This window comes from Cupressus sempervirens, chromosome 5, assembly GCF_028749045.1.
Source record: "Cupressus sempervirens isolate cs-2001-9-10 chromosome 5, ASM2874904v1, whole genome shotgun sequence".
NCBI lineage: Eukaryota > Viridiplantae > Streptophyta > Pinopsida > Cupressales > Cupressaceae > Cupressus > Cupressus sempervirens.
In genome coordinates this window covers 768988688-769060776 of record NC_143122.1, presented here as the reverse complement: position 1 = coordinate 769060776, position 72089 = coordinate 768988688, and the positions used below count along the sequence as shown (strand labels likewise).

The window sequence follows — 72089 nt, the reverse complement described above, 5'->3', positions numbered from 1 at the left end:
ACATATTGTTATGTTCCTAGTAACTACTATTTATACAAACAAGGATCTTATCCTTATGTTCCATATGACTTTGGTTCCTAACTGATTCGATCATTGCATCAGCTATATTATGTTTTGACTCATTTGCATTGGTAAGTAGTTGCTGGAAGTGAATCACTATCACAAATGCATCAGTCTGTTCTCATTAGTGGATAATGGATTTTTATTAGGTTAAACTAAAATAATTGCAAATGTTGAAAGTAGTGCAAGTTGTTTTGGGATATATGATTTTGTTAGGTCTTACTGACATCCTGTGTATTGCTTGCAGCTTGTGTTTGAAGAAGTGATTGAACAAGTAAAGGAAAAGGAAGAGAAAGAAGCAAAAAGGAGGGAAAGGCTGGCAGATGATTTTACGGCTTTGTTTTATTCTCTAAAGGTTTACATTATTCATTTTGGAAAAAATCCCTCTAATGCAATCTCTTTTTCCTCTACTACTTTTACAGCTGGAGTAAAATTTCATAGAGTTTTGTACATTAAAAATCCTGAATATGAATGAATTTCTATTCTTATCATAAAAAAATTTCTATCTATGTAATGATAAATTAGTTATATATTGTTTTTCCATTCCAGGAAATTGTTGCTTCCTCAGAATGGGAGGATTGCATACCTTTTCTCAAAGATGCGGAAGCATACAAGTAAAAGAGCCACTATCAGGAATTAATCTTATTGTGAGTAATTAAAGGTAGTTATCATGTACCTTACACTAGTAGTAGCTATAAATATATTGGATATGAATATTCAGGGCAATTAGTGATGAAAGCTTCTCTTGGGAGATATCTGATAAGTACATTGCAAATCTTCACGAAAAGGTTAAGGAAAACAAGCGCAAACGAGATGAAGAAGAGGTACATGACCTGATTATCATTTCCACTTTCATATCTAATTTTGTCAAGATCTAATTGTTGTTTAAATACCTTTTGAAAGCATATTTGGGTGAGTGTTGTACTAAGAATGCAAATTAGACCTCCTTATGAAGATAATTGTATTACTAACAAGTTATTTTAACTACTTTTACAAACTAGCTATTAGAAGTTAAATTGTTGCAAACTAGCCTTTATCAAGATTTGATATGACCTAGATGAGATGAGTTAGGGTTAGTACACTAACCAACATGAAAAAGCCAAAAGAAATAAAAAAGTTGTCAACAACACTCTTGACATTCTCTATGTATATCCTAAACAAATGTGCTATCATCAAATGCACTTAACAATGATGTCAGCCATTCCAATATGCATGCAGCTTTAATGTTAAATGAAGATAATTCTAATGTAACAATCAATCATTCTAGCGATTCTTTTGGCCACAACTTCTTCCAGGCTAAAATCTCTTCCTCTGTAATTAACTTCCGAATGCCTCCATAAAATCCTTCAACCTCACCTCCTGCTTCATGATGACGTTTCCTATTGATTGGAGCACGTCTCCATTGAGAACCAGAGGTATATTGATGAAGAGATATTGAATATTATTAATATAACAACTAACTTGATAGCATTAATATACATTATGGATGAAGAGAGATTGAATCTTATTATGGACCTTATCCTTGGTGGCAATGAAACGACATCTAACTTGATAGCATTAATTTTGAAGTTTCTAACTGAATGCCCTAAGGCATTGAAGCATTATTAAAGAAAACATCAAGGGATAGTATTTGAATTGTGGATATTTGTAAATTATGTTGGTTTTAGATAGTTATAGTTATAGTTATATATGCGCTCTTATGATGATGTGATTGGGATTGTAAGTTTTTTTGTCACATTTATCTGTTTGAAAAATAGATGAAATTATTGGCTTTCATTATTGATAAATAATTATTTCCTAATTTTATTCTTCCCTGTAGGAACCAAAATTTAGACGCGTTGTGCCAATTATTGCAAAGCCTTTTCTCTCATAGGAGCCTTCTAAACTCCACAAAATTTGAGTTGTAAAGCATAATTTCTCGGTGGAAATAGGATATCATGCACATTTCTTCCTCCTTCCCATTGTTTTGTATAAAATAAATCATTTGAGAAATGAAACAATGGTGTGGAGGAAGAAATGTGCATCATACCTTGACTCTCATGCATCAAGCAATTACGCTTTATAATCAAGTTTTGTGTAGTTTTGAACGCTCCTATGAGAGCAAAGCTTTCAAAAAAAATGGGACATCGCGTCTCACTTGCGACACATTTTGGTCTCAATTGCGACCAATATTCGTCGCAATTGAGACACCAAATTGGCAACCTTTTAGGTCGCAAGTATAGCACCGGCATCTAAAGCTAAGCATCTTTGGTCATAATTTTGATGAAAAATTGGGCAAGTTTATGTCAAAATTGAGAAAATAATAGTTTACGTTGACTAGAGTACTCGACAAAATTTGTGTCGATAAATCCACGTTTATGTAGTCGAAATTTCAACACAAAATGAATGTGGCAGAAAACCAACCAAATTTGTGTGACGACTACTTTGGTCACTTTAGCGACGTACTCTTGTCAAAATTGAGACCTTTTTGCATCACAAATTAAGCCTAAATATACTAATGAGACATGTAGGAACCTACTATGCAAGTGGGAAAGTTTCATCACATATATCATGTAGAAGTTACCCTGGTAGTTAGCTAAACTCCATGGGTCCCTACTGATCCTCATGTGGCAACTAAAATCCTCTCATACTGACAAGGCATACTATGGAATGCAAGGTCACAACCATGCGTTCTCTCTACTCCCATCCTAGTCTGTACAAGCACTCGAGGCATGGGCGAGAACAAAACAATTATCTTTTTAGGTTCATTTAGTTAGTATAAGGTGTGAATGTTTTCACTTATTAACCAACTTATAATGAGTTACCCTGGCAGCCTCTTAGGGCCCCGACCCCCATTGCAAGCCACTTCCCAACACTACAAGTAAATAACCTACCCTAAGCTCATGGAATCATAAATCTCAAAATCACAAAAGATAATCCATAATAAGAACATCAAATATGCACAATAAAAGTATCAAATCTCCATGAGCAAGCATCGATAGAAAATCATGACCACAACAGCTCTTTATTGGTAACTGAAGCATCACTGATAATAAAAAGTATCCATTGGTTCTCAATAACCAAAATATATCTCAAATCATACTGATTGAAGACTCCAAAATGGTTGAGTAAAAACATGTCACAACATGACATCATAAATCAACATTTCAGTCCCATCATGGCGACTGGAAAATAACCAAGGATAACTGATCGATGACTCAAAAATGGTTAAGTCAAGTGTCTCATAAATAAGAATCTCAACTATAACAATGAGTAATTACAAACATTACATAGAGCATTCGATCACATAACCATGGTTGGGTTTATAAAGATCGGAAATAAGACATCATCACAACATCACAATCATAACCCCCAAGCCTCTGGTAGATGTCCTATAACTAGCCAACACTAGGCAACCCAAAACCCAAAACAGAAGCATAAAGAAATGCACAATGCAAGCACATGTTTTGGTTTGCTAAAATTACATACTTGAATTAAATGTGGAGGTTTTTTGTTTTTTGTTTCCAAATTTTAGATAATAAATTGAGGAATGTTTTCACGTATTTCCTAATCCCATGTATTTGTTTTAAAGTTTCTCTCCCAAAACTATTAGATTCAATTTTCCAATTGTTCTAACATCATATGGTTTATATAAACGTTGCCTAGAAATGACTCCTATCCACTTCCAATAGTCAATTAACAATTCAATAATTACATGATTTAAAACTTTGATTAAACACATTCCAATGATTAACCTTAATTAAACCAAGTTTAATTAAGTTAATTATTAATATCTTTCTGTTTTAAATAATAATTGAAAAACTATTATTAATATTTTAAATCATTTATCTTTTAAAAGAATGACCTATTAATTCAATCTTTAAAATATAATAATTATTTATAACTTAATAATATATATACATATATACTTATATACATATATATATATACTTATATATATATACATAAATATACATATAAAAATAACATTTTATAAAATGAAATATAATAATCAAGTCGCAAATCACTTCATAACTTTTGAAGTCGATTACATATATTTGTATGACAAAACATCACTGCATAGAGGAGGTACCGGGCGGGCCTGCTATCGCAGAGCCTGCAACAGCAGTACCGCCAGCCTCTGCCATGTATACCTAGTGGGGTGGGGGTATAGGCTCATCCCTCCCCGCCCACCTTAATTTGCATTCAATTTTTTAAATTAAAAAAAAAAATTGTATCATATACGATTCGATTTTTGGATTCGACTTTAATTAAAATGTTTTGCGAAAAATGCAAATCGCAAAGTGATATGACATTTGATTCTTCAATAAGATATATATATATATATATATACATATGTATGTATATATATATATGTAATTATGTATATATATGTATACATATATATGTGTGTGTGTATGTATATATATATATGTACATATGTATGTATATATATATATGTAATTATGTATGTATATATATATATATATGTAATTATGTATGTATATATATATATATATATATATGTGTGTGTGTGTGTGTGTGTGTGTAGAAATTAATTAAGCATAACATACACACACACACACACACACACAAACATATATATATATATATGTGTGTGTGTGTGTGTGTGTGTGTGTGTGTGTGTGTGTGCAGATCTGAATTAACATGTCCATAGCAACACAATTCTCAATAAATTTTCTAATGGATTTGGCTATAATTTAAACCCTAGTCCCGTGTTCTCTTCAAATCTATGCATATAAAATTTTCTCAATTAAATATTAACTACCCGTATTGAGAAAGCACACAACCAAAATAGGGAAAACCCTCAGAAAACATATGAAAGACACGATGAAGACAGGAAGTGCAAGATGCAGAAATATCATAAGCAAAATCACAAGAGTCTACCCAAATTCTGATGCTAATTCGCTTTTCCTCAAAAGACTCGCAGAGCAAGCTCCTCCCTTCTCCAAAGTTCTCGAGTCCTCCAATGCTCCAAAACACTCTCCAAACGCTGTGTCTAAGCTTCTAGGAATGCCTGAATATAAAGGCTTCTCAGGCAGCACCTAGAATGTCTCTAGAAACAACTAGAAGGTGTAGACAACTAAGCATGAGTCTATTTCAACCTTCTAGATGAGTCATAAGGTTGTAGACACCATGTGCTTAATTGGTGCACTAACCCCCGTGCTGTTGACATATGAGAAATAAAAAGGTGCGTTAACTCCTAGGCAAGCTCATAACTTTTATTTTAATTTTTATAACTTTTATTATTATTATTTATTTATTACTTTATTATTATATTATAATTATTATTAATTTCTAATTTCTAATTTATTTTTATTTAATTCTTTTTCTCAATTAATTTTTATTTAATTAATTATAGTCAAAATATCAAAAATCATGATATTATATTAATTTTCTCCAAATAATTAATTTATTAATTAAATCTATTTATTAAGACTTAATAAATAGAAAATTCACCATAGACCTCCAAGATAAAATATAAAAACCCATCATAGAACAATTCATACAAAATTAGTCTAAAGGGTTAAAAATCACGAAATATGTCATCCGACACATTTGGTGGGTAAAATATCCAGATACTTGTCCTACCTCACTAGGACAAATAGTTTAAGGGTTTGGGATTTGGACTTGAGAATTTATCTCTCTTCTCTTATCATTGAGATAGTATAATAGGGTATGCTCATCCTGACAATTCAGGGAAGTCGATGCCCGGTACCTACAACTTGCATAACAACCATGCATGTATATATATATATATATATATATATATATATATATATATATATATATATATATATATATATATATAATACTAAGCTAAAAAGGCAATGGTAGGAAGTGGTGCATCACGTAGATCCTGACTAGCAAGTGACTATGGCTCCCTTCCTTAACCACATCAAAAATGCCATACAATAAGAGCAAACATGCACACCATACACATGCAAGTATGGGGTAAGTATCCATAATAAAGCACATGAGATAATAAACCATCTAACTAATCATCATCAATAATTGAAAGCAATGTAATGATCATCATGCATACATGAAATGTAAATTCTAAATGATCTCATCATATATCCTCTGAATCCATAACATAATGTCTGATTATCTCAAAACAATACCACTAATCCATAAAACTAGTCTAACACAGTCTAATAATAATAACAATAATGTGTCCAGAAAGATGTGAACGAGGGTAGGCACTACATCCTCCCCCCCTTGGATTAGGCTTACTCCTAGAAGCCTACAAACAGGTAGGGATATAACTCCCGTAATCTGGCTACATCCTCCCATGTAGTTGAAGAATCATCAGTAGGGTCCCAATGGACCCTTACTTGCTCGATGGTTTGACCCCTGAGGGTCAACTCCCGCTGCTCTAGAATATGAACCGACTCCAAAGCCAGCTGCCCGTCCTCTACCTGCAACGCATTCCAATAAAGAACATGTACAACATTAGGGATATACTACCTAAGTACTGAAACATGGAAAACGTCGTGAATGCGAGCTAGGCTAGGCGGTAGAGCAAGGTGGTAAGCAACCAATAAAATCCTCTCTAGAATCTCGAATGGTCCCATAAAGCAAGGTGCTAGGTTAGAACCCTTTCCATATTGGATTAGACTCTTTCGCAGATGCACTCTCACGAAAACTTTATCTCCCATAGCAAACTGCCTATCTGTCCTATGAGCATCAACATACTTCTTCTGCTATCCTGTGTTGTAGTCAAGTGCTCACAAATATGCACTACCTATTGCTCCATATCATGAAGCATCTCAGGACCCAATAGGATGCGATCCTCAAGACTATTCCAACTCAATGGTGTACAACAGGGATGTCCATATAATGCCTGAAATGGTGTCATGCCAATAGAACTGTGATACCCGTTGTTGTAAGCAAACTCCACTAGGTAGAGATAGTCCTCCCAATGTGTCTGCCTATCCATCACATACATCCTTAACATATCTTCCAGAACCTAATTCACCCTCTCTGTCTAACCATCTGTCTCTGGATGATATGCCAAAATGAAATTTAATTGCGCTCCAAGCTCATGCTGCAACAATGTCCAGAATGTGGATGTGAAAATAGGATCCCTGTCAGAAATGATCTTTCTAGGAATGTCATGTAATCTCACAATGTCATGAATGAAGACATTGGCTACAGAAGTTGTTGTGTAGGAAGACTTGATCGGTGAAAAATGTGCCACCTTAGTCAAATGATCAACAGTGACCATGATAACATCATGACAATGAATAGTCATAGGTAATCCTACTATGAAATCCATGGAGATGATATCCCACTTCCAAGAAGGAATGAGATTCAGTTGCAAAATTTCAGCCGGGTGCTGGTGTTCTGCCTTCACTCTCTGACACTCAAGACACCTAGCTACATAATTAGCAATTTCTCACTTCATCCTAGACCAAAAGAACAAACATCTCAAATCAGCATGCATCTTCTTGACACCTGGATGTGCCGAGTAAGGTGTACGATGGGCCTCTACTAGGATCAAGGTGTGAAGCTCATTCAGTAATGGCACATAAATCCTCCCCAAATGTCTTAGAAGACCATCTGACTCTTGAATGTAGCCTGAAAACTTACCCTCCAAAGGTCTTTCTGAATCTTTCTCTTTGCACACTTCTTGATACTAAGAATCTGTAGGAAGTGCCTGAAGAATCTGACTCCTCAAATCTACACTAAGAGTCATAGATGATATCACATGTCTCCCATGACTCAAAGCATTTGCCACCACATTCTCCTTACCTTGAATGTACTTAACCTCAAAAATTACATCCATCATCTCTAGCGAGCATTCAAATTAGGCTGAGTAAAAATGTACTAAAGACTGTGATAATCACTATGTAGCTCAAATCTGTGCCCCAACAAGAAGTGTCTCCACCTTGTCAAAGCATGAACTACTACTGCTAACTCAAGATCATGCGTAGGATAATTTAGCTCATGATCCTTGAGCTTGCGTGATTCGTACACAATCACTCATCCATTCTACATCAAAACTACCCCAATCCCTTCTAGAGAAGCATCTATACACACCATGAAATCTCCTTTTGGTTCAGGTATAGCTAAGATCGGTGCACTAGTCAAAAGCTCCTTGAGCTTCTAAAATGCTTCCTCACATTTCTCTGTCCACATGAACTTCTTTCCTTTCCTCTGAAGAGAAGTGATAGGATGTGCTATCCTAGAGAAGTTTTGGACAAATCTGCGATAATAACTAGCTAGACCATGAAACTATGAATCTCTGACACATTAGTCGGTGTAGGCCAATCTATTATCAACTGAATCTTTGCAGGATCCACTAAATACCATCACCTAAAATGAAATACCCTAAATACTAAATCTCTGATTTGAAGAATTCACACTTAGCTACATTGGCATAAAGTTGATTGTCTCTTAAATACTATAAAACCAATCACAAGTGTTCCTCATGCTCCTTCTGAGTCTTAGAATATATCAATATATCATCAAGAAACACAAGTACAAACCTGTCCAGATAAGATCGGAACACACCATTCATCAAACTCATGAAAATTGATAGAGCATTAGTCAACCCAAAAGGTACCACTGTGAACTCATAATGCCCATAGTGAGTTCGAAAAGTGGTCTTGTAAATGTTAGCCTCCTTACTATGAAGCTGATGGTATCCTGACTTGAGGTCAATCTTGGAGAATATTGCAGCTCCCTTGATCTGATCAAATAAGTCATCAATCCTAGGTAGAGGATACATATTCTTAATAGTCACCTTATTCAACTATCCGTAGTCAATACAAAGGCGCAAAGAATCATCTTTTTTCTTCACAAAGAGCATTGGAGCTCCCCATGGTGATACACTAGGTCGAATGCTCCCTTTGGCCAAAAGTTCCTCTAGCTGAAGACGTAACTCACCCAATTCCTATGTAGTTATACGATAAGGAGCTTTAGAGATAGGCTCCACTCCAGGAATCAGATCAATACTAAAATTGATGTTCCTCTTTAGAGGCATGCCTAGAATCTCACTTGGAAAAACATATGCATACTCTTGTAAAATTGGGTGATCTAAAGTCTTTCTCATGGGATCTTCCTCATCGAGATCATTTACCATAACAACAAATATCTGACATCCCTTACAAAAACTTCGCTTCATTTGCATAGTAGAAATCATCTGCAAAGATATAGGCCTTGGTATCCCAACTATCCTCACATCTTTCCCTTGGTCATCTTGGCACAAAATAATCTTCTTCCTGCAATCTATACTAGCTCTATGAGAGCCAAGCTAGTCCATACCCAAAACCACATCGTAGGAACCAAGGGGTATGACACGAAGATCCACTACAGTATCAAAGCTTCCTAAGCTAAGCCCACACTTATGAACTACAGAATCTGTGGAGACCTTAATGCCCGAGGCTAGTTCCACTTGCCAACCATAATCTTGCTTCACCGCATCCAGCTTACACTTAGAAACCATAGATGGTGAAATGAATGAATCTGTAGCTCTTGAATCAAACAATACTGAAAGAGATATACCTCGAATAGCACCTGTGGTCTGAACCACTATTCCCTAATGATCTGCCTGACGGTGGTCTACTACTACAAACACTCTATGAGCTCTACCTACATCACCAACTGTAGGCTTTGAAGTTGTAGGCCTAGGTCCTAAAAAATTGAGGTGCTCGCTGTGGACATTGAGCTACATAATGTCCAATCTGACCACATGAAAAACATTCAGTATTTCTGCCAAATCCTTTACCTATAGGTGGTGCATTCGATTGCTGACGGTTGTTCTTGCTAACAAAAGACTGACTGCTCTGAGCTGGCTGATTGGGCTGATTTTGTTTATTGCATTGAGCATAGCAGTTGTTCTTGGTGTTAGAACCTCTGCCACCACCTTGAGCCTAAGAATTTGATCCCTTCTACTATTGCGTCTACTGAGACTGCTACTGATATAGTTTCCCCTTAGAAAAAGAAGGCTTCTTGTTACCACCTGAATTGTAGTTGCCTTTAGATCCTGATGCTACTGGCACTCCTACAAAACCTCCTTGACCAAGGTTGACACTTTGTTCAATAAGGATAGCTCGACGTACCGCATCCTTGAGGGTTTTTGGCTCAAATACCTTGACACCCGCAATTATATGATTATTCAAACCCCTAATAAAGTGTTGTGTCAACTGAGCTGAATTTTCACTGAATCCTAAAAAAGATATGAGCTCATAAAACTTAAGCTCATACTCGGTCACTAACATAGTGTACTTCTTGAGATTATGAAATTCATCTACCCTTTGCTACTTTCATTCCTCTGGTAGGAATCGTTTGCAGAAACTTTCTAAGAATAGTTCCCAAGTGACACTGCTCATATCGATTCCCAGCTTCTTCTCCTCAATTTTCCACCAAGTGGCCCCAAAATTCTCCAAATTGGTGATCACAAATCTTGCCTTAACATTGCTGTCAAAATCCTGCATGGAAAAAATCCTATCAAGGGAAATAAGCCACTATTCGACCACATAACCAGAACCTTGCCCATTGAAAGGCTTGACCTTGGATCTTGAAAGATCCTTCATTTGAGTGGACACAATGGACCTCTGTCGATCCTTTTGAGGACTTCTAGACCTGGGTCTATGCTCTTGTTCTGTATGATGTGCTTTGGGCTAATCTTGAACAGGAGGTAGACGGTCCAGAATAGTCTGCATCATCTATCTCAAATCAAACTCTTTAGACTTAGCTTGGTCCTCTCTACAACTCTCTTCTTGCTGCTTACTAGCGTGCTCTCCTCTGCTCTCTTCATGAGTAGATCCCCCATGGGTAGACTCATAGACACTAATAGCTCTACCATGACCATGACCTCTACCACAGCCTCTACCATAACCTCTAATAGAAGACCTAGTCCCAGATACCATCCTACAATAGTACAAAGTACTATTATAATCAAAAGACACATGTTTGCAATAGATGAAGTTCAATTTAAGTAAAATTTTCAGTTTTGAAAGCTAAGTATTGAAGTATGAAAAATATACAAGTAACAATTCAAGTTCTATTTCAATTCACCTAGTTTTCAAGTTGAAGAGATAGACTTAATAGCTAAAATTTCTAGTTGTTCCAAAATATCTAGAGCTCCCAATGTAGAAACTCGGGCTCTGATACCAAATGTAATGCCCCGCCAAGGGATCCTAAGAATTAACCTAGAATTTTGCTAAGTTTGGTACCATTTTTTTTTTTTTTACACATGAAAGTAAATACCACTTATAACTTATACACAATAATGGAAGCAATAGAAATGTCCATCTAAAAGTAAACATAACATACATAACAGATTACATTCTTTAAGGATCCCTTAATGTTGAATTACATCTAAATCAACTAGCATTATTGAATCCATCTAATACAACAATCACATGAAATAATAATGATGAGTCCAATGTTTATACATTACATTTTTAAATGCTCAATCATCCACTGTACATGTCATAGGGTATGAAAATCCTAAAGAAATATACATATGTGAAATAAGGTACATCATCCTAGTCTAATCCATGATAGATAAAAGTAAAGATAATCATATGATACACATAGTACATCATCATGGAAGATATATACATCCATCATAAAGATCAAACATAATAAACTAAGTGCACAGTTCCTCCCAATCGTAAATAGCATCATTGGACCATCATGGATCCTAGCCATCCCTCTGTATGTAACATTCTAAATCACTGAAGGGATCATTGGTATTAACATAGTAGGAATGTCACTCCTAACAAATACTACATCATATGCAAAAAGTAATCTAACATTCAAATATAAGCATAAGATAACATCATCTAACATATGCTAATCATCAGTGAAAGGATACATATCCACTATCACGAAGGACGCATCAGCCACGATGTCTCAATGGATCTCAAATGATAAGAGTGGAAAAACACTACCACCCGACCGCGTGGTACCTAAGTGGTCCACTCCCACCATGCTGAGGAGATAATCTCAAGTCTGAAACAAGCTATCCAAAATCACAAAGCATAAATCGCTATAAGCCCAGGAATCCTAAAAGTATACTAACTCAAAGGTTCCAACACATAAATTGACATCTAATTCCCAAAGACACACAAAGACATATAGGAACCTACTATGCAAGTGAGAAATTTTTATCACATATATCATGTAGAAGTTAACCTGGCAATTAATACATATCCACCATCACGAAGGATGCATCAGCCACGATGTCTCAATGGATCTCAAATGATAAGAGTGGAAAAACACTACCACCCGATCGCATGGTACCTAAGTGGTCCACTCCCACCATGCTGAGGAGATAATCTCAAGTTCAAAATAGGCTATCCAAAATCACAAAGCATAAATCGCTATATTTCCAGGAATCCTAAAAGTATACTAACTCAAAGGTTTCAACACATAAATCGACATCTATGTCCTAGAGACACACAAAGACATGTAGGAACCTACTGTGCAAGCGAGAAACCGTCATCACATATATCATGTAGAAGTTAACCTGGCAATTAGCTAGACTCCATGGGTCCCTACTGATCCTCATGCGGCCACTAGTATCCTCTCATACTAACAAGGCATACTATGGAATGCAAGGTCACAACCATGCGTTCTCTCTACTCCCATCGTAGTTTGTACAAGCACTCGAGGCATGGGCGAGAACAAAAAAATTATCTTTTTAGGTTCATTTAGTTAGTATAAGGTGTGAATGTTTTCACTTATTAACCAACTTACAATGAGTTACCCTGGCAGCCTCTTAGGGCCTCGACCCCCATTGCAAGCCACTTCCCAACACTACAAGTAAATAACCTACCCTAAGCTCATGGAATCATAAATCTCAAAATCACAAAAGATAATCCATAATAAGAACATCAAATATGCACAATAAAAGCATCAAATCTCCATGAGCAAGCATCCATAGAAAATCATGACCACAACAGCTCTTTATTGGCAACTAAAGCATCACTGATAATAAAAAGTATCCATTGGTTCTCAATAATCAAAATATATCTCAAATCATACTGATTGAAGACTCCAAAATGGTTGAGTAAAAACATGTCACAACATGACATCATAAATCAACATTTCAGTCCCATCATGGCGACTGGAAAATAACCAAGGATAACTGATCGATGACTCAAAAATGGTTAAGTCAAGTGTCTCATAAATAAGAATCTCAACTATAACAATGAGTAATTACAAACATTATATAGAGAATTCGATCACATAACCATGGTTGGTTTTATAAAGATCGAAAATAAGACATCATCACGACATCACAATCATAACCCCCAAGCCTCTGGTAGACGTCCTATAACTAGCCAACACTAGTCAACCCAAAACCCAAAACAGAAGCATAAAGAAATGCACAATGCAAGCACATGTTTTGGTTTGCTAAAATTACATACTTGAATTAAATGTGGAGGTTTTCAATTTTTTGTTTCCAAATTTTAGATAATAAATTGAGGAATGTTTTCACGTATTTCCTAATCCCATGTATTTGTTTTAAAGTTTCTCTCCCAAAACTATTAGATTCAATTTTCCAATTGTTCTAACATTATATGGTTTATATAAACGTTGTCTAGAAATGACTCCTATCCACTTCCAATAGTCAATTAACAATTCAATAATTACATGATTTAAAACTTTGATTAAACACATTCCAATGATTAACCTTAATTAAACCAAGTTTAATTAAGTTAATTATTAATATCTTTATGTTTTAAATAATAATTGACAAACTATTATTAATATTTTAAATTTTTTATCTTTTAAAAGAATGATCCATTAATGCAATCTTTAAAATATAATAATTATTTATAACTTAATAATATATATACTTATATACATATATATACTTATATATATATATATATATATATATATATATATATATATATATATATATATATATATATATATATATATATATATATATATATATATACACACATAAATATACATATAAAAATAATATTTTATAAAATGAAATATAATAATCAAGTCGCAAATTGCTTCATAACTTTTGAAGTCGATTACATATATTTGTATGACAAAACATCACTGCACAGCGGAGGTATTGGTTGGGCCTGCAACAGTGTCGCAGAGCCTGCGGCAGTAGTGTCGCCGACCTCTGCCATGTATACCTAGTGGGGTGGGGGTATGGGCTCATCCCTCCCCACCCACCTTAATTTGCATTCAATTTTTAAAAAAAACAAAACAAAACAATCGTATCATATATGATTTGGTTTTTTGATTCGATTTTAATTAAAACGTTTTGCAAAAAATGCAAATCGCAAAGCGATATGACATTCAATTCTTCAATAAGATTTATTTATATATATATATACATATGTATGTATGTATGTATGTATATATATATATATATATATATATATATATATATATATATATATATATATATATATATATATATATATATATATATATATATATATATGTAATTATGTATATATATATGTATACATATATATGTGTATATATACATATATATGTATGCAGATCTAAATTAACATGTCCATAGCAACACAATTCTCAATAAATTTTCTAATGGATTTGGCTATAATTTAAACCCTAGTCCCGTGTTCTCTTCAAATCTATGCATATAAAACTTTCTCAATTAAATATTAACTACTCATATTGAGAAAGCACACAAACAAAATAGGGAAAACCCTCCGAAAACATATGGAAGACACGATGAAGACAGGAAGTGCAAGATGCAGAAATAGCATTAGCAAAATCACAAGAGTCTACCTGGATTCTGATGCTAATTCGCTTTTCCTCAAAAGACCCGCAAAGAAAGCTCCTCCCTTCTCCAAAGTTCTCGAGTCCTCCAATGCTCCAAAATGCTCTCCAAATGCTGTGTTTAAGCTTCTAGGAATGCCTAAATATAAAAGCTTCTTAGTGAGCACCTAGAATGTCTCTAGAAACAACTAGAAGGTGTAGAAAACTAAGCATGAGTCTATTCCAACCTTCTAGATGAGTCATAAGGTTGTAGACACCATGTGCTTAATTGGTGCACTAACCCCCGTGCTGTTCACATATGAGAAATAAAAAGGTGTGTTAACTCCTAGGCAAGCTTATAACTTTTATTTTAATTTTTATATAACTTTCATTTTAATTTTTATAACTTTTATTATTATTATGTATTCATTACTTTATTATTATATTATAATTATTATTAATTTCTAATTTCTAATTTTCTTTTATTTAATTCTTTTTCTCAATTAATTGTCATTTAATTAATTATAGTCAAAATATCAAAGATCATGATATTATATTAATTTCCTCTAAATAATTAATTTATTAATTAAATCTATTTATTAAGACTTAACTAATAGAAAATTCACCGTAGACCTCCAAGATAAAATATAAAAACCCATCATAGAACAATTCATACAAAATTAATTTAAAGGGTTAAAAATTACAAAATATGTCATCCGACACATTTGGTGGGTAAAATATCCAGATACTTGTCCTACCTCACTAGGACAAATAGTTTAAGGGTTTGGGATTTGGACTTGAGAATTTATCTCCCTTCTCTTATCATTGAGATAGTATAATAGGGTACGCTCATCTTGGCAATTCAGGGAAGTCGATACCTGGTACTGGCAACCTGTATAACAACCATGCATGTACATACAAGATATATATAATACTAAGCTAAACAGGCAATGACAGGAAGTGGTGCATCGTGTAGATCTTGACTAGCAAGTGACTACGACTCCCTTCCTTAACCACATCAGAAATGCCATACAATAAGAGCAAACACACACACCATACACATGCAAGTATGGGGTAAGTATCCATAATAAAGCACATGAGATAATAAACCATCTAACTAATCATCATCAATAACTGAAAGCAATGTAATGATCATCATGCATACATCAAATGTAAAGTCTAAATGATCTCATCATATATCCTTTGAATCCATAACATAATGTCTGATAATCTCAAAACAGTACCACTAATCCATAAAACTATTCTAACATAGTATAATAATAATAACAACAATGTGTCTAGAAAGATGTGAACGAGGGTAGGCACTATATTTGACAAAGCCCTGGGCGAGCTAGGCAATGCCCGACTAGGAGCAAGTATCAAAGACTTTGTTCTCAAGAGCAAAGCATAAAGATCCAAGATTTCCCCTTTGGAGGGATTCAAGAGGGATATAATAAGGTTCTTTTTTTTAGAGGAGAAGTTTCTATGAGTTGAATAAGGTGTTTGAAAGTTGAGGACAACAGGAAGCGCTCAAAACCCTTCAAAACCCTCATTTTTACCATTATTGTTGTACGGCTTTTTGGTGGCCTAAAACCTCAAAAATATTTGAGCATGTAATGTATGAAACAAAAATTATTAAGGATAGATCTACTGAATCATTAAGGGTAATAAGTTATTAGCCCTATAAATCTGGGTGGAGGCCTAATTAGGGGCTCTTCTAGTAGCCTTTTTGTGAAGAAACCAAGAAATCGGGTATGAACCCATTGTTACCATCTATTCAAGCATACTAAAAGTGTTCCAATAGTACCTTAAAACTCATCAAAACCTTTTTTGTACTAGGTATTATCATGAAACCTTGGTAGAGCTACATATGCATTTTGGAAGAATTGCACTCCTAGGAGGGTAAGTAAGTCATGGAGCAAGATTTGATTATTTCACCTGGTGGGAAGGTTAGGGAAGGTCAGGGGATGTTCTAAGTTACAAAAAATCCTATAGACCATATAGGTGTAGAGAAAACACCAAGATCCTATTGTTGGATGAGAAGCATAGACTAGCTAGTCTATCCTAGCCTTCCCCATCACTTCTTTAGAACATGTTTTCACAATGAAGAAATTCATAAAGCATTTGAATGTCCTCAATTCTAAGGATGCATAAATAGGAGAACTAAAGGCTAGGCCAGAGTGACACATGTAGATGATGATGAAAAATCATCACATTCTAAAGATGGTGAGAGAAGAGAAGTCATAGTTAATAGAAGAATCATGTTGAGTGGTGAGAATGAAGTACATCAAGGGAGGATCTTGTTCCAAACTAGGTGCAAGTGTGAAGATAAGTGTAATGATGTTATTATTAATGGTGGAATAGCTAACAATTTGGTGGAAAAAAAAGGTCACATAGTTAAATCTTAAGAGATAAAAATACCTATGACCATACTAGATTTCTTGGATGCAAGATGACCACAAGGTTTTGGTCAATGAACAATGCTTAATGAATTTAAAGATTTTGGCTACTAAGATAAGGTAATATGTTATATCATACTTATGAATTCAAGTCATATATTTATGTGTATTTTGTGATAGTTTGAATGCTTATTGTACATCATGGTCATGTGAATACCTATTCCCTAGCAAAGGATGGTGTGAGCCATAAGCTAAAGTCATTGGAGGACATAGAAGAAAAGGAATGCAGTACTTTGTTAATATGTTGTATTGATGGAAGGAAATTCTTAGAAGGTATGAGGCACGAGAATGTGTGTTTTTCTATAATTCCAAAAGAAGGTAAACAAGAATAGAAGATGTATCTAAAGAGGTTGCTGATTTGTTGAATCAATTTTAGGATATTGCATTTGATAATGTGTTTGATGGATTACCATGAGTAAGAAATGTCAATCATCAAATGGACTTGATTCTAGGAGGCATTTTTCCAAATAAGTTAGAACACAAAGTGACGCTAGTAAAAATTGAAGAGTTGAACAAGCAACTGGAGTATTTGTTATAGAAGGGGTTGAATTGTGAGATTCTAAGTCCATGTATTATACTAGCAATATAAGCACAAAAGAAGAATAGATAATTGATGATCTATATAGATCCAAGGGCTATCAACAAGATCACAATCAAGTAAAAATTTTCATTACTGAAGATGGATGATATTATGTATTATTTGAGGGGAGTTGTGTATTTTACAAACAAATATGAAGAGTGAATACCATGAAATTTGGCTAAGAGAATGAGATAAATGGAAGACTACCTTCAAGATAAAGGAAGGATTGTATGACTTGTTAGCCATACCTTTTGGGATAACCAATACAATGAACACTTTCATATTTTGATCTTTAGTAATAAATTGGAGGATCGTATAATGCATATAATTAGTAGGGTGTTTGAGAAGCTGAGGGAAAAGAAATTATTGATTAATTTGAAGTATAGTTTTGTGAAGAAGGAGCTAGTGTATCTGGGATGTGTAGTTTTGGTAGAAGGTCTAAAATGGACCCTAAGAAAGTAGATGCTATCCTTGAATGACCCACTACAAGGAGTGTTATTGAGGTATATTAGAGTTTTAATTTTTGAAATAAAGAATTCTAGAAAAACTTTTTTATGACTTCCTATTTTTCATAAGGTGTTTACAATAAATTGTAATGCTAGTGATACTGCAATAGGAGATTTTTTGATCCAAGAAGGTAAAACTATTACCTATTTTAGTGAGAAGTTTAATGATACCAAAATAAAATATTATGTTTATGATCAATAATTTTACACTATAGATCAGGTATTGAAGAAGTGGGGACACTATCATCTTCGTAATGAGTTTTTTTTGTATACTAATAATCAAGATTTGCAATATTTAAATAGTCAAGGCAATTTGAATTAGAGGCATATGAACTACATTGATTTTTCCCATAGTTATACATTTCTTTTGAAACAAAATACCAGGGAGTCTTTGAAACATAGGAGAAGGAAGTCTAAGAGGGTTGTAGATTCTCTTAACAATTTTTTTTTTGACAAAGATGTAGATTGAGGTGGTTGGGTTCAAGGAACTGAAGACTATGTATATAGAGAATCTTGATTTTGGTGAAGCTTAGAAATCTTATTCAAAACCTTTTACACTTGTCATGAAAAAGTGGTTGGATTTTATTTTCTAAGATGGAATATTATTTAGAGAAGGACAATTATGTATTCCAAGAAGTTCTATGAGGAAGAATCTTGTCAAAGATAATAATAGTGGAGGATTAGCTAGACAATTTGGTAATAATGAAACTATTTCTCTAGTTAGTGAGAATTATTACTATCCACAAGTACAACAAGATTTCAAGAAGTTTGTACAGAGTTGCAAATAATGTTAGGTGGAAAAAAAGAGAAAAATATAATACATGGTTTCATCAACCAGTACCTCTACCAGAGAAGATGTGGGAGGATGTAAACATGGACTTTGTTCTTGGCTTACCAAGGACTCAATAGGGGTATGATTCAATCTTTGTAGTGGTTGATATGTTTTCAAAGGTGGAACATTTCATTCCCTACAAGAAGACACATGATGATGTTCATGTGGGAGAAATGTTTTTCAAAGAAGTGGTTAGACTTCATGGTCTCCCAAAGAGCATAGTTTCATATCAAGACACAAAGTTTGTTAGATATTTCTAGCACATATTGTGGTATAATCTCAAGATAGATTTGAAGTTCACCTCATCAAATCATCTACAAATTAAAGGACAAATAAAAATGGTGAATATAAGTTTCAAATATTTATTGAAATGTTTGGATGGAGATAAAGCAATGGGATGGGATATGATTTTACTAAATGCATAATTTACATGCAATAATTATATGAACAAGAGAATTGGTAAATCACCATTTCAAATTGTATATGGAATTAGTCTCAAAAATGCTTTTGAATTAAGGAAGTTGGACAAGGTAGAGATAACTAGTGTTGAAGCTGAGGATTTTGTAGAGCACCTAAAGAACACCCATGAGGAAGTGAAGAAGCATATTACCAAGATAAATGCACAATAAAAGACTAAGGAAGATGAGAAAATAAGGCATAAGGAATTTCAATTTGATGATCAAGTCATAGTTCATTTGAGGAAGGAGTGATTTCTAGTAGGTACATATAAGTTAAATGAAGAAGTTTGGGCTATGTAAGATACTAAAGAAGAATGATGTAGGGAATCCCTATGAAGTTGATTTTTCCACTTGATTGAATATTTCACTAGTATTCAACATTTTAGATCCAACAAGAATATTATCAAGGTGTTGAAGATGGGGTTAGAGAAATGCAATGGAGTATTTTTCTCAGTAGTTCAACTATAAAGGAGATCGAGGATATACTAGACAATCATGTTGGCAAAAGTACAAGAACATGACATATAAAAAATATTTGGTCAAATGGAAAGGACAAACTATATAGCATCCATCATGGCTAACAAGGGAAGACGTTAAGCATCTTAGTTTCCTCTAAACACCCAAGACATGACAAAGTCACTTCTCAATTTACCTAGGTGTTTGATGTAGGAGCATCTTAGGTGTAAGGGAAATCTTGCATCACGCAATTATTTTATTTTTATGTCTTTTCAATAAGGATACTATTTCTAAAAACTTACTATGTTTAGTAAGTTGGTGATACAGGCTTATAATTTTATGAGTTCATGGGTGGAGGTTTATCCTAGTTGTATCATCTTGCTAGTGGAGCTTCATTGTCATACCATATGTATTGTAAAAGTTATTGAGGGTGTTGGGTAAAAAATATTTGAGCTCAATTTTGAAGGCTTAAATGGCTTTGAAACAAGGTTGAACCTTGGTTGACTGGATCTTGTACGAGTAAGGTATTGTAGATCATGAGTTGTCATTGTTGAAAATGGGTTATCAAAGCCAACTAGAGATGATTTGTAAAAGTTATGGCCTCTCATAGTTGGGATACCTAAAATTATAATATGTAATTATTTTAATCCAACTCTATATAATAAATATGAAAATAATAAGAATTTGGGGGTCAAACGACGTCAAGAGTTAGGACTAAATATCTAGAACCTTCTCAAGTGGTAAAAATTTTCCTGTATAAGGAAGACCTATAGTGTTGTCCAAGGTAGTTATTTGTGGTGGTTTATAACGATCTATCTTGCAAAATATTGTAAGGAATGTGCACATGTGGCTTTGCATATTATATTTTTGAATTCTATAATTCCATAATTTTGGAGATAATAAGAAGCCCATTTTCTATTCTTACGAAAATTATGTTATTTCTCTATTTTTGTTGTGTGTTTGTGGTATCTAGCGGAGCACCCTTCACTAGTTGTGTTTGGTTTTTCTTGAGAGTTTGTTTGGTTTAGGATCAATTAGCATTAGGTAATTTTCTTCTTTGGAGGAAGAACATAAGGAACTACACTATGTCAAGAGGTACAATCTTTATAATTTTTATATGACATAGGATGTGAATCATAAGCATATATAATAAGAAGTCTAGGTCTAAGGAAAGGAGATGAAATTTTATTAGGATAAAAAATATTCCAAATATTCTATATTTTGATTTTCTAATAGGATTTATAAAAAAAAAATGTGAGGTTGAATTGATTAAGGTGAGAAGTGATACAAAAAAGTCAAGGTCAAAATTCCCTCAAGGTGCTTAAGGATGAGAGAGCCTATTATTAATCACGACCATTTCTCCATCCTATTGGGGAAGTTTAAAATACTTAAGAATAAGTGGTGCAGGAAAACCTCAATAAATGTTCATGAAATGAAATGGAAAGAATAATTATGCAATCTTGTGAATCCTTAGGATTGTTTAGGAATATTGGCTATTTCATTGGACCCATTTGTAAGACCTAGTTCCAAGATTGGCTTACTATAAGCCCTTGGTCAACTATGGTCAAAGGAGTAAAATAGCCTAGAGTCTTAGGATAGATTATTTTTTCATGTTTCAACATTTTTTTCTCCATATTGGATCAGTTAGAAACCAATTTGGTTAACTTAGGCAAAAATATACTAAAATTGTGAAGTTGCTAAAAGTTGTCAAACAACTTTTTAGCAATTTTTTGCTAAATGTTGTAAACTGAACCCCAATAGTTATATATGGTTAAAATAGTTTTCATAACCATTTTTAAGACCTACATTAGCCCCTTCAATTAGGTGGTAGGAAAAGATATGTAATTTTTCCTTCAAATCAATAAAAATATTAAGTTTTCCTGTAAAATCTACTACTAAAATATGTTGTACAGATTCCCTCTAACATAGAAGTAGGGATATCTAATATGGTTGGATAGATTGGTGAATCTTCTTTCTATTTCACTTGGAATGAGGTTCTAATAAACTCTACAACTCAAGATATTCCCATTTTACTAACTGTTGTCCCCATTTTGTGCCATTACCTAGGGTTTCATCTATTTTCTCTCATATCTTGAGATTCCACCATGGGAATTTAACGAACCTAGGTGGAATCCAAGTTAGTAAAATGTATTGTATGGTCCTTTTGTTTTTAGGTTAAAATAAGTAGGCTGGAGAGAGAAACTTGATGCCCTAGGCATGCATGATCCATGTGCATGCTAGAAATTTGTAGCAACATCTCCCATAACTCACTATAGAGAAGGTTTCAAGGATTGAAAATTGGTGTGTTATAATCTTAAATTATCCCTCACATGTTCCAATTTCTATATTGAATTTTTGCTCATGGGATAGGGCACTTCCTTTTTTAATGGGGGCCTAATTACCTACATTCCTAAGTGAACCTTAAAAAACTCAGTTGCTGCATACTTCTCTTGAGATCCCAAAGTTTTAGTATGTTGTATTAACCCCAAAAGGGTATCCAAATCAGTGATTCTTTTCTTTGATTTGTGAGGATATTTTTTTGATTTTCCATGTTCAAGGCTACAAGCCTAGTCTTGAGTTTGTGAAGCAATTAGCCAATGAAAGTTGCATAGTTTGAATCCAATGTTGGATTCATGTTAGTTTGGACCTAGATACACCCTTTCCATGCTTGGAAGTCACCCATAGTCCTTATTTGTGTTTGGGGGTTTTTTTGTCAAATAAGCCTTGTGATGCCCTTTAGAGCAACTAGTGATTAGTTGTCTTTGTGATAGGTTTTCCTTGTGATTGGGGATTCCTAGGAGTGGTTGAGTTGTGATAACCATTACCATCTTATCAAGAACTTCTGATGGATTTTTTGGGGCTGATTAGCTCAACAAGGACACCCATTGTTCCTTAACCTTCAGTGAAGAGGATTCTAGGAACCTTGTCCATTCCCACTACCTAGTTCCATTGCATCAATAGGATACATTGTGACTTTCATGGAGCTAGGCCAATTAAGACCAAGTCTAACATAAAACTGACAAAAAGGTTAAATGAAAAAAGGTGGAAATCTAATGTTTTACCAGAAGCATATATAGAATAAGTAATGGAACCATGAGTAGGATAAGTGAAACTATTAAAAGTTTTGATCATCAAATTAGATTTTTCATATAAATCTTTTTTTGTGATTATCTAGTTTAAAGATTTTTTTTTTTGGTTATAATATTGACCATGCAAGTATGGTTTATAAAATTACGCCATAAAAACAAGACCATTGACATTTCCTATGATGTTAAGAGGACTAATGATTTCTTTAATAATCTCATTAGTATGAAATGTAATGTGAAGTTTAGGTTTAGGTTTGGATTTGGGCTTAGATTGATCAATAAGGTAGATGAAATGATTGGCTATAGTACACTCAATCACATAGTCAACAATATGGGTGGAAGAAGAAGATAAAGAATAAGTAGAACCAATAATATTGGTTGAATGAAAAGCCAAAGGATTGGTATAAATTTGTAAGCTTCGGTTAGGAGGTTCTACATACTTTTTTCCTTGATCACTGACACCCTTGATAAGTAAAGAATTAGAGTTAATGAGGTATTAAATAACATGTTTTCAAAAGAAACAATATTAAGTATCGTGGCTAGGTTAATAATGGTATTGGAGATTTTTTGGATGTGTTGATTAGTTTAATGGGAGGAAGTTGTCAGCCATTAGCATAATTTATCAACTTCAATATCACATTATGGAAATCTTCTTAAAAAGGTGTAAAATTACAAGGTCTTAAAATAGATGAAAAATGAGCCACACATTTGGATGTTGTTGCCATGTGATCATCAATATTGTTTGATGAATTCTAAATATCTTGATTAAGTTTTTAAGATTTTTAAAACTTTTGAAAGGATTGATATGTAATATTATCTTATCAATCAAATCCATTAGAGTATTGTTAAATTGACTTACTTGAATATGGTAATTATGAAGTAATGTACATAAATGATTAAAAGGAAAGAAGCTAGAAAGCAATATCTTATCTCTAATGTCTTTTTGCAGATTAGTACCAAAACCTAAGCATGCAAATCCTTAAATTTATTAATGAAATTAATCACTTTTTCCTTTATAGCATTGTTTACAATGCATCAAATCAATTAAAGAAATCTTAGGACCAATACTATTTTGAAACATTTATATGAAAGCATTATTAAGTTTTTGAAAGGAACTAATGGAATAGGGAGGAAAAGAAAATTATCATTGCAAGACTTTATCTCAAAAGTTTTTAATAAATAGTTTACCCATGAACCTATGATCATGATAGCATCTTCAATGCTATTTGATACAAATTCTTGTAATTGTTTATATTGCACTATACTTCAGAGGACATCATCTTTGTTAGATGTTTATTCATTTGAGTGCCCTAGTCAATCATTGCTCATAGATTTATGGCTATATTTTTTAAATATTTCATGACATGACTAAATATACATTGAAAATAATCTTCAAGTTACACACTTTTAAAATTTATGTTTAAACTTTGTGGTAATATGCAATTTAATAAACACTCATTCATATATTAAAGAAGAAATATGTGAGAGAAATAAACACCCTAAAATTTTTGGGTCTTCAAATGAATAGGAGTGTTTATCTCTAGGATTAACACAAGATATAATATTTTCAATTTTCATCAAGTAAAATTTTGTTATTGTAAAGCTCATAGTTTTTTTTTAAATTAATCGATTAAATTTTATAGAACTTTTTTTTTTTTGAAATATTTTCATGATTGCAACATAAATACCTCTATTATAGATCCAAGAATAAAATTCATGAAGAAAAAAACATGAATAAATTCCTATGAATGTAAGTGCATTGTTAATATCACTAGGCACTTTTATTTTTATGATATATGTAAAAGAGACACTCTTTCACTTCATTGATCTAGATATTTTAAATAAATTAGGGTTAGTAACTTTAAACAATTTTCTAAAGGCATATGTTAGGTATCTTTGAATTTTGAAATTAAATAGCTAATTTTTATAAGTATGGTGATGATCTAGATAACTTCTACAAATATAAATTCAACTAAAGTTAGGAAGAAAACAAATTTGTAAAGAATAAATAGTTCTTTAAAAACATACAAATTATAATAGAGCCAAGTTCTATATCAATTATAAATAAAGATAATACTAATTAAATGCTTACCATTGCAAAAAATATAAGACTAAATTAAAATGGTTAAATTCTACTTATTGATGGAATGAGTTTATGGTGTTGAGTGTAGATTTAATGTTGATTTTTTGTAAGTAAGGACAATTGTTTGGACACTAATATAGTAGGTCAAATGATTAATATTCATAGCATGGATGAGGTCATCCATTATATATTCAATGCATTGATTTTTGTGGAGATGAATTGGTAATGGTATTTGTGAAAGGTTCTTGAGATAGTTGGGTATTCTAAAGAAGGGTGTCACACGACAAAAAAGGAAAGTAGGGAGATATGAATTGTGTAAGGTACTAATGAGGAGGATATGGTAGAGTTCATGTCATTCACATACGAAGAAATTAAAAATAATTCTTAGTGATATTGATGTGGGAATTTATAAATTGAAAAAGAATGTGGACAAGTCTCATAGTTTCTATATTTGTTTGCCAATGGATAAGCTTCTACCATATTTTAACTAAAATGTTGCCAAGCCCCTGTCATGTACTATGTGCTCTTGATGATTGCATGTCTATATTTGCTTCATAATGATATATGTGAGGTGTCTCTCCTAATGGTAGCTCATCATAACTATTTCCTTGAACACTTTAATGGAGTTTATAGGTGTCAAACCTATTAACAATGTATTGTGTCTCTCCTGATGGTGGCTCATCATATCTATTTCCTTGAACACTTAAATGGAGTTAATAGGTGTAAAATCGATTAACAATGTGTTGTGGAATAAAAATGGTAATAATTTAAATGTGACACTAGCGAAAAGTGATATTACATTTAAGAATGATGAGAATTGTTGAAGCTAAATGACATTATATAGTTATGCATTTATGAACCTATAATTAATAAGTACTTGAGACCATCCTTTAATTAATTATTTTACAATTGTATAGTCATAGTGGCCCTACAAAATGGTTTGAGTCATAAAACACAACCACTTAGTAATCATTAGTTATATACCATCAAGAAAAAGTATGAGGCAAACACAAATTATATTGTACCATCTAGAAAGGTAGACTTACAATTAACAGTTGAGAATTATGAATCAAAAATCACTTAATTGCAACATCCTCCTTATTTCCCTTGTCCATAAAAAACTAGATTGTAGTAATAGCATTTATTTTAGATTAAGGTAAAAAACATGTTTAGAAAGGACCCAAAACCCTTTAACAAAAGAAAAAGATCAGCATTAAGAACCAACCAGGTTTTACAAGGATCTAAAACCTAGAGTAAATCAAAAAACATTAAAAACCAGGTTTTACAACCTAAAACCACAAGTTTAAGCCAAACACACCAAGGTTTTACAAGGACCTCAAACCTATAGTTTTAAATAGAAAGTTGGAAAATAAAAAATAGAACTACCAAAACCACTCGGACCAGCAACCACAACACCAACAACCATGACTAGTACCTACAACAGGTCCTTGATGCTCTTCTCCACCTCCTTTCCTACTTCTACAATAGTCTAGATAATATCAATCGTGGTAAAAATAGGAAGCTCAAGAGCATCAACAATCTTTTTCCTCATACTCTATCTCATTCTCTTGCTGGGCTTTCCTAGACTCCTCACCACAATAGTGTCTAGAGACATGAGAAGAAAAACAACAATTGATATTGTGATTAGGACTAAAGAAGGTAATAGGGATGAGACTCACCATACAAATCTATCTTTTCTTCATACTGCCAAACTTAAAGCAGAGACATCCCTACAAGAAAACTCATGGTTGTAAAATGAAATCATGGTGCTCAAGAAAAAAGTTGGAGTCATTTAAAAAGAGTTGGATCATGAATGTGTTATGAGAGCCCACCTAGAGAAACTTGTTGGTAACATCCCTAAAAAACTAAAGGATTATGAGCTTGAACTCTGTCAACTCTATCACTTCTAGTTTGTGCATCATGATAGCCAGTATGGCCAAGAAAATAAATGGGGAGATCATGTCTGTAGGCACAGCTATGATGAGGATTCTAGGATGGCCTAGCAAGAGAATAAGGTAGAGTATTAGGAAAAAGATCACTAATGCTCCTGAGGTTCCTATTTCTACCACAATTGATATTATCCAAGATACTATAGAAGCAGGGAAGGAGGTGGAGAAGAGCATTAAGGACCTATTGTAGGTGTTGTTCATGGTCATTGGTGTGTTGGTTGCTAGTCTAGGTGGTTTTGTTGTTTATATTTTTTATTTTCCATCTTTCTATTTAAAACTATAGGTTCTAGGTCTTTGTAAAACCTAGGTGTGTTTAGTTTAAACTTGCGATTTTAGGTCCTTGTGAAACCTAGTTTTTTGTATTTTTTGCTTTACTCTAGGTTTCAGGTCCTTGTAAAACCTAGTTGGTTCTTAATGTTGATTTTTTTCTTTTGTTAAAGGGTTTCAGGTCCCTTCAAAACCTATTTTTACCTTGATCTAAAACAAATGCTATTACTGTGGACAAGGGAAATAAGGAGAATGTTGCAATAAAGCAATTTTTTATTCATAAGTCTTAGTTGTTAATTGTACTAAATCTACCTTTCTAGATAGTAAAATATAATTTGTGTTTACCTCATACTTTTTCTTGATGGTATATAACCAATGATTACTAAGCAGTTATGTTTTATGACTTTGACCATTTTGTAGGGCCATTAATTAAAGGATGGTCTCAATTACTTATTAATTATTAGTTCATGAATGCATAACTATTTAATGTCATTTAGTTTCAACAATTCTCATCATTCTTAAATGTAAATCAAGTTAGTATCTAATTTTATTAGTAGTAGTTTTGAGTTTCTAATATTAACTATATGTTTATAATCTTATAAGATGGATTGAATTGTGTTAACCTTTATCATAACTTAATTGATCAATATTAATAATTGATCATGGAACATGATCCAAAATGTCCATAAAATTTAAAGATTTTACACAAATAATAAATTTATTTAGTGTATTTGAGAAGTGTAATTTTGACCAATGAAAATATTATAAAATATATTTTTATGTAAAGATGTAATGCTCCCTTCAACTATATGGTAGTTGTTATTACTAGGTGGTAGATCATTGAGGTAGGAAGTGTGTAAGTTCCACAAATTGCATTCTCTGATTCATTTTCTTATTGTTTATATACACAACATCAATTGAAGAAAATTGATTCCAATTTGTTAATCTTTATCACAACATCTTGTTAGACAATCAAGAAAAGATTTAATGATGTCTTGGAGAGAAATAGTAAACATGCAAGTATTGAACCAAAACCATCTATATAAATTTTCATATTGTAATACTTTTCAAGGAATTTTTTGAATAATGATTGGATAGAGGGAGTTATGATTGATATGATGAAATTTATAGACTTATTGGAATGGCATTCTAATGAACACCATAAGACAAGATACATTTATATCTCTACCCAATTTAGGATGATCATCTTCATCTCATTTAGGGGAAGTAGTTTCAAGATCCCTTAAGTTTCTCAAAAAAATTTTGAAGGAACAATGTCTTTAGGGATCCCTAAATATTCTAATGATATAACATTATGTGTAGAGAAACATCAGACCAAAAATAGACTGAGCTAGCAAATGAACAAAGCCAACTACAAAGGACAATGAAACTAACAAAGGCAAAGCAAATGAAAAGATGACATAGAAATAAAGACACAAGAACAAAAGGGAACTATCCCATCATCTTCATCATCTCAGTATCTTGTAGCTCCAGCTAGTCCATTTTGTTAGCAATGTCTTTTAGCTCACTAATATTAGAAGGGGCCCCAACATTCATTTTCCTTGTGTTGGCCTCGGTCCTCTTCCCAATGCTTTCCTTTCTGTCAACAATACCACCTTGATCCTTAGCAACTATAAAGATGGATTTCTCCTTCGGATTACCTTCCAACTCACTGATGATAATTTTTATGTGTTAATTAGGGGCCTTGCGAATATTTGTTATCCAAATCTAGTACTTGGGCCTCGATCCTGTAGAAAATAGCCATATCAATTAAGGATACCATGGCTAGAGTGTCATTCCCAATAGGATTATTCCCTTTATTTCCCCCTTCCATAGCTCTCATCCTCTCTTTCTGATCCATGATCTGGTGAAAAACTTACTTTATGGACCTAAAGTTATCAAGTGGGCTACTTCTAACATTATTTAGAAGGTTTATTTCCTCCTCTCTTGTATTATCACTTAGAATAATCATTACAGAATTAATGAGGGCTTGGAGATCCATTTTTCCTAGCTCCACTTCACCAAATTTCAAATCAATTTCCTCCCTTGCAATCCTAAGACTGACTAAGTCCATGCTCATATTTTTCCTAGTCACCTTTCTAGTTTTTTGAGGAACAATGTTAGGAGTCACCATCTTGGCTCTAGCAAAAGGTGTCTTGGTGATATCAACTTCTTATAGAGAGGAGGCTCCCCATACTATTCTTTGATGAGGTTAAGAGGAGAGTCCAAGATCCTCCCACCTTTTGTGTTACCCTTTCCCAATTTATGCTTCTTTATAGCATACTAACTAGTCCCCACCTCATGCATATCAATATTCATGGCATCTTCGTCATCTTCATACTCATCAAACAAGATGATAACCTTATTTTTTTTTTCAATCACAGCGGTTTTACCCATTTTTGGAGGCCTTGCCACCTTTCCCTTCTTCTCAACCCTCTTACATTTGATTTTCTTACTAAATCACATCCCTTCACTTTTAGTATCCATGGAGTCCTCACCATTTTCGGAGGCCTCACCACCTTTCTCTTCTTCTCAACCCTCTTACATTGGATTTTCTTACTAAATCACATCCCTTCTTCTGACTCCTCTAGTTTCTCTTTATGTTTCTTAGCTATAGGAAGCTTCTTTAGGGTCTTCACATGAGTTCTATGAGCCAAACTCGTACCCTTCTCTTTGAATTTTTCCATCATCACCTCATCATCTAAATGCAACCACTCACTTTCCTTCATTTTAGAGAAATCTTGAGAAGCCCCAAAGGCACTATCTTCATCTTTCTTTGTTTCTATCATCTCTAGGACTTTACCAACAATATGGCCTTTAATATGCTCACAGATGAGCAACAATAAACCCTCATGGGGTGGGGGGTTGGTTGTCAAAGCTTTCTTCCTAAATATGTTAATACTAGAGTGCATGGAAGATACAAGATAAAAAGGGATGGAAACCTTAATATCATGGTAGAAATGATTTAGAAGAAAACAAATGATGTGAACAAATTCGTAAAAATCTACCATCTAGTGTAACATAATAAATAATGTCCCTCAAAACAAAGAGCCATAATTTCTTGATACACCCAGACTGGAAGTAGGTCTTACCTTCTTGCTTCACTAAAAAAGCTCTCTCTCCTAGTTCTTTGGGAAAATTGATAATGGTCAGGTCTAGGAATTTCCAATCCCTATAAAACCTTATGCCAACCATTAGAAGACATGTTACCATAGAAACAAGCTCTTCCACAATGGAGAAATTTCTTCTACCCACTAATAGAGTGCCCTCATTCCAATTTCATAGAAAAAATTAGGTAATGTTTACATTACCACTATAAAGCGTTACCATAAAAGTAGTAAGGCTAACCCTTTCCTGAATCTCATAGAATTTCATCCTCTTTTTCCACTTATCACAATTTTAGGGTTCCCAAAACCTACGCTTGTATGCCTAGAATGTGAGCATACCTCTATGAGTCATTATATCTGAGATTGCTCAAGAATGAGGTCTCAAATGATAGCTCAAATCTTTCTATTCATGGAGTACAAGAGTTTGTGATGGAGGCCCTTAGTTTGACCTAGTTTGTGCCTATGCAAGTACACCATAAAATGAGAGAATCAAAGATCAAAATATGAATGCAAATGAAGATGCAAACTAATCTAAATGATGGCAATGCAAAGCAATGCAAGAAAGGAAATCTAATCTATGAAAGGAAATAACAATGCAATATTAATCTATGAAAACAAATATGGATCCAAGCTAATATGAAAATGCAAAGATGGATCATGATAATGGAAGAAATGGATGCATGGGAAAAGAAGATAGAAGTTCTCCACAAAAAGATTTAATGCTCAAACTCCTCCAAAAATTGCTCTCCAAACCTACAACATAACAATAGCATAATCGTGAATGTCAAAACTAAGGAGAGGGCTCTCCCTTATAAAGAAGAATAGATGATTAGGATTAAGAGGCAATAAGATTTAATCAAGGGTGGAGAAAGAATGATCTATGTGAGACAAAATTCCATTGTTGAGAAAAGAGGAGGAAAATTAAATGGAATCCCACTTAGAAATATGTGCATTTAAGTGTAGAGGAAAAAAAAAGATTTATTTAATTTATTTCCTTTTTTTCAAGTGCAAATTTATTTATTTAATTAAAAGAGGGATTTTCTTTTAATTCAAAGGGGATTTTATTTAATTAAAAGGGAGCAAGTTCTTTTGATTAAATAGGAAATATTTAATTAAATTAAAAGAGGGGTTTTCTCTTAATAAATTAAATATGGATTAATTATTTAATCAAAAAAAGTTTTTCTTTTAATTAAATAAGACTTAGGATAAAATGATCATACCTTTAGGCAATATTGATATAATTAAATTAATTACAATTTGATCAAAGAAATTGATTTGAATTGATTTAATAAAATATTACAAACCATTGATTCAAAAAAATTGATAAATTGAATAATGGGGGCCCATATACTAGGTGAACATTTTAGGGTGCATACATTTTCCCCTCTTTGACTAATGTGTGATCGATTTGGGATCACAAAACAACCCAGATGTGTCGTCAATTTAAAACACATCAGGACAAAGAATAAAAATAAATTTTGACTTTAAAAAGTTAAGGATAAAATTGATAAAAAAATGAATCAAGGATTGAAGTTGATAGGTACTTCCACCTTGTTATCGAAATTGAAATGAGATAGAGGAGAAATAAAAAATTGATAAATTTGATCAAATCAAACAAAAGATAAAGTTATAAGAATCTCAGAACTAAGGTATATCATCAAGCATGAAATATTATGCTCCAAAGGTATGTTAGAAGAAAAGTAGTGGGGTAAAAGAAAATGGAAGATAGAAGTTTGGAAGATATGGAAAGAAACATAAAGAAGAAAAGAAATTTTTGTAAGAAACATAATGCCCCAAAATCAAACAACTGTTTAAGATAGAAGTTTCTATTGAGATCATGAAAGAAGATAAGGAAATGAAGATCAAAACATGACCACAATTGATTAAAAGTCCACAAGAAAGATGAAGGGAAAACCCTCTCAAACTCATAATGTAGCCTAAAAATGCAAACAAACATGAAGTCTAATAATGTAAGCTACATGAAAATTCAAAGGTGTACTTGAAAAAGAGAAACTATAACATAGGATTTTGTGTTCATCATTCATTAGAGAATGTTAAAGAAATTATTTTCATAATTGGGCCATTATTAATGGACATTAGCAAATCACACAATCATCACTAGTCACAAGCGCAACTATGAAGATATGAATTTCATTCATATCGGATTGGAATGTGGAAAGATTATAACATAAGAATCAAAGACATAAAGGTCAAGATGACTTTGATCTTAGCTTACCCAATTTAATGTAGCAACGCCATGCTCACACCTGGAAAGATTATAACATAAGCATCAAAGACATAAAGGTCAAGATGACTTTGATCTTAGCTTACCCAATTTAATGTAGCAACGCCATGCTCACACCAAGGCATAGATGTCAGGATGATCGTAAGAATGGTTGTGCAAAAATAGTCAAGGATTATGCCTCAAATCTCCTAAGTGTTTCAAGGGGACAACAAGAGACAATCTAGAGTTTCAAGACCACACCCACAAGCAGAAAATAAATAAAAATATGCCCCATGCCCCAAGTCCTCTAGCTATGCATCCTAGAGAGACTTATCAGACAAGGACACTCAAAAAAAATGAACGAAAATCAATAACAATCAACACATTAAGAAAAGATCATGATATAGGTCAAGCATTAAGTGTTTGTGTTTAAAAATTTGAGTGTGTTAACTAATATTGAGTTCTAAGGATAAGGATTGAATGCTTGTAAGAAGGTAAGATCACATGAAAAAACTAGGTAAGACCAAACCAATAAGTGTTGAAAAACACTCGATGTTAGGGGTTGTATTGAAAAATACAGTTGGGGTGGTGTTGAAAAACACAATTTGCAAGGTGTCCTAAAGACTAGCACAACCAAGAGACCAAAGTGAACACAATTATGCTCCCTAGATAAAGACCAATTCCAAACCAAGGCAACAAGGACAAGGCATGATGGAGACAGGCCAAGTGTCGAGGACACGTGCTAAGAAATAGGGGTGCAAAGGCCTCAAGTAGTGTACCACTTGGTTTTATTTTTTTAGAGAACATATAATTTTTTTGGATATTTATCAAGTGCTTATTACTAAGATGATCATTTTTTAGGACATTTTCCAATTCATAGAATTTTGAGAGTATATCATTTTTTTGTATTTTTGAAATATACCATTCTTGTATTGTTATTTTAGGATCAATAAATATGTACAAAGATGCCCCCAGACAGAACAGGCATCATGGATAGAACTTCTTCAAGTGCAAGACATTGATAGGATCAGGAAACTGCTCTCCCTCTATTGTAGACAATAAATAGGCACCACACCCAAAATTTTTTGTAATAATGTAAGATCCAAGCCAATTAGATTTAAATTTACCCTATCATCTCTATTCAGTTGATTCTTATGATTTTCACATACGACAAGATCTCCCAACTAGAATTCTCTATGGTAAACTTTTTTGTTGAATGCTTTTGACTTGCACTTTTGATAGACCCTCATATGGTCAAATGATGCTTGATGTTTCTCATCTAGAAGTTTTAACTCTTGAAGTCTAATGGCATGGTATTCTTTATATGTAACTAGACCTTTGAGGGAAACTCTAAGTGAAGGAATATCAACCTTTAAAGGTAACACTGCTTCAACACCATATGTAAGGGCAAAAGGAGTAACCTTAGTAGGAGTACGAATACTCATTCTATAGGCCCACAAAGTCAGAACTATTTGTAAGTTATAGTCCCTACCATTCTTATAAATTGTTCTATATAAGATTTTTAGAATGGTTTTATATGATGCTTTTGCTTGACCATTTCCTTGTGGGAAGTAAATGGAGGACCAATGTTGTTTTATCTTGAATTTCTTACAAAGTTTTTTAAGGTCCTTATTTTTAAACTGGCCTTCATTGTCAATGATAATCTCATAAGGAACTCCATATTTATAGATAATATGATTCAAAAAAATTAGAGAAACTATCTTTCCCAAGGCAATAGAAAGAGGGACAACTTCTACCCATTTAGTGAAGTAATCAGTAGCAATGATAATAAACATGTGTCCACATGATGAGTTGGGATGAATTTTCCCAACAAGATCAAAGGCCGAACACTAAAATGGCCAATGAGAGATAGAAGGAATGAGTTCCCTACCCAAAGCATGTATTAGGTTACCATTTTTTCAACACTTTTCACATGAATTAGCAAAAGCTACTACATCAATCTGCATCGTGGGCCAATAGTACCACACCCTAAGCAACTATCAAGCCATGGAAAGACCATTAGAATGTCCCCCACATATGCCCTCATGGATGTCAACTAACGCTTGATTGGATTGTTCCTTTACTAAGCATATAAGAAGTGTTCCATCTAGACCCCTCCTATACAAATCTCTAAAGATAAGGGAATGATGAGAGGCATTTTGAATAACATTTATGCATTAAGATTGGTTAAAGGTGTCAGGTATAATACCATCACAAAGATATGATAATAGAATGACTGACAACCAACAAGGGTACAATGTTTTGAAACTAGTATAATGTTTGATATCCATTTAGCATAGTCAATAGCTCTTATGAATTTTGCACCAAGGAGTTTCTCTAATTCTTCCTTGGCTAGGAGATCTATGTGAGGATGCATCTTTCTCAATTTATGCTTAATTGGTTTAACACCTGGAGCTATGGATAAGTAATACATAATCATATTAGTGTCCAACCCTGGCATATTTGAATAAGTCCATGCAAAATTGATCTTATTTTCTCCTAAGAACTTAGTGTAGGATTCTTTTTCTTGCAATGACAAAGACTGAGCCAAATGTATCATTTGTGGAGCTTCATCCATACCCAAATTGATTGCTTCTATTAGTTCAATAAGCACTGAAGATCTATCTTGAAGATAACTAGGGAGATGATCAAGTACCTCATCCTTAGGTGCCTCAGAGAGGTTTTCACCCTTGGATATGTCCTTTCTTTTTACTTTTTTTGGTTTTGACACCACCACATAGTGGTTTTTTCCATCAGAACTCCTATTCTTGTTATTTTCTTTTCTTTTTATTTTGCAACTAAGGTACTTGATGTTTGGCTCTATCATGTAGGTAGTTGGTTCACTGGTGAAAGAGACTATGTGTTCAATGGCATTCAAATAGAAAGCTATCTCATAATCATTTTAAAACATTAAAATCTTAAGTTCATGATTGCATTGGGACTAATCAATCATAGGATGAACAAGGGGTAAATCAATAACTAGTTCAAGGTTATGAATATGAATGATATCTCTAGTGACCAAAGAGTTAGAGTCTATCAAGTAACTTCCTAAACTACCCAAACCAAGATTTGTCCTAGCAAGTGAAGAATCGCTAAGGTAACATGTGAGTTCAAATCATCTAATCCTATATGTAAATCATCAACTAACTTGAGTTGAGAACTATATGTATGAACAACATCAATATCCATATCAACTATAGAAGGCTCCAAGAGGGAGTCCCATTCATACTCATTGGAATCTATTTCTGAATCTTGACTAGGATGCTTACACCATGAAGACTTGGGATGCCTGAACATGGAAGCCTCAATATCATCAAGGGTCACACTATCTCATTCTAAATTTTCAATTGTCTCATGAGATATTGGACAATCTGAATCTTCCCAAAGGAGATTAATAGAAGGGATCCAATCTTCACACATATCTTGTTGATTTTCCAAATTAGGTATGTACTCTTTTTCTTCTTCACTATCCAACTTATCAAAGATAGGAGCAACATTATTGTGATTTGCATATCCTAGGCCAACTAGCTTCTTAGACTTGCATCCAAAAAGACTATGATCAAGGGGTTTGGCTCTAGCATCCAATCTATTACTAAGAGGGCCATATCCAAGATAGCCCATCTTCTAGACAAAAGTATACCCTTTTCTATAAGCTTTAGGAGAGGGAGTAAAGTTCTCATTGTACAGATACTTCCTTTCTCTATAAATCTAATCTTTAATGACCACATCTTCTTTCTCATCTTGATAGGCACTGATGACTGTACAAATGTGTCAAATAATGTCATAGATGAAGAGGAAGGTTTCATCTCTTGTGAAGGTTTACCATAAGACCTTGGGGAAACTAGTAATGTTGCAAGGGAGTTGAGTTGATACCCCCCCATGACAAGGTCTATGGATTTGAACTTTTCTTTACATTCAACTAAAGTTGCATCAAAATCATCAGCTTCTCTATTGGGGGGAACATAAGTACTTTCTGAAGTTGAGTTAACAAAAAAAGTACCATCCCCAGGTATAAAAATCTTTGTTCTGTTGTAAGGGAACTTAACACACTAATGATAGGTAGATGGAACTACTTTCATATCATGAATCCATCGTCTACCAATTAAAACATTGTACGCAAGGGGTCCAACATCAACTATTTGGAATAAAAAAAAAAATCAATAGGAACAACCCTAATGGGAAGGATGGCCAACCCCTTTGAACTTCTCTCTGTCTTATCATAGGCTTTGATAATAATCTTCCTTTTGGTATCAATAACTTGTTTAGAATAACCTAATGTCTTTAAAATACTCAAAGAAAAAATATTAAGCCCAACACCCTTGTCTATCAACACATGCCTAACATGGGTTATATGGATCATGACCTCAATATGAAGGGAAATATTGTGCGGATGGATCACAGATTTATCATCTTCCTCCAAAAAGGAAAGGTAATGAGGGCTAGAAATATGATTAACCATGTTCTAGAATTGATCAACATCTAAAATTTTTGGGGACATTCACCATATGCAAAGCATCCTCAAGGACTTTTTTGTGTCTTAGAGACAACTCTAAAAGCTCAAAGATCAAAATTTGATTAGGGTTTCTTTACAATTGATCAATAAGATTATAATTCAACCTAGGATTTACCACTAGTTTTGAAGGAACATACTTGGATTACACTTGTTTTGGCTTACTTGGTTGGTTTGAACTAGGTCCTTTGATGACAATGGGACCTTGACTTCACATAATAGCATTGAGACTTTGAGAAGACATTTGCTTAGGTTTACTTGAATGGTTTGAATTGGGTCCTCTAATGACAAGGGGACCTTGATATAACTCTCTAGAGTGACCACCCCTTAGCACCAAAATAGGTCTTTCACCAAGGAGAGGAGAGCTTAAATTTAAATCATAACCACTGGGATCTTTATCTTCCATCATGTTGACACTTTCTTCTACAACCTCAAGCATGTTGACAATATTTTCTACATTTGCATAAGTGTAATTGATTGTAGCCTTGTCATTCTTAGGTTGGGAAGCTTCCCCTTTCTCATACTTGGGAAAAGGCTCTTTAAATGATGTGTGATCAGCATTGGTATTTAATCCACTTATTTCAATTTTTCCATTCTCATGTTGCTGGCACAATATCCGCCGGGCATTAGGAGCCCATGGATGAATAGCCACTTGATAGGAATCCATCGAATGATTATAGCCTAGAATTCTATGGGCACCTTCTAAAAAATGATAGTGAGCTACCACCGATACATGATGATAGTTAGTCACCAAATAAGATCTTGAACAACATGTTTAAATCTCCCATAGCTTTCAATATCATGTCCAATGCCATTTTGAAGTTTGAAATAGACCTTCTCATCCCACCACCATGGCTTAACTTTAGGTATGCGGAAATTTGCAGAATCATAAGGGTTCACAAGATTACAAGAAAGGAGCTCCATGAATATCTCTTCATATGACACACCCAATTGTGTAAAGTTTAGTTTCTTTCCTTTAGGCCTTTCTTGATATCTTGGCTTGTTACTTTGTTGATTGGCACTAGCCAAATGGAGAAAAAGTTGGTCTTTAGGCTTAGAGGAATCCACAACTCCATCATTAACCACTTGTTTATTCATATTCCAATATGTGTTTTTCCCTTTATCCTTGTAATTGTTGTTATTCTAACCATTGTTGTTGTTGTTTCTATTTTTTGTCCAAATACCTTGCTCTCTCCAAACATCCTCCATTCTAAATGCAGCTTCAACCATGGTATCAAAGGACTCAAAAAGCATCTTCTTAACTTTGTACTTCATCTTAGGAATCATGTTAGCAATGAGGATTTCAATCTTTTCTTTCTCAAGAATAGTCCTAGAATAGCAAGAGAACTATCATCTCGATCTTTACAAGAAAGTAACAAACGATTCTCCTTGATTTTTCTTTGTATGACGTAATTCCAATAGCAAGATAGATCATGAAAGATTGTATGCAAAGTGTTAAATAAATCTTTGAATTAACTCAGGGGATGTCTTAACAGGAGGAGTTATATTGGTAAGCCATTCCATTGCTTGACCCTTAAGACTCCTTGGAAATAATCTCATAAGGTATGAGTCCTCATGATGAAACTCAAAACTCATAGTATAGAACTAATGCACATGAACATTTGAATCCCCAATTCCATCATAATTGTATATATTAGGGGATCTCAATTTTTCTAGGAAATTCTTTCATGTCAACACTCTTATCAAAAGGATTAGGAAAAATTGAATCAAGTGAAAAAGAACTCTTGGGTGTCAATATTTGCTTCAATTGGTCAATTTCTTCTTTCATAGAGGAGTCATGCTTTTGGATCTTTTTGTCTACATCAAAGTTGTAAGGGGCCTTAGCACCCTTGTTGATTAAATGTTGAAAGCATGCATCTCTATTTTGGTCCATATATGCTTCCATATGTTGCTAAAAATGTGGGTCTGGTTGCATAGCCATGAAATCATAAGAATTATAGTCAAATTTTGAGCTACCACCTCTATATTGTGAACCATGATGAGCTTGTTGTGAAGGTTTTCTTAAAACTCTAGGAGATGTTGGTCTCCTATAATAATGATGTCTTGAAGCTCTCCTTCCTCTAGGGCAAGGAGATCATGAAGGTGTTCTTGAGTGTCTTCCACTTTTTGGAGTCTTAGGAGGGGTGGATGGAGGAGAGTTGTTTCCACCACCAATGTGCACATTGTTGAATTTATTGTCAAGTTAGGAAGCCACAAGAAGGTCCTGTGCTTCTTGATGGGATTTCCTTTCTATCTCAATCATAACTTTCATTTCTTCCTATAGGCGTCTAGATTGTTCTTCCTTCTTAGCTTATTCTTCTAGAAGGGATTTTCTCTCACGGTCAAGTACTTTGAGTCTGCCACTTGCATAACATAAAGGTGTCATGAGCGGTGAACACGGTCTTGACTATCTAAGCCGGTTACTAGTGAATGTTGCATTCACACAAGTGCTAGAAGGATCACTAATTTGATCATCATATTGGAATTTCTCTTCTTGATAGGTATAATGCTTACCTTTCTCATCCCTTTGGTGTGCATCCAAATATCTATCCTCATTATGGGATGAGGTTGGTCTATTTTCATGAATGGAAGCACCACTCAAAAAATCAACATAGTATTCACCACTTCAATTCTTCTTTTGTGGAGCCATTTTGAAATCCAATCCATATCCAAGTGAGGTAATGCTAAGGGTGTACTCAACTCAATAAGGTCACTACTAGGGTCAAACAAAGCTTTTGGAATATTCTCAGGTGATTGAACAAACACAAGTTCTTTTTCCTTACATCTTTGACAAGTTTGAACTAAAGGCAATTGTTTAAAGATGACTTGAGGTCACTTTCCTTAATCTACTTGATATCTTATTGTGACCAACATGAAAGAAAAGGTACTAGGTGATAAGACAACCCTAAGAAGTGTTGGTACCAAATTAGGATAGTAAAAGAACTCACTTGTCCAAAAGAGATGTGATAAGATAGAATTTTGCAATAGGAATAAACCAACACTACCAAAGAGGTGCCCACAACTTTGGGTGAATACCCTAGCACATATGGACCAGGAGGATGATTTACTCAAATTATAAATAATTAAAATTGAATTTTTATGAAAGTTTATGGACAAGAAATTACTAAGACTCTCCAAACATAATATCAAAGAATCCAAAGGTATATCTTTCTCAACAAGGATGGTCTTTAACTCACTGACTCCAAACAAGGTCACTTGTGAAATCAAAGATCACTTCAAGGGGTCAAAGCACAACAGCCCAAAGTGCAAACAAGTTTCTAACAGATCTATGAGATTTCCACAATCCATGCATAAGAGTTCTAGTTTTTGGGTTAGATTGTGTGCAGTTTTTTTAATCATCAACGTTTCGGATCATACTACATGATCCATCATATTTTTTGTTCTTCATGTTCTCTAGCATCCTGATGATGGATCATGTAGTATGATCCGAAACGTTGATGATTAAAAAAACTGCACATAATCTAACCCAGAAACTAGAACTCTTAAGTTTCTAACAATGGGGTAAGTAGCCTAATTCTAACTAGATCAACCTAGAGAGACTAGAAATAATAAGATAGCAAAGCATTTTGATCATAAAGTCTCAATTTATGAACTCAGATTTTATTTTTTTTAAATATCCAACTAGGTGTGATAAATTTTGAATCATAAACTAGGCATGCAAGATAACAATAAGGAATTTCAAGAAAACTTCTTCAAAAAATGAGCAAGGGGCAAAGAAACCTTGCACATAAACAAAATAATGTTATAGTATCAATCTATCCCTAGAACCACTACTGTGTATGTTCTCAAAATATTTTCCAATCACACACATAGTCCTAGAAAAGAAAATTTGGCAGCACTATGGTTCTTAGTAATGTTCAAATCTATAGATTTTGCAATCTAGAGTGGGCGAAATCCAATCCTAGCACACAAAGGTTTTGACATATTTCAAGAATTTAATCAATCGAAGATACTAAGGATATCTGACAACCTAACAAAGGACTACATCTATAAAGATTTCCCCCACAAGGACATTTATATAGCGGTTGCTACTACCACATTAAAAATGTTTATTACCTCTTAAAGTTCTATCTACGTGGTTGACCCAATAAAGAGAATGTCCACTACGGTTAACCCTCTCTAATCAAAGAAGACTCACAAAGTTGTACCACATGGAGACTTGATTTGGATTCAAGGGTTCCAAGTTTCTAATGTCCCAAAAAGGAATAGAGCATACTCCTCTAGCCTCTTTACCTTACCCAAACATAACAAACAAGATTCTTTGACATTCTAATTCAAAATCACCTCACAAATTTTTTGGAAAAGCCAATAACAAACACCACCAATCTCAAAAGAGAAAGGACTAATGGATGTTGAGGACAAACCCAAGTAGAATAGTGAGATAATAACAAATATCCTTCTCTACTTACAACGGGATCTATCATCAAGAAGAGCTTCACATGTAAGGAAAGCGAATGAAGCACATTCTCTCAAGAATTCTATGAATAATGTTCATAGGGCCTAATTACTATGTGAAACACATATGCAAAAAGTAAATCTAGATCCAATTTTAGAGCACCAAATGAAGCATGAATCTATGAAAGCATGTAAAAGCACTCAAGCCAAACAAATGAGAGAGTTCATTTTACTTCCAAATCCAAATGTTATAGAGATCCAAAAACATACCTAATAATCCTTGCAATGCGTCTTTTCTCTATTGTACCTTTTGTTTATGCTTGAACATTCACTCGCAATGAACAAAGCAATAAGTAAAACAAGCAAACACAAGATATGCAATATAATCCAACTTATGCAAAATTGGGGTTAGATCTGAAAATCTAATTTTTAAAATTGATAATAACCAGAAAATAACCCAAATGAAAGCTCAATCATGCATTGATCCATGTGAAAATTAAATGCAAACTATAAATACAATGCCCTTTTTAAATTGATTTTTGACCTAGTTAACAAGATTGGACCTATATAATATGAATTCGAATCCAAAATCCTAAATGTAGAAAAGAGACCCCTATCAAAAATCAGAGAGCTTTCCAAAAATGTTAGAATTTTAAAAATATCTTTTTATTTGTGCCCTAGAGAGCCATTTTTTCAAAATAGACTAGCTTTTGCAAATCAAATTATTGAGCCTTAATATGATCTTTAAAATTAAAATACAAAGAACCAACCTTGTTTAGAATTTAGAGTCCTTTCCAAAAATGTAGATGTTTCTGAAAGTCACTAAGTTGTGCCTTAAAATGATTTTTCATGAAAAAGAAAGAAAACATTATAAAAACTCAAAAATACCTTAGAAAAATTTAAAAATTTAACTTAAACTTCTCTGATATGTTGCCACCTTGCAAAAGAAAATTCAAACCAAAACACCAAGCCATTTGGGAGATATGATCAAATCTTTAAGATATATGGTTTTTTGTCTCCAAATAGATCCGCATAAGGGGGTTATCTCCAAAAATATCTAAAATCAGCAAGTAAAGGTGGGTTGCCCCATGGTGGGCGCCAAATATGTATGCCTAAAATGTGAGCACACTTCTATGAGTTATCATATCCAAGATTGCTCAAGAATGAGGTCTCGAATGGCGGTTCATAGCTCTCTATTCATGGAGTGCAAGGATTTGTGATGGAGGCCCTTAGTTTGACCTAGTTTGTGTATATGCTACTTTAGTATGTTAGAAACACTAAATTAAAACAATCAAAAAGCATTTGCATACTAATTTAACATAACTTCATGAGAGACAAAGTGAAGTCCTCAAATGAGAATATGAACCATGGATAGGCTCTCTCAATGAGGATGATCACTTGATGTAGAGGTGTGTCTAATAGCTAAGATGGCTTGATTATGTATGTATGCTCAAATGCTCAAATGGGCTTCAATGGAGAATTTTTGATAGATTTTGGTGAATGGATTTGATGTAAAAATGGCTTCTCAAAATGGCATTATGGCTTTACTTTCTAGATTGTGTTAAAATGGCTTGGAAGAGGATTCCTTAAATAGGCAAAGGGCTTGAGGGATCAAGGGCTAGGATGCAAGGATGGGAGAAAGCTTATGGAAGATTTAGATTGAATGAGAGGAGAGCACATGGATTGTGCTTCCTTACAGCCAATCAAAGAGTGACACATGTCACAGGGTCATTAGTTAGAGCAAGAGGGGTTGAAGGGTCAACAAAAGAGGCTCAAAGCTCATAAAGACTCTCATAATGGCTTGTAAGAGCAATGAATGGGCTTGTAAGAGTCATTTATGGCTTTGCAGGCTTCATAAAATTTTATGGTTGGGATATTTGTGAGAGAGTTGAGATATTTTAACTTGGATTGGATTAAGAAAGTCTTAAGCATGACTAAGAATGCGCAAATGATTAAGGCTTGGATTAGGCTTGGGTTAAGATTAGATTAGGCTTGTTAGAGATGGGCAAGTGGATGGCATTTAATGAGGGTGGGTGAAGGAGGAGATATTTGTTGGCTTTGGCTTGGGTTAGCAAGTCTTAACCCATGTTTAGGGAATGTGACAAGGTTGGGGAGGGATTAGGATTAGGGTCAAAGATAAGGATTGACATCTTCTAGAAGAGTCTAGGCTTTGGATGAGGATGAAGACTTTCTAGAAGAGTCTAGAACTTCTTAGGACGAGGATAAATAAGATTTTTAGGAAATAAATAAAGTTTTATTTATTTCAAGAGTTGGGTTGAGGAGATATTTATTAAAATATTTTTAATAAATATGAGGATTAATATTTAATCTTAATTAAATATTTTGAATTGGGATTAGGGGTAGGAAATGATGGGATTAGCCTTTAATCGAAATTAAAGAAAGATTAGAAGATTTTGGAAGAGGTTAGTGATCTTAAGGAAATTGGCCAAGTTTTGAGCAATAAATAAATTATTTATTTATTTTGAAATTTTTGGTCAATTTATTGATTAAATAATTAATAAATAAGGAAATAATGTTTAAATAAGATTTAAACATTTTCGAGAGGGATTCCTTAATTAAATATTTTTAATTGGATTTAATGGCATAAAAATTAATTAATTAATTAATTAATAAATGATGATGTCATCATAGATTTTTTCAGAAAATAAAAATATTTTATTTTTTAAAAGATTTAGGTGTCTACAATTTGTACCCATGCAAGTACACCATAAAATGAGAGATTCAAAGATCAAAATATGAATGCAAATGACGATGCAAACTAATCTAAATGATGAAAGCAATGCAAGAAAGGAAATATAATCTATGAAAGGAAATAACAATGCAATATTAATCTATGAAAACAAATATGGATCTAAGCTAATATGAAAATACAAGGATGGATCATGATGATAGAAGTCATAGATGCATGAGAGAAGAAGACAAGAAGATAGAAGTTCTCCACAAAAAACTTTAATGCTCAAACTCCTCCAAAAAGCACTCTCCAAACCTACAACATAACAATAGCATTATAGTGGACGTCAAAAATGAGGAGAGGGCAATCCCTTATAAATTAAGATTAAAAGACAATAAGATTTAATCAAGGGTGGAGTAAGAATGGTCCATGTGAGTCAAAATTCCACCAATGAGAAAAGAGGAGGAAAATTAAATGGAATCTCACTTAGAAATATATGCATTTAAGTGTAGAGAATTTTTTTTGAAAAATATTTATTTAATTTATTTCCTTTTTTAAGTGGAATTTTATTTATTAATTAAAAGAGGGATTTTTTTTTTATTTAATTAATTAAAAGGGAGCAAGTTCTTTTAATTAAATAGGAAATATTTAATTTTTTTTAAAAGAGGGGTTTTTCTCCTAATTAATTAAATGTGGATTAATTATTTAATTAAAAGAGAGGTTTTCTTTTAATTAAATAAGACTTAGGATAAAATGATCAAACCTTTAGGAAATATTGAAATACTTAAATTAATTACAATTTGATCAAAGTAATTGATTAAATTAATTACAATTTGATCAAAGTAATTGATTTGAATTGATTTAATAAAATATTGCAAACTATTGATTCAAGAAATTTGATAAATTGAATAATGGGGGCCCATAATTTAGGCGACCATTTTAGGGTGCATACAACACTAATTACTAATTTTATTTTTGTTAATGTTATAAACTAGAGAGAAATTGCAGAGATAATTCACAATGCAATGCAAATAAGAAACTATGATCCTCAAAACAACCCACAAAAATGGGCTCATTATTGCAAATGGTGTCATTTCTCCTCTCCTTGCATCTTGGAATTAGTGAAACATCACTTCTTAATTCACCCATCCTTGCTATTAATTGCACCTTCTTTCCTATTAATGATATCATAATCAATACAAGACATGACATCCACAGGTAGCCTGTCATCACCCCTCCAAGTCATCTTTCCTTCACACTTCACTACCACATTAGTAACACCATCGACCACTGTGTTGGATTCACAATAGACATGAGAAATGTAATAGTCTTTCATAGAACTTAAGATATCAATAGTTTCTTTTAAAATATTATCAATATTCCAAGAAGGTTTAAAGGCCCCATTCAAGCAATTGACAATGTTCATGAAATCTCATTCCAACCAAAGCTTAGATATACCCTAGTCTTTAGTCTATTTGATTATCTAGAAAGTGGACATTGCCTCAACAACATGGTTGGTCAAAATTCCCAAGGGGAAAGCCACCGAAATTGCTCACAAATTTGTTTAGTCCATGTGTTTTGAGTTCTTTGAGGGTGGATCCTACATCTTCCTGACTTTGAAGGATTGATTACTTTGTCTTTCCTTAGTAAATGTGGATACCCATGATTCAAAGTACAAAAATCATGCTATGTTTGCATTTGAACTTACATAAAAAAAATTAAACATTTTGTGAATACTTTTGTAAGGCCAAAGAAATCAGAGGCGACTTGATGTTAGGGTTTTAATATTTTTCCAATAAAAGAGGGTTTCAACAATTCATATGTTGAAAAAAAATCATTTTCTAGATTTGATTGTGTGTGCTTTTAGCATCAATGCTTTAGATCACACTTTGTGGTCCATTATCAAGATGAGAGAGTGAAGGTTTTTTTAAAACATTAAAAGATGATGGATCAATCTCTCATCTTGATGATGGATCACAAATTGTGATCTGAAATGTCGATACTAAATAAACACACAATCATGTCCAGAAAAAGAGTTGGCTTTAATAAGAGGGGTTAAAATTTATCTCAGTAAAACAAAAAATAGAGTATGGGCATCGAACAACCTCGTAATGATCCACCAACTGATTTAAGTATTGGGTAAAATCCAAAGGTAGTTTCCCCTATTAACAATGTCCCAATTTTGCATTTAATCATAAGCCCATTTGGCCAAATAGCTAGCAAATCCATTCCATTCCCTAGGGATATGAGTGAAGCAACAAAGTCCAAATAAGCACATAAATTAAGAATCTAGTCAACAACAAACTACCAAATAACATACTCAAAGCGTTGCTAAGTCAACAAATGAACAACCAATTGTAAGCTTCATGACATACAAAATAGCCATAACCTCCATCAAGTTGTTTGTATGGTGACCTTTATAAATAGAGAACATAACCTGAACTATTCCCAATGTCTCTACAAACTCCCCCAACACCTACAGGACATGGGTTTCCATGAGAAGACCCATGTGTATTGTTTCTTAAAATGCCCCATGGAGGAGGACTCCATGTCCCCACACTATTAATCTTTAGGGTAGGGTGTCTGTATCTATTTTGCATGAGATGTCAATGTGAGGAATGAAGATGGAGACCATTATAGAAAATAACATCATTAGAATCGGTAACCTTTGTCATATCACATTTTTCAAGATAGTTTCTCATAAAGAATCCTCAACATTACATCTCGGAAGGTCTGACGATTCCTCTATCCAAATATGCCAAATAATAAAAGAAGGATCAAGAGTACAAGCCACCTGAAGAAAATAAGTTTTGACAAAGGCCTTTCCCCAATGAAGAAAGAAACATGCAAACATGCTTAACTCTATACATCTCACCAAAGATGTCAAATACGTCTACTGGAGCACTGGAAAAAGTGATGGAAAACACTTTCCTCACTATTATGACACAACACACACATTGAGGGACTTTGGAAATCACACTTGCATAAACCACCAGCCACATGACATTTAGATCATGAGAACGTGTATGAAATATGTTTGCTCCAAAAAACCTAAACAAATAGAAATTCCTTTTTCACTCATTAATTTTTTGAAGTATTTGTAATAATAATTTGCATTAAATACATCATATAAGATGGACCAAAAGAAAAAAGAACAATTATTTTAAAAGATTATGTCCATATGAATATTGTAGGTATGCCTTCCCTCAACATTATTTTTAGAAAAAATAAATTAAAAAAAATACAAAACAGCTATCCAATACATCAAGCAAAACCCCCCAAAAAAGCAGCAAAGATTAAAAAATGGGATTTATAAGGATGATTTGCACTCGAGATGGGGAAATGATCGTGGAAGATTTTTAGCCATGTGAGTATTGACAATTGTACATATGCCTTCTTTCCACCTCTTTTATTGGAGAAAAGAAAAGAAAATTATAAAGAACAGTTACATCAAGCAAACCGAGAAAAAGCGACTGTATCTAGTAATATAAAACAGAACAGCTTAACAGGCACACTCGAACCATTGAATTTTTCAGCCTTCCAGTGGGCCCAGCTACTACTAGCCAATAGTACGAGACCAATGCATAACAGTGGTCATGCAGTGGTCCTATTGAGCAAAATTTGGAAGAAAATAATTACAGAAACTGACCACAGAAAAAAGATTTTAAAATATGAGATTAACCAAAACCAATATTTTGTAGAGTACAGGAATAAAAGATGAAATATTGAGGTTTAAAAGCTAATTTGACTGTGAGCCATGTAATAAACAAAAGCTATAATGAATCAAATATATAAAAAATGTACAGTGTACCAGACAGACAAAACAATTTACCAGCATGAGACAATGTTTAGCCACAAATCAATACATGAGACATGAAATTCGCTGTTCTAATAACAAAACCATTTCTTCTGAAGAAGAAAACTCAACGTGATACTCGTCAGGAACAGCTTATGGTTGATGGATAAAAAAAGGATTTTCCCACGGTACTCGAATTTCAATGACAATACAGCTGTAATGTAATTCAACATGTTTTTAAACACATTGTAAGGTTTGCAATTTTCTAATTTGGACGATTGGTTCAAGGGGAATCTAACCAGTACTTGGCATTACATAAGCATTTATATAATATGAAATGTAGATATCATACTTAGCGCAATATTTATATTCTGTTTAGGGATGAAGAGGATGCCTATCACTCTTTTTATTGAATCGATCAATTGAGCATCATGGTGAATTCATCCCCTGTATTTGATCCTTCCCAGAGTTCTTCAAAAAGTTTTTCAATTCCTGTTGTTCATGAATTGGCATCTCAGCACTTTCACAGTCTTCCTGAAAAGTATATCAGATCAGAAGAAGACCGCCCAAATGATTTTTCTCATCCTCAAATGGACGTCCCTGTAATTGACATGGGCATGTTTTTGAGCGATTCGGAATCCTGCAGGCACAAGGAGATGGAAAAGCTTGATAATGCATGCCGCCAATGGGGATTTTTTCAAGTGGGTACATCAAATTGAGTATTAAACAAACAATTGGTAGAAAGTAGTTTACATACAAGAAATTTGGCAATTTTAATGCAAGATTGCAAGTCTCCTTCTCAATGTGTTTGTAGTTCGTACTAACATTAACATTGTGATTGTAATAAGTTTTGTACTAACATAATAGGTAGTTTCATGTATGTGTTTCTTATATATGATCCATCTTATTAGAGACCCATTTTTCCTATAAGAAAACCAGCAGGGGCCTTGACATTTTGACAGGATCTGAGAAAATGTCTCCTTTCTTAGAATATGGGAATTGCTTAAAGACCCTTCAATGCTTCATAAGATGGAGTTGTTTTCTATGTGACATTACACATTAGTAGTTTACAAGCTATTTCTCATGCCATTACCCGTATGATGCCATTTGTTTTATCCTCCTAATTGATTTCTTTGCTAAGAAGGTATGTGTGCCATTATAACAGGCTGTCAATCATGGAATTCCTGTGTCTCTGATGCAAAGAATGAAGGGAATTGGGAGGGAATTCGTTCAACTACCATTGGAAGAAAAGCTCAAATACAAAAGAATAGAGAGTGTCAGTGAACTTGAAGGTTATGGCCAGACATTTTACTCAGATGACCAAATACGGGACTGGACAGATACCTTGTTCTTGGCAACTCTACCTCCAGAGGATAGAAAAATGAACCTTTGGCCAACAAAGCCAGCGGATTTCAGGTACTTGAACATTTTTACAGCAATAAAATCCTGAGATCATATTCGATTTGTATATGAATCTAGTAATTAAATTGCCATATACATTAGATTTATTTTTATATGATATAAATATGGCGCTCTGCAATTTAAAGGCATACTCAATGCAATCATACTGAAAAATGGAAAAAACAGACACCTATAGATTAGATGGTTGCTGACCTGATTGTATAATTATTTTAAGTGAAACACTTTCAACAGATTTTGCAGTTCACATTTTTCACATTGCAGATTATTCATATCAGTTAATTGAAAGTATTTATGAAGGTTGACAGTGAACAAAAACTTATGTATTCTAACATTTTTTCATAAATTTACTTTATTTTGTGATATTGCTATCAGAATTTGACTCTGTGATTTTGAGTCAAACTTATTGACTTATGTTTTATGAGTAGTGATTCAACATGAATCTATCTCTCATGAGAATAAATGGAACACTTAGCACTCATTGAATCTAGGTGATGCTCACAAGAATGAAACACCCGAACTTCTGAAAAAGTCACCCATCCCAGTGCTTATTTTATTTTATCAAATCCTTTTTAGTGTGATCTCACAATCATATATGCCTGCCACTTTATGCTTTGTAATAATCCACTAGATGAATAATAGCTTTTCACTCTGTTTATCATTTTCATTTATTTTTTGATGTGATTGCGCTGCCTTTTTTCTGCAGAGACACGGTGGATGAATACGCTGTTGAAACTAAAAAGCTTGGCCAAACAATTCTTTCCCTTTTATCAGAGACAGTTGGGCTAAAAACAGACGACCGTTTGATTAACATGTGTGGCAAAACAGTACAGACAATGAGAGTGAATTACTACCCACCATGCCCAAGACCAGATCTTGTTTTAGGATTAAGCCCTCATTCAGATGCGAGTGGTTTGACATTGTTGCTACAGGATGATGAAACAGTTGGGCTACATATACATAAAGATGACAAATGGATTCCTGTTCAACCAATCCCTGGTGCCTTGGTTATCAATATTGGGGACATGATTGAGGTAATGATGAAGTTTAAACAATATGTAGGATCTATCAAATTATGCTGATTTGTTTCAAAGATCGTTTCTAGAGATGCATAATTTTGAATTTTTCATCCAATCTGTGAATGATTGTCTGGATTTAAGATTTTATATATTGAACAAAACTCTTTTCTCTCCATTCTTGATGGTGTATTATATGGGTTTGATGAATGAGAATTGATGTTTGATGCCACCTTATTGATATCAAATCTAAATTTTGTTTTTGTGTTTTGATTTAGGTGATAAGCAATGGAATGTATAAGAGCATTAGGCATAGAGTGGTGACAAACAGGGACAAGGATCGAATCTCCATTGCCATGTTTTTGAGTCCAAGTGGAGAATGTGAAGTGGGTCCTGCCCCAGAGCTTGCAGATGAATTGCATCCTTGTCAATACAGAACATTCATTCTTAAGGATTATATGGAATTTTATTTTGTCCTCAAACTTGATAAGAACGCAAGCATTGAATTTACCAAAATCAAGTGATCAGGGATTGTTCAACGTTGGGCGGGATTAACAAATTAGTGTTTGTTGGACTTAATATTCTAATGGTAGTCAATAATAATTGTTGCACATGTGGCAAGCCTTCTTGAGTTGTTGGCAACACAAGTTTAGTTTAGGATTGAGTCAAAGAGTTCTAGTTAGAATCAAGTTCTTATTGTAGATGTGTTTGAGTTAGGTGTCCATATATTTCAGTTAACTGTCAAGTTTGTGTGTTGTCAATCATGAAGTAGTTTGTTGTAAATCTAATCAACAATCATTTAGGAATGTTGTTGGGTCAGCTATTATATAAATTTGCATCTATTAATCAATAGAATAACAAGTTAGAAGTTCTTTATTTCTCCTCTTTGTTTTTGTTGTTCTATTTTCCTAATATGGTATCAGAGCTATCTTCCTATTAAGTTTTATTTTTTAGAGAAGAAGTTGTTAAGAAGATGAGGTCAAGAGAAGAACCACCAGATGATTATAATCTCATTGAAAAATTTGTTTGATTTTGAAGAGATCAATGTTGTGAAAACTAGGAAAGAATGTGGTAGAGGCTAAATAAATCCTTTAATAGTCTAAGGTGCTATAGGATCAAAGAAGCTATACCTTTACAAGGGTTATGAGACATTCTATGTGGAGATGGTTTGTCCAATAGTTTGGGGAGATCTGAAAATCTAGAAGCTTGACATGGTATATTTACGAGGGTTATGAGACATTTCATGTGGAGATGGTGTGTTGAATGGTGTTTCAAAGCTGAATGATAGCTGCATAACTATGAGAAAGTCTTACTCCTCTATGCTATATTTTTAAAGTATAATTTCTAGATAATGTTTCCTTTAGTTGTCACATTAAGTGGGGGTGTTGGAGCTAATGTTCTAACAATAGTCAATAATAATTGTTGCACATGTGATTGTTGGCAACATAAGTTTAGTTTAGGATTGAGTCAAAGAGTTCTAGTTTGAATCAAGTTCTTATTGTACATGTGTTTGAGTTAGGTGTCCATATGTTTAGTTAGTTGTTGAGCTTGTGTGTTGAGTCAATCATGAAGTAGTTTGTTGTAAATCTAAATAGCAGTCATTTAGGAATGTTGTTGGGTCAACTATTGTATAAATTTGCATATATTATTCAATAAAATAACAAGCCAGAAGTTCTTTCTTTCTCCTCTTTGTTTCTACTATTCTATTTTTTCAATAGTGGCCAAAAAATGCCTACATTATATTCAATCCTCGGCATTTGTTGTGTTCATGTCATGCATTTATTTGGGCTTTCAATTTGAGCAGGTGGTTAGTATCCTGGTTCATTACAGGATGAAATAATAATAATAATCATTTGATCCGATTCTGTCAATGGTATGAATGATCATTAATTGGAATAATGGTTCTTTAAGATATGAGATTGTGTTTCAGATGATATTGGTGAAATGTATGTTCTTTTAGGGCCCATTTGGTTGCGGGAATAGGAATAGCTATTATGGGATACTTATTCCGGAATAGAAAATGGGGGTGCATATTCCTATTCTCTGTTTGGTTCAGCCAAAATTTGATGGGGAATTCGCAAACCCAAAAAATTTATGTTTTCTAAATTAAATAAAATTGGAATAGGAATACGAATTCCACTTCCACCTATTTGGGTGGAACTGTAAAACCTCATTTTTGGGCCAAAATTGGAATGCGTATTCCTATTTTATTTTGTATTCCAATTCCAATTTGGTGCATCCAAACGAAGAATTCAAAAAATTTAGAATTTAAATATGCCTATTCTGCTTGTATTCCTATTGCCAAACAGGCCCTTATTTCTGCATTTTAAGTAGAGAGATTTTTTATTGAAGAGGTGTCACTTTACTTTATAATTTAAAATTGGATATAAGTAAAATTTATTTTAAAATTAAAAGATAAATTTATTTTAGGTATTGTTTGTTTATTTAAGTAAATGGATGCTATATGTATTTCTTTAATAAATATTATCAAGAATATTTTGTAGTATTTTATACAGATATAATGTTGTAATTTTTTTAATTTAGATATTAGATTTCATGGTTGGTTATATATTTGGAGGAATATTAGTTTTAATTTATATAAAATAATTTATTTTTTAAATTATAGCAATAACTAAAACAAGGGGGTTGACTCTTACAAAGTCACAATCATAGGATTGTCATTATAACAAATATATAATAGATGGCTATTGAAGGTATACAATCAGTTGGAAAAACATAAAAGAAAGATAGTTAGATGAGTACAAGACCTTAAAAGGTCAAACAACATAGGTCTCAGAGTAGCAAACTAACTATTGAAATGATCATAATCCCCTTGGTATAAGCAGGGATGTCAAAGGTATTAGCCTAAATAAAAACATTTCTCTCGTTTGTTTAGTGGCTTTTTTATAATCTGCATTTGAAATTTTTTTTGTTTGTTTCAAAATTAGCAAAATGGAATTACAATACCGAACTTCTAATTTTGTCTCAAAACCATGTTATCATACTTCCTACTAGCAACTAGAAATTGAAAATCGAAACTCGATTATGCTTTTTGAGGAGCGTAAAGAAATTAGATTGGAGTATTTTTTGGAGTCTATCTTCAACTCCAAGCTCATGCATAAAAATGTATCTTTTCACTCATCTTTTGAGTGAAACAAACGATACAAGTAAAATCCCAAAAATAGAAATAAAGATTTACAAAACCTTGATTAGGCTAAATCGAGATTTGTAGAAATATCGATTTCTACAATTCCACAAACCAAATGGACCGTAAATGTAGATCTGCCTTCTACCTACAAAACCCCTTTCCACCTCAATATGATTAGCAAAGAAAACAATAAACAAAATAGAGCACATAAGCTAACATCCATCTACCATTCACCTATACATCCACATAAATGAGCCCACAAGAAATTACAAATCTACTCTCCACCTTAATAGGAGACTCAACAACTTCCTTTCAACATGAGAAAACATTATTTACTTCATAGGTGATTTCTCCACCTGAGTGAAAAAAGAAATATAAGGAAAATATATAGAACCTACCTCTAGATTACTATGGACAAGATTGTTCAAAGGGAACAAAGCCACCTCAAAATTGTTGCACAACATAGTCATCCCAAAATGTAGACCTAATATCCCAAATACAGTGGAGTCACTCACTTCTAGGCTAAACTTCCACACAACAAGAAACAAAGATTAAACACTATTTGGAATATAGATGGAAGGGGTGACAAAAACCCAATCGAAACCATTAAATGCAAGCATATCCAAGCTTCGGCAGCTAAAATGATAATAAACTATTCACCAACCAACCAAACACCACCTAGGTCATCTTCCTCTTTTGCAATCTTAGAGTTTTAGTGTCTTTGCCTACTCCTCTTTGCATTCATTCTTGAGTTGGCTTGGTTGTAAGGACTAACATCCTTCTAAGCATGCCACATCAATGTAAACCCGAAAAATGCGAAATTCATAAAATCCAAATAAGGATTGACTAGTCAAAACAATTAAATAATTCTTGAATAAATCATAAATTCTAAAGAATAATAATTTGTTTACAATTAATGTTGACTAATTCGTTATGCATCCCATAGTACCTAGTATGGTACAAAAAAAACCACGAATCATGATACATATGATTGCCTTCAGACAACCATTTTTCTAGCAAGTCTCTATCTCCTAAGCCCTCAAACATGTGTTCATCTGCATCTCAAGACAGGAGTGTGGCCTAGGCACTTTTACTACCCAACCATAGAGTGGTTAGCTCCGGCTCTAAGGTCCTTCCTAAAATGAAGAACTCCCTAACCCTTCCTATCACAACTCGTCCTTTCATAGACTGAGTAAATTGGTGTTTGTACTCCCGCATGGATTTTTGTAAAAAAACTATATAAAAATTACTGAGATGAAATTACTTCTATAATGCGAGCATTAAAATGGGGGATTCATTATTCTCTTCATGCATTGGGTGGCATTAAAACGATAACTAGTGGGAACTAAATGCATAGTTACTCAAGGGAAGAGTAACCAAGGGGAAAGCACTATTTTCTTCGAGGTTAGTTATGCACTAAAGCATTCTCTTATTCCTATGAAGGCACTACAGAAAGGTTGTTTTAATTCACTCAAAGAGATTGGAGAATGGTTCATTTTATAGCACTCGGTTTCATTAGTTTCATGACATTTTTTGTTGTCCATTCTAGTCTTGGGCGAAGGAATATGGCTAGTAATGAAAGAAGATGTGGATTGTGAGAAGTTTCTTCAATGGCCAAATATTTTCATTGGAGCTTTTCTTATGCCCGTCTCTCTAGCCAGCTTGGTGGGTGCTAGCTACGAAGCCACATGCATGTTCTAGCTTTACATGTTCACTTTAGTTTTAGTTAGTATTCTCTTGCTCTTCTTTGCTATCTTTTCCTTCGTTGTCACAAGCAAGGGTTGTCGATATCCCATTCTAGGTAGAAGGTATAAATAATACACCTTGGTAGGCTACTCAAAATGGTTTTAGAAGAGAATGGAGAATAAAAACCACTAGAATAAAAATCAAAAAACTGCCATGAGCAATTCATACATGCAAAAACTTGCTCACAATTTGGCCAACCAAGTTGCAAAGGAGTTTTACAAAAGAAATCTAACTCCTACTCAAGCTTACAATCACCAGTGTTATGGATGCCTCAAAATTTCTCAGAGATCATCATCATAGCAACAACTATTTTGCTAAACAACTAGGGTTTATAGTGAGGGAAGTGAACATTCTCGAAGTTCAATTTTTATCCATGTTCAAATTCAACATGCATATATCAATTGGGAGGGGGATAATATTATACAATGCCAAATTTGGGAGAAGGGAACAATGATGATGGCAAAAGGAGGAGGAGGTTTTGGGGAAAGAAGCTAAAATCAACAGGAAATTTGGCATTAACGGTCATACTAGGTTCCTTAAATTATTTTCTGAATCATATTTTCCATGTTTATCACTTAGTGTTGTAAATTTTGTTTCTTTTTAAACAAAACCAGTGGATGTGTTGGATTGTATGTTACTTAAAATCTAACAAGTGTTTGATATCCAATAAGTGTTTGATCATTGCATGTTGCTTAAAATCCATATACATACCAAGTTTTGGATTTATTTTCATGAATGTTAATACAGTCCTAATATCCTTAGAATTCTACATTTTAAAAACTCTACCATAGGCGAGTTAATCCACTTGATAGCAACTAAAAATAGTGGTCATTATGCACATTTCAAATGGTGTCATATGTTGAGGTTGTGCATTTAAGGAATCCTATTGATTTGGGTGGTTTTCATGCTACACATTCCAAACCAAATAATAATCATGGTTAGTGTGATGAACCCTTGCACAAGTTTCTTGAGTTAATCATGTCTAGACCAAACACATCCAAGGAAGAAGTGAATGAAATCTTGTTTGACATTGCTAACTAGTTGAAGTTCTTGATGTAACCTTAGAAACACATGCCCATGTCATACAAAGTCTACATTATTGTCTCTTTGTGCATCCAAGAGTAATGTATCCTTGCATATCTAATTTGGACCATACCGATTAGTAATCAAATTTATTGTGTTTTATTTCTATATTGGTGAAGGTATAGGATTGTAATTAAATTACTATTGTTTATATATAAAACGAAGCATTTTATCTTATTTCAATCCTTTACTTAAAATTATCTAGCATGTTCTATAGCATTCAATCATGAATACTCCCTTAAGGTATGCTATAGGTTAGTTGTATTGCACGGGGCAGATAAACAGTTGTGATATAGAATTGGGGTATTATTATTAGATGAATTGATTCAAGGGAAGTAGGAACTCCTATATCCAATTGAGGAAACCTTACTAAGAAAAGTAAATGTTTATTTTTATGTGTTAAGGGAGAGTATTATACTTAATTAGCAGTCCTTATGCCTCTACTAGGGGAGCACGATGGTGAGTAATCTTGAGGGATGTTGTTTCCCTTGCACCACAAATAACATACCAAGGATAAAAGGGTAGCTACTAAGTTGGTTTGTAATTAGGTTTGTGGTGTCAACCAAATAGTTGTTACATAGATTATCCACTTAAGAATTTATTCCAGAGATGCTAAAATCTTTCGAAAGTTTTTCCACCTCAGGCTACCCCTAGAAACACATTGTTCAAACTTTTCTAATGGAGCAACAAAGTTTACCCTTCCCCTCATTTATATACCGGCCAGATTATTTATCGGTTTGAGCTTCTCACCAAAGGGGACATGCTTCCTAGAGGTGGATGAACTTGCTAGAAGCACTCTTACGTTGTTGTGAATGGTCTTTTTAACAACTTCTGTACATGCATCACATATTTAAATGGTTCTACTTTGCAAGAAATAGAGAAGTCAAAGATGTGCTAAAAGGCACAATCTCAAGACACGCAAGGCACTTGATTCATTCTATTTCTAAAGCTTTTAGATTCTTTATCTTATAACTTGAAGACACACGTGATTATCATTCAAATTTTCATTCCAACTTGACGACTGTCATGTCCCCTTTTCAAATAATTAAAAAATAATAAACTTTGCTAAGGCAGGCAGGCTCCAAAAAGGTGAAGTTTCAAAAAAAGGGGCTAATCTTTGGAAACCAATGGACTAATAAATAAAAATTATTATTAAATTATATTTTATTAACCCCTCTTGGACATGAGTTAGGGTTATGCCCTCTTTTAAGGGGTTTGGAGGCATTTTGGGCTCATTCCAGAACTTGATTTTTGCTAATTTTCTTGTTGTTCTTCAGAGGCTGCCAAACCTGTGGAGAAGGAGACCTAAGAATGGGAGTTTGTAAGTTTCTAGGAAGGCTAAGGATGGGAGTTTGAATTCATTCCATGTGCATGCTCATACAGAGTTTTCCTTTGTGCTGAATAGTGCCGATTTGTGGGTTTTCGGGGTTGTTTTTTGTTTGAGTTTGGTGTTTTCAGTTGAGTGTTTCATATCAGTTTTGTTTGCTGCTGTATTTTAGACTTTAAGATGTTAAAATAGAGCTGAATATATGTATTGGGTCATGATTAAACTTCTGAGATAGTTTATGAGTGTTTTTGTGGTGTTTTCGGGCATTGTATGTGTTAATTTCGGGAGCCCGATTGAGCATAGTTTTGTCCTACATTTGTGAGCTATTGTGTAAAGGCTATACAAATCTGGAAATATCATTTTTTAGGTTGTTATGCTGCTGAAATTTTTGTAAAAATGTCCATTCTCAGATTTATTAATAATTTGTGAAGTTGTGAAGTTTTTTTGGCACTAATTTGGACATACCCGATTTGGGTTTTATTGGGAAATTGGCAGATCTTTGTAATATTGGTTGTTTGATTTTAAAGATCAGATTTGAGGCTGGAAATACCATGCAAAATTAGTAAAGGGACATTTCAATGGTATCAGAGCCATGATCTTGCCAGCCTGAGGGTTTGTAGAAGTTGCATGTCAGTTTTAACAACTATTTAGATCTTGCATGTCAGTTTTGACAACTACCCAGATCTTGCATGTCATATTTTATGGTTGCATGTTGCTTCTAATTAGTTGCATGTCAAAATTTATGATCGCATGCAACTAAGTGAAAGAGAAAAAAGATATTTGCAGCGAGAAAAGAATAAAGAAATTTTGATCAAACCCCCAGTTGAAAGCAAAAGTACAAAATCCAAGGATGAAAAAAGTATAGCCGATCCATATGAGATGGCAAAGAAATTCTTCCAAGACATCCAAAATACTCAGAAGAAAATAGTGGATGGTTTGGCGGAAACTACAGAGGCTTTGCGAATATTGACAGAAAAATTACAAGGAGTTGCATCTATTAATGAGAAAGGGAGCACTTCAGAGGAGCCAAGAAATGGGAGATCCACACCATCTAAATCAACCAAAACTATTTTCTTGCTTGTAGATGAGCCACCAGTACCAAATCCAGCCATTAATCTAGTGGAAGAGGTTACAGGTAACTTGATTACATTAAGAGCTACTTACAATGGCTTAGATAATGACTTTCGTAGTTCAGTTCCTTTTAGAGAATATGTGGATATGATGAACACTTTGATGCCCAAGAAAGAGAACAGGAGGGAGCATGACACAAGTGGAAGAGAGCTCAAAAATAAAATAAGCAAGTTTACAGCACCTACTTTTGATGGAACAAATAAAATTTCAGCTAGAGCATGGCTACAAAAATTACAAACTTTCTTCACACTTAACCCCATGAAAGAGAGTGATGCTGTTCAATTTGCAAGTCTACACTTGGAAGATGCAGCCTATGATTGGTGGTATCATGGAATGACTACTCAAGGTCATGATCAGGTAACTACATTTGAAAATTTTAGTCAAAGAGTGATAGATAGATTTGACCTCAAGGATGATAAAGAGTACTTTAAAGAATTGTCAAAGTTGAAGCAAACCAAATCAATTAATGAGTATATAGAAGAATTTCAAAAAGTGGCTGTTATGGTACCTGATATGAGTGAAAAGAGGATTGTTTATCTTTTTCTTGATGGTTTAGAAGATTTTGTTAAGGGTTTAGTTAAGGCTTTCTCACCCTCAACCTTACAGGAAGCTATCAAAAGAAGCTTGCAACTTGAAACTTGCGTGCCTATGAAATCAATCATTAATCAAAAACCCCCAAATCTTTGGCAACATAAGGGAAATTTTCAAAAAAAGACTTTCCCAACACTAACACCAAAAGATGTGACAAATGTGGCAAAAAAGAAGGTAGATGAAGAGACTAGGAGTGAATTACGAAGGAAAAAGCTTTGTTTTACTTGTAGAGAACCATGGGTTCCAAGACACAGATGTTTGGGGAAAGGTCAAGTGCACTATATTGAAGTTGCTTCAGAATCTGATTCAGATGAGCATGAGGAATTTCATGATACTAAGGAGGAGGTAGAAGAAGAGAAAGTAAAAGAAATCAGCAAGGATGGCACTTTAGCAGCATTATCAGGAGTCCCAAGATACCATCCCTTCTGAATTTGAGGGGTACTAGCAGGGAAAAGGTTGACCGTTCTTCTTGATAGTGGGGCAACTCACAATTTTATTGATGAGGGATTTGTCATGAAAAGAGGGCTTAAAGCAAAAGATTTTGAGGGATTTAATGTTACTGTAGCTGATGGATTCACTATGCCTTGCACACGGGTGGTGAAACAACTCAAGATGACCTTAGGAGATTATGAGTTATGTGATGACTTCTATGTGGTTGGTATTGGGGAGACAGATCTTGTATTGGGTGTTCAATGGTTGCACTCTATCGGAGGCTATTACATGAACCATCAAACTATGGAGTTTAAATTTCATTCCAATGGGAAAGAAGTCATATTGAGAGGGTTATCGAATGGAGCACCTAAGGTGGTCTCTGCAAAGAGGATGGAGAGGACTTTTCGAAGAGGACAAGTAACATGGGCAGCAGGAGTCATAATCCAACCAACAAGCTCTCCAAAGAATCAAGGTAATTTCCATTTTGAAATTCAAAATATTCTTGATAAGCATAGTATAGTTTTCAATGATTTGCCTCCAGGATTACCACCAGATAGAGGTTTTGAGCATGTTATAGAGTTAGAACAGGGTGCCAAACCAGTTATAACAACCCCATACTGCCATCCAAGAGGTTATAAGGAAGAAATTGAAAAAACTATTAAAGAACTCCTGGACATGGGATTCATAAGGCCTAGCTCTAGTCCATTTGCATCATCTGTGGTACTTGTCAAGAAAAAGGATGGTACAATGAGAATGTGTATAGACTACAGGGCTCTAAACAAGAAGACCATAAAAAATAGGTATCCCATACCACTCATAGATGAACTCATTGATGAGTTAAATGGTGTTGTATACTTCTCAAAAATTGACTTAAGATCGGGCTACCATCAAATCCGAATGAGGAGTGAAGATGTGGAAAAGACTGCTTTCAGATGTCACTATGGGCACTTTGAATTTCTTGTTATGCCATTCAGAGTCACTAATGCTCCTGCAACATTCCAATCTTGTATGAATAAGGTATTCAGTCAGCATCTTTGAAAATTTGTTTTGGTATTTTTCGATGATATCTTGATATACAGTAAAACATGGGAAGAGCATCTAAAGCACATAGACACTGTTTTGGGAATCTTGGAGCAGCAATCCTTCTATGCTAAGCTATCTAAATGTGAGTTTGGTTTGACAGAGATCCTATATTTGGGACATATTATAAGTTCTAAAGGAGTACAGGTTGATCAACAAAAAATCCAGGCAATTTTGGATTGGCCTCCACCCACTAATCTTACACAGTTGAGAGGTTTCTTCGGGTTGTGTAGCTACTATAGGAGATTTGCCAAGGGATTTTCTCAGCTTGCTGCCCCCTTGACTGATTTGACAAAGAAAGGAGCTTTTTTTTGGATAGAAGAGGCACAAAAAACATTTGATAAGCTTAAGGAGGTAATGAGTTCATGCCCTATGCTTGCAATTCCAGATTTCTCTTTACCTTTTGTTGTTCAATGTGATGCTTCTGGAGAAGGTATAGGGGTTGTCCTAACTCAAAGGGAACATCCAATAGCATTTGAGAGTAGAAAATTAAATCAATCAGAGAAAGGTTACTCCATCTATGATAAGGAAATGTTGGCAATCATGCATGCACTTCATAAGTTTAGACAATATTTGGTATGTGGGAGATTCATTGTAAAGACAGACCATAATAGCCTCAGGTTCTTCTTGAACCAAAGGGATTTGAGTGATCGTCAACAAAAATGGGTAAGCAAATTGCAAGCTTATGATTTTGATATTGAATACATGAAAGGAAAGAATAATGTGGTTGTTGATGCTCTCTCAAGAAAGCCCACTTTGTGTTCCTTATCATCTATCTCTGCTGATTGGAAAGTCTCCATAATTTTAGAGTATGCTAAAAATTCATTTGCCACCAAGATTTTGGATAAGTTAGTGGATGATAACAGGTACAAGGTTGTTGATGAATTGATTTATTAAAAGAACAGAATCTTCTTAGTGCCAGGGTCAAAAACTAAGGAGAGGATATTGAGGGCCTTTCATGACACACCTTTGGCTGGTCATCAGGGATACTTCAAGACATACAGGCAAATTTGAGAGCGGTTTTCATGGAAGGGTATGAAGGAGGATGTCCTTAAACACATTAAGGAATGTATGGTATGCCAACAAAGCAAGAGTGAGCAAAATTTTTCTGCAGGGTTGTTGCAGCCACATCCTATTCCCGAACAAAAATGGGAAAGTATTTCCATGGATTTCATCACTGGGTTGCCCAAGGTTCAAGGTAAGGATTGCATATATGTGGTGGTAGATAGACTAACTAAGTATGCACATTTCTTTCCTATCACATCTGATTTCAAGGCATCACAAGTGGCTGAACTGTTCTCCAAGGAAATTTTTAGATTACATGGTTTTCCTAGAAACATTGTTAGTGACCGAGACAATAGATTCCTCGGCTCTTTTTGGAAGGAGCTCTTTCATTTGGCAAGAACTAAACTCACTCCCAGTACTAGCTATCACCCTCAAACAGATGGACAAACAGAGATAGTTAATAAATGGATAGAGGGATATTTGAGGAGCTATGTTTCAAATCAACAACATGCTTGGGTGAAATGGTTACACCTAGGGAAGTATTGTTACAATACATCTCATCACAGGTCTATTGGTATGCCTCCTTTTCATGCTCTTTATGTTATGATGCCCTTTCCTTTGTTGATCTAATACTTTTCGATAGCAGAGTACCCGCAGCAAGTGATTTCATCAAGCAAAGCCAAGACATAATAAGGTCCCTCAAGGATAATCTACAACATGCACAGAACCAACAAAAGATATATGCTGACAGGAAAATGATTGAAATATCTTTTGAGGTGGGAGATTTGGTATTTGTTAGGTTGCATCCATATAAGCAAAGCACCTTGAAGAGGAGTGGGGCAGAAAAACTCAAGCCAAGGTTCTATGGGCCTTATAAAATCATCAAGAAGGTAGGAGAGGTAGCTTATGAATTGGAGCTCCCACCAAACAGCAAAATACATAATATTTTTCATGTATCTTGCTTAAAGAAGGTTCTAGGCCAGCAAACCATAGTATCTACAAAATTACCACCTCTTGATGATGAAGGGAAATTAGTTTTGATACCAGAAGAGATTTTGGATACAAGAGAGAAAAGGTTGAGAAATAGGAGCGTCATAGAGCATTTGGTCAAGTGGAAAGGATTACCACTAGAGGATGTAACTTGGGAAGGACCACATATTCTTGAGAATTCCAACCTTCATTGCTTGAGGACAAGCAATATTTGGGAGGGGAGGACTTTTCATGTCCCCTTTTCAAATAATTAAAAAATAATAAACTTTGCTAAGGCAGGCAGGCTCCAAAAAGGTGAAGTTTCGGAAAAAGGGGCTAATCTTTGGAAACCAATGGACTAATAAATAAAAATTATTATTTAATTATATTTTATTAACCCCTCTTGGACATGAGTTAGGGTTATGCCCTCTTTTAAGGGGTTTGGAGGCATTTTGGGCTCATTCCAGAACTTGATTTTTGCTAATTTTCTTGTTGTTCTTCAGAGGCTGCCAAACCTGTGGAGAAGGAGACCCAAGAATGGGAGTTTGCAGGTTTTTAGGAAGGCTAAGGATGGGATTTTGAAGCCATTCCATGTGCATGCTCATACAGAGTTTTCCTTTGTTCTGAATAGTGCCGATTTGTGGATTTTCGGGGTTGTTTTTGGTTTGAGTTTGGTGTTTTCAGTTGAGTTTTCATATCAGTTTGGGTTTCTAATGTATTTCATACTTTAATATGTTAAAATAGAGCTGAATATATGTATTGGGTCATGATTAAACTTCTGAGATAGTTTATGAGTGTTTTTGTGGTGTTTCCGGGCATTGTGTGTGTTAATTTCGGGAGCTCGATTGAGCATAGTTTTGTCCTACATTTGTGAGTTGTTGTGTAAAGGCTATACAAATCTAGAAATTTCATTTTGTAGGCTGTTATGCTGCTGAAATTTCTGTAAAAATGTCCATTCTCAGATTTATTAATAATTTGTGAAGTTGTGAAGTTTTTTTGGCACTAATTTGGACATACCTGATTTGGGTTTTATTGGGAAATTGGCAGATCTTTGTAATATTGGTTGTTTGATTTTAAAGATCAGATTTGAGGCTGGAAATACCATGCAAAATCAATAAAGGGACATTTCAATGACATTGCCAACAAAATTAAATCAAGTCAACAAAAATAAATCATGTGCATGAAAGCTTTGAAAAGGAGGGAATAAGAACATTTTTCCTTTAGAGCATTCAAGATTGAATGAAGTTCATTTTAAACACCAAAGTTGAAGTGCGTTGATTTGCAATGTTCTATAATACCCAAAATCAAATTTTCATCACATTCATTCTTTTTAACCTTTAGCATCCAAGAGTGTGCTGATCATGCATTCCAATAAAAACGTTATATTTTAATCCATGGCATTCAAGATTGATTTTGAGAAACATTCATTCAATGAAAAATTTGTCAAATTTGATTTAGGCATTCAAGATTGGATTTGTAATGTTATTTTTAAAGGCATTTAAGAGTTTATTTGGATTTTGATATTAATGGCAACAAGCATTCCAAAGACGAATGATTAAACCATACAAGTTCATTTATCCAAAAGTGATAAAACATTAAACAAACCTACAAGAAAACATGGTTAGAATGTTATCATTTTCAATGTTAAAAAAATCACCTTGATTAGCATTACCAAAAAATTTCAAAAATCAAAGCTTAACTATGGGAAAAAAATCAACATTTTTTGTTCATTTTTATGGGCATAAAAATGCTTAGAAAAACCTCAATTCCATGGAAACACCAAAAGTCAAAACCAAGCATGCCAAAATGTAGAACAAGATATTAGTATGCAAAGAACATCAACATAAATGAAAACATTCACAAACTAAAACCATATTCACATATGAGATTAGACAAAGAGGGTGTAAAAGAGTGCAAACCGAATCACCCAACAAGCCTTGTTAATTGTGTAGATGTGTCCTTTGACAGAGATGTGTGCTCAAACTTGTTTTAAAACTTCAATAGGAGGATATTGATCAAAGTGGATTTCTGGATGGATTTTGCCATTATGATGGTATTTTGGTAGTTTTTAGACTATCAAAATAGCATGATAACTTTGCATGAAAGGTGGATGATTTTAGTGAAGGAAGAAGGGTTCATTTTATAGGCCAAGGATGGGTCTAATGGACAATTGAGATGCAAAATTAATGGATGGCCAGGATGCAAGGACAAGAGGCACATGGATTGATCGAGGACATGTCATAGTGGAGGAGATGAGTGGAAGACATGGAGGAGTGGAGGATTAAAGAATGAGATGAGTGGGAGACATGGAGGAGTGGAGGATTGAAGAATGGAAGGAGTGGAAGATATGGAGGTGTGGAGGATTAAAGAATGGAAGGAGTGGGAGACATAGAGGATAAATGAATTAAAAATTCATTTTGAGGGGTAGATGGATAAAGGGGAATAAATGATTTTCAGAAATCATTTATTAAATTGTATGGAGGATGGGTTGGGTTTAAGATTTGATTAATCTTAATCCAAGTTTAGGAAAGGTTAAGCATGTGAAGGATTTAAATAAAATGAGATTTATTTAAAAGGAGAATAGGGATTTAATTGATAATTAGACTATTGGTTGTCATTTAAATATATCAATTGGACTATAGTTAATTAAATTAATTAATTAAATAGGGGATGATGATAAATTAATTAAATATTAAATACTTAATCAATAATACCTTAGGAGATAACTAAATAAGATTATGTAAAGGATGTAATCGGATTTAGGTGTCTACAATATTACACCAAGAGTAATCATTCTTGAGGTGCCTATTTTCATGAATCTCAATTGAGAAAAAATAATCCTTAGATTTAATGAAAATAGACACCTCGAGAACAATTACTCTTGGCGTAATGTGTGTGTGTGTGTGTGTGTGTGTGTGTGTGTGTAAGCTAATATGTATGTATGTATGTATATATATACATTTGGCTTGGTACACTCAACGATGTTTGGCTCACTTGGTGGTTTTAATTTGTTCACCGAAAACTATACACACATATGGCTTGGTACACTAGACGATGTTTGGCTTGCTCGATGGTTTTGCTCATCGAATGATGTTCTTGGGAGGAGCTTTAATCAGCTGACTTGGTCCATTTAATTCATGTTGCACATGGTCGTGATGTGGATTGATTGTGGGATGTGTGAGGACCTATTTGAGGTCTTGTTAGTTATCCTATGTGAATTTAATGATTGTTGTAAGCTAACTAAGGCATTTTTATGTTTATTTGGATTCTAGATGATTCTGCTTATAAGAGGTTGACTTGTGGTTGTGCAAGTATAAAAGGGAGGGGTTGGATAGTATTTTAGTAGGCAATGGGAAGTCAACTCAAGAAGAGTAGCTAAGAAGAGAAAATTTTAGCAAAGCTAGTAGCTAAGTGTGAGCTTGGGAAACAAGAAGATTGTTTGGTGTCTTGTGAGCACAAGTTTAGATCTTTCTTGGGGGTTTCTATCTGTACATCACCTCCATGCAGGACAACCGAAGACTCTGAAGTGTGTCACAATAGGTTTTTTTTTGCACCATGCCTCAAAAGGAGTTTTTCCATCTAAGGCTGGATGAGGAGAACAATTAAGAATGTGAGTGGCACTAGAGATTGCTTCAACTTCTAATGATGGATCTAAAGACTTGGCATGGATCATGCAACTTGCCATAGACTTGAGAGTGCAGATCCTCAAAACTGCAACATTTGTCTTATGCCAACTGAATGTTGGTGGAGTCTGAAGATCAATGCCCTCATGTCTGCAAAAGTCCATAAGTCTTCTGGTCACATACATGCTTCCACTTTCCATTCGAAGTACTTTGATGGCCTTTCTAGATTTCTATTCTACATGAGTCTTGAAGTCTATAAATGTGTCCAACACTTCATTCTTACTATGCAAAAAGTAGACCCAAGTGAACCTTGAAAAGTCATCAACAAAGGTAAGTGTGTAGCGACCTTAGCTACATGCAAAAGGACTTGCTAATACCATGTGAACTATTTGTAGAACACCTGTTGCTCTAGAAGACTTCCCTCTTTGTAACTTTCCCTCTGGATGCATATCTATTGAATATGTTGAACATTCACCCTTAGAAAAGTTGATTTGAGGTAGGCCTTTGACCATTTTGTATGTGCAAAGCTGTTGAAGCTAGTGGAAGTCAAGATGACCATACTGCTCATGCCATAATTGCATGTTTGAATTTGATTGAGATAACAAGGCCTTTGAAGGAGACTTGGGTACAAAATGAGAGAAAGAGTACAACCTCCTGTTATGATTCACTTTCCTCACTACAACCAAGGAATTGTCTTTAACACTGTGCACCTGGACTGAGTCTAGAAGGAACTCAACTCTTTGTCCATCTCCAAGGTGAGTGATTTGGTAGATTGAGAGGAGATTTGAACTTAGGTTTGGAACATAGAGAACCTCTTGAAACTCTCCATTTTCCATCTCCACATTTCCTTTCCCTTCAACTTCCATTTTGCTATCATTCCCCATGAAGATGTGTGGTACCTTGGACTATTTCATTGAAGAAAAATCCTCCTTTGAAGAACCCATGTGATATGAGGCACCTGAGTCAAATATCCATTCCTTTGAAGAGTTGGAATTAGCCATAAGTGCTTGCCCTTTGCCCTTGGAATCTAAAGAAGACCCTTTCTCCTTATCTGCATTAGGCAATGGAACATTATGTTTCCTCATGATGTTGGTTAATTCATCAATCTTTTTGAGATAACAATCATGCTCTTCATGACCCGATTTCTTGCAATAAGCGCACTTCTTCTTCTCCTTATTGTTGTCCCCTTTCTTGTTGGAATTTGAGGACTTGCCTTATGGATTGGATTGTGGTGTTGTCTTTTCTACATCCTCATATTTGTCTTTCTTCCACTTCTTCTTACCCTTTCCTTTATTTGAAGACTGTCCAGCTAAATTTTGAGAACCCTCATTATTGGCCACCAATGCTTTAGACTAAGGTGTTTTGAGAATCCCCATTGATTTCAACTTCTTTTCTTCATCATCCAATAGTTTAGCATATTTTTCAAAAGCGACTTTCTTGCAGGAAAACCCTAAGCTAATCTTTGAGGTGTTAAAAAAAGATACAAATGTGGAATACTCTAATGGAAGCTTGTTATGTATGAGATAGATCAATATGTCATCTTTAATAGAACTCCCAGAATCAGTAAGCTTTGTCCTTAGTTCATTCACCTTGACGATGAAATCTTGGATTGAGTCATATGACTTAGGATCTAAGGAAACAAGTTCATCTTCAATTTTGAACACATCCTCTTCAGACACTTTCCCATAAAGGCTTTCAAGGGTATCCCAAGATTCTTTGGATGTAGTACATTTCTTGATTTGATACATGATCTTATCATCTACCCCAAACATATATCACCTAGGGCTTTCTTATCCATTGCTACCCAATCTAAAATTTCACTTGTTGATACATTATCACCTGCTAGTTTAGAACGAGTACCATCTACATATTGTGAAACTCCATTATGCATTAAGTGATACCACATTTTGATTGACCACGTAGCATAGTTATGAGGAGTTAATTTAGGAAACTTAAAGTTGTCCATAATACAAAAAATGAAAGAAAAGTGCAGAAAAGAGAGAACACAACACCAAGAACACCCCCCCTTTTCACTAAATCAAGAAACCCTCCCAAAATAGATGCTTTGGGCACTTTATTAGTAGTGTGATTACAATGGGCCACTAGCCAATTTTGGCCTTTGTGGACTTTTTATTTTATTTTTTACAACTTCTTAATGGAGTACAAATCTAAAACTTTACAATGTGCTACAATTATGAAGCATTACAATGCAAAGAAAGGCCCTATTGCTGAAAGTGACACTTTTGTCCACACAACCTTACAATATGATAGTAGATTTGGAAAGTAGATGAAAAAATATGCACTTTCAAAAAAAAAGAATATGTTTTCGACTCCAGATGTGCCTGTACGGAGCATTTGAAGTTGCAAAATGTAGGATTATGCAAGTACAGTTGCCAAAAAATACAATTTCTAAACAATCCTTGCACCAAAACTAGAAACTAGCTACACCATTGAAAAATTTAGAAAATCCTACCCAATTTCAAAAAAAAATCGCACCTAATTTGGAGTCTGGATGTCTGAGTTATAGCCTCCCAAAATCAGACTGCAAAAATCAAAATCAATCTGGAGAGGGGTTGCATCAGTGAATGACGGGGTTAAATTTGATAGTCATACCGCTATCGCAGTAGTTATAATTTTTCCTAGAATGACATCCAAACGAGCATCAAATTTAAGCTATAAAAATGATAACATTAGCAGAACCTGGCCAGTGATCATGTCAGCGTGACATCATGATGACGTTAGCATGTACGAAAATGTACGGATGATGATGAGGCAAAATTCATATGCTGAATGTGTAGAGGAATCAGCACTGACTCAGCAGATGATAGGGCTAACTGGGATAGTACTTTCTGGTGATAGGACATGATGACGTGTCTAACAGCGAGGATTTGGAGCTATTGACTGAGATTGTCAAGGGTCAGTCAAATGATGTTGTGTGGTTGCAGGTGTCTGACATGTGTTAGATGATACGCACTATGCAGGGAGCTTTCGTGGCCTTGGCAGATGACATGGGCAGATGTAATCGATGCAACTTCGTCCACTAAATGAGCTCCACATGGCATCGCTAGATCAAGGACTGTGGTTGGCCGATGCTGGAATATCCTTCCCTATCGGAGACGTTGTCGAATCCTGCTCTGCCTTGCCGGTGAACTTTTGGGATCGTTGGTTTTTGGGTTTTATCCCACATGCATGGGAGCACCAGTCTACGGACTGTTTAAAGAACAGTCCCCGCCAAGCATAAAACAAATGGTCGTGGGTGAGATAATGTGCCCGCAAGTTCTTTCGGCCCAAAAATTTAAAAAGTGGTTGTCACTTGCTTGGAATTTCCGGATTTCATTGCAGGTATGGCCCACGGGTTGTAGAAAGAGCCCTATGAAAAATTAATAAAATAATCTGCAAGTTGGGATGTGACGACCCAGTTCTACAAAATAATTTTCTCCGACTGGAAATAATAATTTTGAAAATACTTTCAAAAAATACCAAGATGCACTGAGATGTAGAGAATAAAATTAATCAGATCTAAAAATTAATGATAAGATCAAATAAAAAATATACCCGAATTGCAAATCGGGGCCTTCGAGTTCCGATTTGCAAATAAAATTTGCCTCATGATCAACTTTCAGCCAATATAGGCAAATTTATAGTCGATCTTCACCGAATTTATGCTCCGGACGCAACGATGAGGTCAAATTTGACTCTAGACACTCTCAATTTATGCAGATTCTCCGGATGCATGTCGAGGTGCTAAAGCATGAATGGTCTCAAACGGAGCTATGTAATGAGAATCTCCCTCAGCTCTGATACCATGTAAGAATTTGGCTTAGGCCAGAATTCACCCAAGAACTAAAGAACTCAACATAAGCACACAGTAGACCAAAATAGATAGAGTATGATCAGAATGATGATATTCATTCAATATGACCACTTAGCCAACTTGAGAGTACACTAGGAGTGCCTGTATATAAAGGCCTTAGGAGAGCTTTTAGAATGCATAGAAGTCGGCATCATGATATGTCATACAACCAAGCACATGTCCACCAGATATGGGTTATCCTCCATTGAGCATGGGATTAAGTGTGATGATGTGAGGATAAGCCTACAATGGTGTAGCACGCAAATCAATGATGTAAACAACATGTGCTAAATGAGGAGTGCGAATAACTATGTTGTCAACATGACAACTCAATGAATGATGCGAACTCCTATGTTGTAGACACCATGTGCATAATTAGAGTTGCATACATCAATGAGAGTACACAAACTCCTAAGTGTCTCACCTAAAATAATAATGCAAAATAATTAAATAATGCATTAACCTAAGTAAACTTAAGTAAGTGTAATAAGTAAATACGTATTTACACCAACACTATCAATTTCTTGTGTTGTTATAGATATGGATTAGCTAGGGTTGGCAGTATTTCGATCTTGCGAGGTCTTGTCGAACTGTTACTAGAATTTTCTTTGTATTTGGTTGTACCCAGGAAGGCATTACAACTTGTCACATTGTATGTAACCAGTTATTTTATGAATAAAGAATTGTGTTTGGTATCATATCTTGTATCTTGTGTTGTGTTTCCACTATGTGGTTATTGTTGAGATCTTAGACATCTCTTTTCAGGATTCTCTAGGTATTGTACTATGTCAATATATATGTATATACACATATATTTGCATATATACACATAATATATGTATATATAAACATATATGCATTAAAAAAAAAAAAAACTTGAAACCTTACAAATCTTTGAAATATTTAAAAAGTTAACCTAGAAGGATGAATGATGAGTTAGATGCTTCTCCACTGCACTTTTGATTGAAACTACCAACTTAGATAGTGAAAATAATGGATTATGGGGGGTTAAAATCTCGATTTTAACCCAAGTACTTTCAATCAAAAGTACTTGGCTACTTTCAAATGAAATTAACTAGGTACTTTTGATCGAAAATAACTAGGAACTTTTGATCTAAAGTACCTAGTATGCTTACTTTCAATTGAAAGTGGGAAAAGTAGGACTTTCGATGGAAAGTCATATACTTTCTATCGAAGTACCCAAGGATTTTCTATCGTAACTCTACGACAAAAAATGAGCAGATTTTCTTTTCTTGAGGAATTTCTTCCTTCGAAAAAGTGTAACCCACTATTGTGGGTTCACCCTATATAATGTCATTTAATGTCAACAATTTTCATCATTCATAAACATAATTCAAATTAGTATCTAATTTCAATAATAATAATTTTGAGTTTCTAATATTAACTCTCTATGTTTAATAACCTTATAAGATGGATGAAATTTTGTTGACCTTTATC

At 34.1% G+C, this 72089-nt stretch overlaps 1 protein-coding gene across 2 annotated transcripts; it reads left to right on the top strand.

The window, feature by feature from the left end:
- The first annotated feature begins 48261 nt into the window (after positions 1-48261).
- On the top strand, positions 48262-51519 carry LOC149558177 (protein LATERAL BRANCHING OXIDOREDUCTASE 1-like). 2 transcript variants are annotated; one of them, XM_089832530.1, is made up of 5 exons: positions 48262-48456; positions 48588-48909; positions 49374-49624; positions 50334-50661; positions 50922-51519. In XM_089832530.1, exons 2-5 carry the CDS (start codon positions 48640-48642, stop codon positions 51165-51167), a joined length of 1095 nt encoding a protein of 364 aa, XP_089688656.1. In that variant the 5' UTR covers positions 48262-48456; positions 48588-48639; the 3' UTR covers positions 51168-51519. The 2 variants fall into 2 exon arrangements, with proteins under 2 accessions (XP_089688656.1, XP_089688655.1); XM_089832529.1 differs by having other exon boundaries at positions 48262-48909.
- Positions 51520-72089: the final 20570 nt, after the last annotated feature.

Coding starts and splice junctions, on each gene's coding strand:
- LOC149558177 (XM_089832530.1), top strand. CDS start 48,640: ATGGTGAATTCATCCCCTGTATTTGATCCTTCCCAGAGTTCTTCAAAA. Junction 48,910..49,373: donor GCCAATGGGGATTTTTTCAA/GTGGGTACATCA, acceptor CCATTATAACAG/GCTGTCAATCATGGAATTCC. Junction 50,662..50,921: donor ATATTGGGGACATGATTGAG/GTAATGATGAAG, acceptor GTTTTGATTTAG/GTGATAAGCAATGGAATGTA.